This window comes from Heteronotia binoei, chromosome 1 (genome assembly GCF_032191835.1).
Source record: "Heteronotia binoei isolate CCM8104 ecotype False Entrance Well chromosome 1, APGP_CSIRO_Hbin_v1, whole genome shotgun sequence".
Lineage (NCBI taxonomy): Eukaryota > Metazoa > Chordata > Lepidosauria > Squamata > Gekkonidae > Heteronotia > Heteronotia binoei.
The window spans coordinates 39,528,318-39,600,406 of record NC_083223.1 but is presented as its reverse complement, the minus strand read 5'-3'; the positions used below and the strand labels follow the sequence as shown (position 1 = coordinate 39,600,406).

The 72,089-nt window shown below is 43.9% G+C and overlaps 1 protein-coding gene across 1 annotated transcript; it reads left to right on the top strand.

Moving 5' to 3' along the window:
- Window positions 1-11,777: 11,777 nt before the first annotated feature.
- LOC132573224 (uncharacterized) lies at window positions 11,778-69,530 on the top strand (the record flags this gene model as incomplete). The annotated part of the gene is made up of 4 exons (XM_060241074.1): window positions 11,778-12,209; window positions 12,558-13,133; window positions 68,888-69,036; window positions 69,290-69,530. Coding segments are annotated over 4 exons (1,398 nt in total), but the record flags the coding sequence as incomplete, so codon positions are not given.
- Between the last annotated feature and the right edge of the window lie 2,559 nt (window positions 69,531-72,089).

Below are 72,089 nucleotides of genomic sequence, written 5' to 3'. Positions count from 1 at the left end.
AGGATCTACTTTAAATCTGCCCGTGTGCTGATTTTATCACCAAAAAGAGCCACAAATCTCTTGGAAAGTGAAGCTAGGAGACATGGTCAGAAATCGTCAGTACAGCAAACATGATTCATGCAATTTGACAGTTTTGTAAATCCCAGCAGTAAATTTTACAGTGATTTTATTTGATCCTCTCCTTGTCCAATAATAAATCTGTGCCCATTCACACACTTAAAACTGAGGATTACTTACTTCTGCCAGATCGAGAGACATCAAATTCCACATCTATTACACACTTACCACAGATGTTTCTTAAAAAAAAAAAGAACGAACCAGGTGCTAAACATATTTTATCCTGATGGGTAATTTCTGAAATTATTGCAATCAATGAGCTAATAATAATGGTGGCCGATGATTAAGCCAAGTTATTATTACCTATTACATTTAATCATTGACAGAAAGTCAATTGGACCTAATTAGAGAAATCATCCTTGAGACTAGAGCAGATGGCAGACATTTGTGTCTCAGCTTGCAAGGTCGGAGAACAGCAGATAAAGCTGGGATGAGACTGAGCAAAAATGTGGTTAACAAAAACATGCTTTAATGGCATGAGATGGCTCCTGTCTCATTGTGCTGTCTACAGCATGGCAATGATGGCAAGCCAAGGCTCCTCTGATTTGCTTTTAACTTTCTGAAGCACCGTGATTAATGGTGACAAAGAAACCCAGGGTACATCATCCTGAAATACTTCAGTGGCATAAAAGATAGCTATCTCCAGACTGGCTAATCAAGATCAACAAATGGGGAGCCTATGAAAACTCACAGGGAAAAGGAAATCCTACTCATTCCTTCCCCGCCACTTCGTGGTCTCACACTGTGTGAACCCATAGCAAGGTAATCCCTCCAGTTCAAGGCTACTCTTTTTTGGCTCAAATCCACTAGCAAAGCCACCCCACCAGCCACCTGATGGGGAAGGCTGGAAGCAGAAGGTTTGAAATATGCACTTTCAGTCCCAAATGACTGCCACCCAGCTGATCACATATGTTTGAACGTAAGAAGAGTCTGAAGAGTCCTGCTGGATCAGATCAGTGGTCCATCTAAACCAGCATTCTGTCTCACACAGAGGCCAATCAGTTCCTCTGGATATCCAACAACAGGGCATAGAGGCCAAGGCCTTCCTCTGGTTATGAACAGTTGTATGACAAGCCCCAGCAATGGAAGATAATTTGGAAATGCCGACTTGTCAAAAAAAGGTCAGAGATAAAGTCTCTCAGGCATGCACATACAGACACCCACCCCATACTCCCCGATATAGAAGAACCTTTAGACATTTTTCAGTCTCTCTCACCTTTATTATTGAATTTTATTCTTTCGCCACTTCACTTCAACACTCCCCCCACCCAAAAAAAAATCCGATTTGTGTCGGGGGGCTGCTTTGGGGCTTTCACAGAGTATATGAGCGTTAATTGCATTCCAGTTAAATAGACAGCAGGGTAGTTACTGAAGAGAGGTCAGCTTAAGTTTGTGTGTGATTGGGATGCTGTATGATGGGACTTATTTTACTTAATTATTTTAAAAATGTATATGCTGTTTCTTCACAGATCTCCTCAAGGTGGCTCACAAAACAATCTAAAATCACTAAAAACTATAAAATCGTAAAATTACTAATCACCATTTTAAACAACAACCCATAAACCCCAGAAGTATAAAAATACACAAAAGTCACAAAGCATAAAAGCATATAAAAACTGAGGATAAACCATTCAGCAATCTTGTAATCATGTAATGATGATTGTAACAATCCTCAGCCACCCTGAGCCTGCTTTGGCAGGGAGGGCGGGGTATAAATTAAATATTATTATTCAGACTAAAAGCAGATTGTAACAATTGACAAACTCAACCCGCTAACTAAAAATGTGTCAAATGGATAGCTGGATTAATAGTCTGGGAGATGAAGAATTTGCATGTCTTTGTATAGTAGGATTTTGTGACCATTCAGGCAGAATGGCACATTGTGAGAGGAGTAACAGGGAATTAAGCACATTTTGAGCCAAAGATTTTGGGAACAGTGACTTGAGGTTGCTTTCTCTCAATAACAGATTTTAGAAAGCTAAAGGCAATCTGTGATGTGTTTCTGTAATGACTCTGTTATTAATGGAGACTCTGTTATGAATGGAGTTCACATAACACTCAGGCCCATAGCGTCCAATGGGGCCCACAGGACCCAGCCTCTTTGTGGATTTTACAGGCCCCCTCCCCAAGCCTTGTCTCCCCCTCCGAACCCCTCCCCTGATCGCCTCAGCACATGAAGCAGGTAGTGGCATCGGTGGCAAGCTCTCCCCTGAAGCATGCTGAGCAGAGTTGGGTGGGTGGGCAGGCAGGCAGATTCCAAAAGTTGGATGTGTAGGTGGGCAGACAGCCCCATCCCCTGCTCCCAGCAGCCCTTAGTCCAGCCATGAAGAGCTGGGGGCTCCATGTGCTGCCTTGTTTTCCACTGCCATGAGCCTGAACGGTAAATTCTTGGATGGGTGGGAGGAGAGGCCCCTAGATTGCACAGGCTGCAAGGGTAGTTAGTGTCCTTTTGGGGTGGGGAGGGAGGAAGGTGGCCAGGACACGTCTTCCCCAGTCAGCATGTACAAGCCATCTGCATTCCCGGCTGTTCCCGGTTGGGCTCCTGTGTGAGTCAAGAATTCTGAAGCCTAGTGCTCTTGTGAAATGTATAAAGAAACTGTAAAGCTCGTGAAAGCTTGTATTGTGAAACAGGGAATTTAGTACAACCCTGTAGCATTGTATTTGTGCTTCGCTGCTCAGGAATATTTCCATCAAATTGTTGTAAAGAAGATTTGGAGCTTGAGACTCCTGTGAATACTACTCCTCTGCCAGAACTCGGACCTCTGCACTGTAATTTTGGACTATTTCGCCTTTTTGAAACTGGGGTGCGGGTGTGGCTTCTATACTGTGATTGATTTCATGTCATATTGTTATAAATATTTATTCTTTTCCAATAGTTTTTCTGTTCTGAGGTTGGTTACTCGCGGAGGTATTTACCTTTTTTCCTGCTCCACTTTTTTGTGTTTCTCTTCTTTGTTACTTGACCTGGTTGGGGAAGGGCACAGAGATACAAATCACCCTTCTTTTTGAACTTTGGAATTGGAAGTTGATCAGTGCAGGCTGAGCTCCAGGAAAGGTAGAAGGAGAATGGGAGCTTACATGCCATTTAAATCACACTGCAGGGGTGAGGGAGAGGGGTGGCCCCCCCAGCCTCTCCAGCTTCTTGTGGCCCCTCTTCCTAAAGTCCTCCTGTGGCCCCCTCTCCCTGTGACTCTTAGTTACAGGTCTGATAAGACTTGACTTTTACATTCAGAATGCATGTGGTATCCCAATCTTTTCCACTTGTGCTCATGTATTTTGAAGGGGGAAAACTGCAATGTAGATGATGATGATGATGATATTGGATTTATCCCGCCCTCCACTCCAAAGAGTCTCAGAGCGGCTCACTGTCTCCTATATCTTCTCCCCCCACAACAGACACCCTGTGAGGTGGGTGGGGCTGGAGAGGGCTCTCACAGCAGCTGCCCTTTCAAGGACAACCTCTGCCAGAGCTATGGCTGACCCAAGGCCATTCCAGCAGGTGCAAATGGAGGAGTGGGGAATCAAACCCGGTTCTCCCAGATAAGAGTCCGCACACTTAACCACTACACCAAACTAGCTCTCCTTCATAAGTAGACATAAGTCCTTCGTAAGTGACACAATATGCATGAATATCACCCTTGGTCATTCATTCTAAAGTATAAGATGCTTGTATGTTGCAGCTCCAGTCTTTCCACTAGATCTGGTTGTGGTGAGTATTCTCTTTGAAACCATATATATGATGAAGTATGGATGCTGTTTTTCCGTTGGACTGTAACCTATAAAGCTACAGGAACTGAAAATGAGTAAGCATGACTTGTGAAGAAGAAAGATCTACTGTTGCTCCAGAAAGGCTAGAGGAGGGAATAGACCCACTGAATTGTAAGAGCGGTTTGGCAGAATACAGTGCAAATGAATTAGATAGCTTTTTTTTTTTTTTTTTGAGAGGGGGCAAAGTTTCCAGCATCCCTCAAAAATGTTAGTGGGCAAGGATTTGGACTAGATGAAAACAAATACTCCAAAAATTTTCACTGTTTGCAAAACAGAAAGAGTTACATTAATATGGGATGCAAAGTATCTTCACAAGTGAGCAGTAAGGCTGTGATCCAACAAGTTCCTTTTTGACACATACATGAGATTAGTTAGAGCACAGGCTAAAAAGTCTCCTTGGCAACAAAGCTCTTCATACTGTGTTAGAGGAGGCAGGCCATTCCCCCTTGTTTGGGGCCGGGGGTGAGTCTGAATTTTGCCCTATTCTGAAGTCCTATTATGGAGGCCCTTTGGATTTCATATGCAGTGTTTAAATCATTTGTGGTGCTCCCTGTGGCTGTGCAGTGGCACCACACCAACCTGTATAGGTCAAGCAGCCATTCTGTCACTTGCTTCAAAGTACTACAAGCACTTCTCTATTGCATTAGAGGCTGTGATTCCAGAAGGAGAAGAAATCAGGCACTGCATGTGTGGAAATTGAGAAGAAACTTGAACTCACACATGACTGATACACAGATTGCTGCAGAAGTGGGCAAGTTTTCAATGGGGAGGGGATCCAAATGAGGTGCCACTTTCTCAGCAGCAGAGAAATCTATATCTCTCACACCCTTTATCATCCCTGCTGCTCCACTTGTCTCTGTTAACCAGTCAGATACTTGCTGTTTTTATCATTTTATTACAATCTCAATTACTCCTCCCTTCCTTCTGATTCCCTGGACACCATCTCCTCACACAAGTGGATATGATGTCTAAGTATGTAACCGAGCCAGAGATGTGAAAACCCCAGCAGAGGTTTTTAAAAGAATTATTTTAAAATTGCATTTAACCAAATAGCAAAAAAACAAAACAAAACAGTTTTTGAATAACAGTTTTCAAAACAGTTAATGGTTGCCCCAATTTTTAGCCATAGGAAATATTCCTTTAGGTTAATGGGGTAAAGGGAAACCTAGCAAGAAAATAAGAATAATGTCCTTAACACAATTACCTAATCCCTAGTTAGAGTTGCCAGCAGGGTGCTAGCAACTAGTGAGAGCCATTTGGCACTGGAGAGCAATGTTGTGTGATGACGTGTGACATGATGATGTCACTTCTGGCATGCACACAGAAGTGACATCATGATGATATAAGAATACATCCATCTCTATAGATTTTTTATCCATTGAGATGGAGGAATCCCTAGAGCATCTTGAATCACTACTGGGTACTGCAAGTGCTGTCACAGCATGGGGAGGGACGGTGGCTCAGTGGTAGAGCATCTGCTTGGGAAGCAGAAGGTCCCAGGTTCAATCCCTGGCATCTCCAAAAAAGGGTCCGGGCAAATAGGTGTGAAAAGCCTCAGCTTGAGACCCTGGAGAGCTGCTGCCAGTCTGAGTAGACAGTACTGACTTTGATGGACCAAAGGTCTGATTCAGTATAAGGCAGCTTCGTATGTTCATATGTTCATGACTCCCATTCCTTGATCCCACTATAGCAGGGGTGGCCAAACTGTGGCTTGGGAGACACATGTGGCTCTTTCACACATATTGTGTGGCTCTCCAAGCCCCCTCCCCACACCACCAAATTGGCTGGCTTGGATAAGGCATTTGTCTCTTTAAATCACTTCTCCAAGTCAAGCTAGCTGGTGGCTTAGAGAATGCATTTAAAGTTGCTATCTTTCCACCTCTCCTTCCCCCTCCATCTATTTGCCTTCCTTCCTCCCTCCCTCCCTTCCTGCTGGGGCTGGGACACACCAAGGTGGGAGCTCCACTGGGACACTCTTGGAAGGTGACTGGTGCCCTGGGGAGGAGGAGAAGGATGCAGCAGCAGGGCAATGGTTCCCTGGCTGGATGCCCAAGGGAGAGTGGCAGCCTGGGATGAGGGGGTCAGGACTTGGTCAGGGCAAGGGGGTGCCTGGGCAGTGGGCCCCATCATCCCTTGCTTGCCTTTCCCAGCGCCTGAATGGCCAGCTGTGGGTGGCCGAGGAAGAGAGAGGGACCCAGCATATAAGCTGCCAGAGGAGCCACACCAGGCTGCCCAGGGGAGCTGTGCCAGTGTCCACTGGCCATTGGGAGGTGTGACTTGTGCAGGTTGCAGCCAGGACCACCAAGAGAAAGCCAAGGGAACTGCTGCCTGGTGGTGTGTGTGTGTAAAAAAGAGGCTGAGTGCATTGTGGCTTTTTCCAAGGAGACTCTGGAAGGGTGGGGCCAGTCCCAAGTGGGGACAGTGGAGTGAGAAAGGACAAGTTTTACCTCCATAACAACCCAGTGTCCCTGCTCCACCTCTGATATCACCTGCCATATATGCAGTAATATCATCCTCAAATGGGTATAATCCAAGATCTGTAAACTCACTTCCCTCAGATAACTTCTGATGATTCATGTGAACTCATCTACAAATACTGGATTTGGCTCCATTTGTTTATTATGGTATGTTACACTTCATTACACATTTATTATGGTATGTAGACACCACAAAAGACTGCCTCTTCTACAGGACTGCCTCCTCTGTTGTGTCCCCAGGAGAGCAGGGCTTTTTTGGTAGAAAAATCCCAGCAGGAACTCATTTGCACCTTAGACCACAGACTCCAACACCAAGCCAGCCAGAACTGCACTCCTGTGCATTCCTGCTCAAAAACAAGCCCTGCAGGAGAGTGTTACACTTTTCGGACAGCAATCTGCTGGTGGTCCCTAGCCACAAAGACCAGGGCCAGGGCCTTTTCAGTCCTGGCACCAACCTGGTGGAACTCTCTGCCAAATTCCAGCAGGGCCCTGCAGGATCTTCTTCAGTTTCACAGGGTCTGTAAGGAGGAGATGTTCCACCAGGGATTTGGTTGAGGACAGTGACAGTTCCCATCTTAGCTGGCACCCTCTTAGGCTCTCTGTGTCTGTTCCTCCCTGCCCATGAAGTGGCTGGCCGTCTGCAACTCTATTAATGGGATTTCACCATCTGAATTTAGACTGTTCTTTAAAAATATATATTGTTTACTTATGTTTGATGTTTATATTTCTTGTTGTACATCACTTAGAGCTTTGCTGTGGCAAGGACTGGTGATTCATAAATCTAATAATAAATAAAAATAAATAAAGGCACTGGAGAATGGGCAGTTACACAGGATGGGTGGAGTGGTGAGATACAGTTGTTCCCTCTTCCTCACTACACTCCCCACCATGTTTAATGTTGCATTTTTATTTTTTTTAACAGAATTTATACCCTGCCTTTCTGCCCAGACAGGGCCACCAAGGCAGCAAGCAACTAAAAATAAAGCATTATAAAAACGTATTATAAAACCAGTCAAAACCAAAACTAAAATGCATATAAAAACACAAAGACAGTAATTAAAACAAGGCAAGGAGGAGGAGTCATTGATGGAATGCCAGCCCAAAAAAAAAAATGTTTCAACAAGAGATGGGCAGTAACTGGCTGACAAACTAAAGTCCACTGTGGCCGGATCTGCCTGTCCTGCATTGGTCTTGTCAGCCACCAGCGAGCCTGCAGCAGACGTGGACTACTGCACCCTTCTAAAATCTTCGTTCGTGAAGTCAAGCCGAGAGAGAGAGATTTGTGAACCGAAGAAGTGTCATGAACTTTCACAATTTTTTATGCAGTTCATGGTGATTCCTGAGGAGCTGAAAGCAGGGGACTGTTTGATGAAGTGTGCACGCACATGAAAGCTCATACCCTGAATAAAACTTCGTTGGTCTTTAAGGTGCCACTGGACTCAAAATTTGATCCAAAGGTATGTTTGGGCGTGAAAAATAGTTCAGATTGCAGAGGAATCCCCTAATCAATGCTCTGTTCAGTGTGGAGCTATTTCCTGCAGTATCTTTTTCATGTATTAGTTACCAGAATCCTGTTTCCCTGAAGTCCAATAGAATTTTTTGCCAGCCTGCAGCTCCACTGATGTTTGCCTTCTCTGGCCGTTATGGGTATGTTACCATTTCCCAAAATATTCCCTCAACTCCATTATGCTGGTAACTATTTTTACAAGCGTTTCATTACTCTTAATCATTTGAGCTGCCTCTCCTGACTGTTTCCTTGTTAAAGCAGAGATTTAAAAAGAAACAACCAGGTTATTTTTTTTGCGGGGGGGGGGGAGGGCATCAAGAGCTAGACCCAAACATGTTTACATTTTAGAACAGCTTGGCATGCAAAGCCCTATATTGGATGAGAATCTGCCATGATGGCTTAACAAAAGCAACATGTTGGCTATCCCATACCAAATGCTTAAAAACAACAAAAGTAGAGCCCTGAGAAACTGCTCCCTATTTTAAAGAGAGATTCCACTGGGTAGCCATGTTGGTCTGAAGCAACACAGTGACGTTTGAGTCCAGTAGCACCTTTAAGACCAACAAAGTTTATTTCTGAGTATAAGTTTCATTCTGTTTTAAAGAGAATTTACCGTGTTTTTTTAACATTTCAAAGCCGTATTTTAATAAACCAGAGGAAGAAGTTTAGGAGATTCTACAAACACAATTTTTGCCTGAGAGAGCAAATTGCCTGCATGAATGGGACACACTTCTACAATGAATCAGAAATCCAGGGAAATAGGCTAATCCAAATGGCCCCACTGGTTAATGTCAGAACCCAACCAGATTCATAGGAGTAGAGAAGTTCCTTTAAGTATTTTGGATCCAATCCATTTAAGGCTTTAAAGATAAAAAATAGCACTTTAAATTAGGTGTGGAAACAACCTAGGAGCCAGCGCAGCTAGAGAAAGCATAAGCTTTGTGTGTTCTTTGTGGCAGACCAGAACTCAGGCTGTTGTCTTTTGAAACATCTGAAGTTTCTGAACAGTCTTCAAAGGAAGTCCCAAGCAGAGCACTTTACAGAAGTCTAGTTTGGATGTTACGATAGATGTATGACAGTAGAGAAGCCTACTTTCTCAGGGAATGCAATTGATGAAGCAGCCTAAGTAGATTAAAAGATATTCTTGCCTATTTCCACCAGCTGCTTGTCAAAAGAAAGTAATCTGAGAAAAATGCCAAACTGTGCACTTGAATTTAAGGATGACTTCAATTCCATCCATAACAGGTATATCTTTGTTCCATATCAGCTTTACTCCTGATCCACAACATTCCAATTGTCTCTTGTTTTACAGTTGTTTCCACATTTAGCTTCTTGCTGTCTCTACACAATAGTTCAGAGTTTCCATGGTCTTCCTGGAATGAGATGTAAAGGAGAGACAGGTGTTGTGTCCTAGGTTCAAATGGAGGGAACTGTTACTTTTGGAGGGAAGCTGAACAAGCCAAGCTTGTACTCCACACCAGGGTTCCAGAGAAGGCCTAAGCGTGCCCAATCAGGGGAAGGATTGAAACATAAGTAGCCAATCAACATCTAGGCTCATACTGTACCCTGATAGGCCCTTAGGCCTCTGTAAATAGCCAATCCATGTACATAGTTAAGGTCCAATCAGAAGGGGGCAAGAATTGTATAAAGGAGCGGGAGGTTTGAATAGAGCTCAGTCTGTGTTGGTGTTCCTGAAGTAAAGCTTGCTGAAATCACTCTCCTACTCTGGTCTCTTACTGCTACGACCCCAGTACTTTACACTGGCGACGAGGATGGGATGCCAGTAAGAACCAGCAACAGAACCAGGAACACAGAAAGGTGGCTAAATCCAAGCCATCTGGGTCCACACCTCCGCTCTGCGCATACCCCATCTCTCAAGCCGCCCAGACACGCTGCCAAGAATGGAGGCTTCAGCTAACCTCCTGCAGCCCTTTAGCATCGATCGCCCCGAGCTGTGGGACTCGTGGGTCGAAGGCTTCCAGTCATACCTGACCTTCCGGAAGATTACAGAGACTACCATGCAGAGAGCTCTGCTTATCAGTACGTGTGGCACGGAGACCGTGGACTTAGCCAGGGCTCTTCTCCAACCCAGGAAGCTCTCAGAGACGCCGGTGGACGACATCATCAGCGCTCTGGAGAAGTATTTCCAGCCCCAGCCAACCAAGCTCACCCGGCACTGGGACTTCCGACAAAGGACACAGAAGGCAGGCGAAACCACGATGGTGCGCCGGGTGGCAAGCCGATGCAGTTTCGCAGACCTCAACGAAGCCCTTCTCGACCAGTTTGTATGGGGCTTGAGGGACGAAAAGCTAGTACAGAAACTCCTGTCCCTCTCCGAGTGCGACCTAACAAAGGCAATCGATGTGGCCACCAGCTGGGAGAAGGGCAGATCAGCAGAGCCACGGCTGACAAGACAGGCTGCGGCACACCAGATCAACCCTGAACCATCTACAGAGGACTCAGACAAGGACAAAGCTCTACAAACCGGCTATCGTTCAGCAGGAAGGAAGACCACCCATGCCCCACAGGGCATGAGACACAAGACACCACCTGCATGTGCAAGCTGCGGGGGCCAGCACGAGCGAAAGACCTGCCGAGTCCGGAATGCCACCTGTCGACTCTGCAGCAAGGAAGGCCACATCGCCTGTGCCTGCAGATCCACATCCTGAGCACGCGTCCCGCAAACATCTGCGCACTCCGAAGGCCAGCCAGACTTCGAGACCGACGCTCTCCATGCCCACCCATACCCGGTACAGTACCTACCCTCGCCAGTCAGGCCCTCCAAAATCCGGGTCAATGTAGGGATCGGGGGGGTGCCCTGCCAAATGGAGGTGGACTCTAGGTCAGCATCATCTATTATAGCGGCAGAGACATTTTTTAAAATCCCCACCAGGCTGAGGCCTCGTCTCAGGGACTCGGGGTTTACCTTAGTGGACTTCCAGAAGAATAAGGTGCCTATCTTGGGAGTGGGCCCGGTCCCAGTCCAATACAAGGGGTTCAAGGGCCAGCTACAAGTGCTAGTGGTCAAGAACCACCTTACAAACCTTTTGGGTCTCGACTGGTTCAAGCCCCTGGGAATGGAGATCAGGGGGATCAATAAGACTGTCGGAGTGGACTTTAACAAGGTTTGTGAAGAGTTCCCGGCCGTTTTTGATGGCACCTTGGGCTGCTACACGGGTCCCCCGGTTACACTACACCTTGACCCCACAGTGCGGCCTATTAGGATTAAAGCGCGGTGAGTTCCATTCACGCTCAAGCCTAAAATTGAGGAGGAACTGGATAAACTGATTGCACAGGGAATACTAGAGCCTGTCACCCACGCAACCTGGGAAACTCCCATCGTGACTCCAGTCAAGCCCAGTGGGGAAGTGCGGATTTGTGCAGACTATAAGTGCACCCTCAACAAGGCTCTTCAGGCCCACGCATACCCTGTGCCCATCGTCAGCCACGTTTTAGCCACCCTAGCCGGCGCAAAAATTTTTGGCAAGTTGGACTTGGCCCAAGCTTACCAACAGCTGCCGGTGGATGAGGCCACGGCCAACGCCCAAACAATTGTGACCCACCGGGGGGCCTTTAGAGTAAAGCGGTTGCAATTTGGCGTGAGTGTGGCTCCAGGGTTGTTCCAGGAACTCATGGACTCTCTTTTAAAAGGACTTCCCGGAGTCACTCCATTCTTCGATGATGTGCTGATCGCGGCAGCCTCGCCTGAAGAATTCGCCGCCCGCCTTAGAGGAGTCCTACAACGTTTTGAAACAGCCGGCCTCAAGGTCAAACGGGAGAAGTGCCTCCTGGGCGTGGATCGGGTGGAATTCCTGGGGTTCTCCATCGATGCCCAGGGGGTCCATCCCTCCGACGCCAAGCTGCGTGCCATCAGAGATGCTCCAGCGCCCACCAACAAGCAAGAACTCCAGGCCTTCCTCGGCCTCCTAAACTTTTATCATGCTTTTCTCCCCCACAAGGCAGAGGTGGCCGAACCCCTGCACCGGCTTCTAGACAAGAACCGACCCTGGGCGTGGGGCCGCCAGCACGCTAAAGCCTTCCAGGATATCAAGGGCCTCCTGATGTCCAACTCCGTCCTTGCCCATTTTGACGAGACCCTGCCCTTGGTCCTTGCATGCGACGCATCCCCTTATGGCGTGGGGGCAGTTCTGGGCCACCAACTCCCTGATGGGACCGAAGTCCCTATTGCGTACTACTCGCGGACTCTCTCGTCGGCGGAGCGGAACTACACCCAAATCGACAAAGAAGGGTTGGCAGTCGTGGCCGGCGTCAAAAAATTTCATGATTACATCTACGGCCGGCCCTTTACCCTCTATACGGACCACAAACCCCTCTTGGGCCTCTTTGCATCGGACTGGCAGACCCCTCAGGTGTTGTCCCCACGGGTCCTCCGTTGGTCCATTTTTCTAGCCGGCTACACCTACACCCTAGTGCATCGCCCGGGCAAGGCAATGGGCCATGCTGACGCCCTGAGCCGCTTGCCCTTGCCTGACGTGGATCCTGATCCAGCTCCGGTTCATCAGATCCTACTGATGGACATGCTTCCGGACAGGCCATTGCTCGCCCGCGACGTTGCTGCCCGCTCTGCTCGTGATCCAGTCCTCTCCCGTGTCTTGGACTGGGTGGGGAGGGGGTGGCCCAAGGGCTCGACTGGGCCGGAATTTACTCCGTTTGCAGCCCGGAAAGATGAACTATCCACCCACAAAGGCTGCCTACTATGGGGCAACAGAGTCGTCATCCCCAAACCCTTGCAAGACCAAGTGCTTAGAGTCCTGCACGAGGCACACCCGGGCATAGTCCGCATGAAGGCTCTCGCACGGAGCTATGTCTGGTGGCCCGGCCTCGATGCAGAAATTGAGGCTTGGGTTAAAAGGTGCCCGACATGCCAGGTGTCAAGGCCTGACCCCCCACGTGGCCCAGTGCAACCATGGGAATCCACCAAACCCCCCTGGTCAAGACTGCATATGGACTTTGCTGGCCCCTTCCATGGGCGGACTCTACTCATACTAGTGGATTCATACTCCAAGTGGTTGGAGGTGGTCCAGGTGCCCTCGCCATCATCACAGGCGACCATCACAGCTCTGAGGGCCATCTTTGCAACCCACGGGTTGCCGGAGACCATCGTCACCGACAACGGCACAGCATTCATGTCCGCAGTGTTCCAGGACTTCTTGGCCAGGAACCTCATCAGGCACATTCGCTCTGCCCCGTTTCATCCAGCCACCAACGGCCAGGCAGAGCGGATGGTGCGCACGGCAAAGGAGGCCTTGAACTGTCTGGGCCCCTCAGACTGGCCCAAAGACTTGGCGTGTTTCCTAATGGCCTACCGGACCACACCCACCGCCTCCACAGGTCACAGTCCAGTCGAACTCCTCATGGGCCGCCGCATCACCACCCTGCTGGACAAGCTGCACCCTGACCGAGCCCCAGACAGGCGACCGGCGCCGGAACACCTTAAAGCCCCCAGAGGGTTCTACCCAGGTGAGACAGTGTGGGCACGGAACTATGCCACCACTGGCCCCACCTGGCTCCCTGGAAAGGTGGACCACGTCACCGGACCGGTCTCCTATGCAGTGACCTTGGAGGGTGGACATCTCCTGAGGCGACACATCGACCAACTCCGTGGTCGCCTGCCTGCCGGGGAGCCAAGGTCAGAGGCTCCAGATCCGGACAACTTAAGTCCCCGTGAGCCTGACACAGAACAGGGTTCCGTGGAGCCCGCTTCGGCCCAGCAGGAGGAGACCCCCGACCGCGCAGCTGAACCCAGGTCTCCCGGGGCCGCCGTCCCAGATGTCTCCAGCTCTGCAGCCGCGGAACCACCAACCGAGTCGGAACGCCCAGTCCCCTCGGAGCTCCGACGCTCGACACGAGACCGCCGCCCTCCGGCATATCTCCAGGACTATGTCACCTGATAGCTAGAACTATGGGGGGAGGGGTGTTGTGTCCTAGGTTCAAATGGAGGGAACTGTTACTTTTGGAGGGAAGCTGAACAAGCCAAGCTTGTACTCCACACCAGGGTTCCAGAGAAGGCCTAAGCGTGCCCAATCAGGGGAAGGATTGAAACATAAGTAGCCAATCAACATCTAGGCTCATACTGTACCCTGATAGGCCCTTAGGCCTCTGTAAATAGCCAATCCATGTACATAGTTAAGGTCCAATCAGAAGGGGGCAAGAATTGTATAAAGGAGCGGGAGGTTTGAATAGAGCTCAGTCTGTGTTGGTGTTCCTGAAGTAAAGCTTGCTGAAATCACTCTCCGACTCTGGTCTCTTACTGCGCCGACCCCAGTACTTTACACAGATCATAGTGATGCCACTTTAATCCAAATCTCCAGAAGGCCCTCTCCCAGCAGGTATGAAGAAGCTAAATAGCAAGAATGAACTGTGTGTCACACTATGAAGAGCACTTTAGTGTCCATGGAGCACAACAGAATCACCATAAAAATAAAGCTTATGGAAACGAGTGGCACAGAAGGCAAAATATGGTGAAACTTGCTTGATGATACTGAAGTTTCACACACCTTACAGAATTTAATTATATTTTTATCATGCCCATCCTTCAAGCAGGTCACAGAACCAAGCATACAGCTCCCAAAATGCTTTTCTCATAATAACCTGTAAAATATGTTTGATGCCACAGGACTCTAATTTTGTTCTACTGCTTCAGGCCAACATGGCTGCCCACTTGGACCAGTCTGTAATATACTTCAGGCTTTCAGCCCGTACATAGCCAAAGGTCATCCTGTAGGGTGTTTGTTTTAGCAGGGACCTGCAACAAAACCCAACTCTGCAGTCACAGAAGTTCTCAAGAAGACTGTGCCCTAATGACCCTTTCAGCAGCCTATCCAGTTCCAGCATTACTGTATTACAGCAGTTTCTACCACACTTTTGCAGCACTTTGATTCTGTAATATATGCATACTGCTTTGAGGCAGCTGTTAGTTGTTTTATTGCCATCTCAAGAATCCGTGAGACTTAGTTAGGTCAAAGACAAAGAGATAAGTGGTTGTTGTTTGGTAGCCCATATTTAAGAAGCTTCACCCCAGACAGGGCAGCTAAGAGCCACTCAGGTAAAAATTGCTACTGTCCTCCCTCACACCCCTTAAAGGCAACCCCAAAAGCATATAAAAACAACTCACAGTGCATGCCTGCCTGCCTGCCTGCCTTTATGAGCCTGAAAATCTCGGTCCTTCTACAACCCTACCTTAATTTGGGGTGCCCTTCTGTCCCCACAACACAATAATAAAATTTGACTGGGAGTAAGAATAAGGTGAGGACCCAGGCCTTGTGCTTGGGCTAAAGGTATGTGTCACATATGTTCAAAAGGAGCAGTGGTAATTTTTTCCTCTGGGAAAGTGAGTACAATATCATTGCCAAAGGGGAAGCTGTGGAACAAATGCCACCCTTAATGATAGGATGAATATAACTGACTAAGCAGTACAGACTGGTAAACAGGAGCTGGCCTAAAACCACCTGTGGTGTCTAGGGAGTAGAGTTCTTGGCCCCCAAGCAGTCTGGAAGTATCCCTCTGGTGCGGGCAGGCCGTTGTTTTCTCTTTGAAGGACCGAAGCTGGTTGCTGACTTCAAATGCAAATGGAAACTCTTCCATTTCTCTTTGGAACACAGAGTGTACATCATCACTTAGTGAGTCCTCTGATCTCTTATGAAACCATAACATGGCTACATGGCCCATTTCATTTTCTTTCCTGTCATTTTTTTTTCCCCCAGTTCAAAAAGGATATAAATGACACCTACTATGTAGGCGTACTTAGGGATTTTTTTCCCCCAAACTCCTTCCAAACTTTCATTTAGATGTTCTTTTACTAGAATTCCAAAGCTACACAGGGCACATCCAACCACAGGGAAGTACTTTTTGAGTTCCATTGCTTTAAATTGGAGAATTAAGTATGAGTTTGACAGTGCAATCCTAACCAGAACTACTCCATTCTAAATTCATTGGAGTGAAAGGGATTTAAAATGCAGGGACCTTGGTGGGGTATAATGCCGTACAGTCCACCTTCTAAAGCAGCCATTTCCTCCAGGGGAACTAGGGTTGCCAACCTCCAGGTGGGGGCTGGAAATCACTCAGGATTACAATTGTTCTCCTGATGACAGAAATCAGTCTCCCTGGAGATAATGGCTGCTCTGGAAGGTGGAGTCTATGGCATTATGCTGAGGTTGCTTCCCTCTCAAAACCTTGCCCTCCCAGGGCTCCATCCCTAAATTTCCAGGGATTTCTCAGCCTCAATCTGACAACTCTAAGGGGAACTGATCTCTGTAGTTGGGAGATCTGTTGTGATTCCAGGAGATTTCCAGGCCTCACCTGGAGGCTGGCAACTATAGAAGGAGATAAGGAAGCAAGAAAAGAGAAGAGGTTATAGAGGCATGGGAAAGGTTATATATATGACTGTGCAAAAAAGGGTTATATATATGGCTGTGCAAAAAAATTAATCCCCCTTTTGCATTAGTTATATTTGTGTGTAAATTTTATTTTTGGTACCATTGGGAAGTATGTTTCCTGGTATAATATTTTTTGCTTCTCTTCATAGGAGGATTAAACTTGCAGACATTGTATCTTTTTTGATTGGCTCATTACATTTTGTTTGTGATTTATCTATGCTGTCTTTCCTCAGTGATGTCTGCAAGGGAGCTTACAATAGTAAAAATACTAAAAAAAACCCCAGTAAAACAATCACAAGATAAAGGGATTTAATATAACTGTATTATATTAGACTCTAGTGAATGTTGTATTCAAGTGATGTTTATATTATTTTCAATGGGAAGTGTTTTGGCCTTGCATTTAAAGTAGCCCTAGGAGATCCTCAAGGGTGCCACCACAGAACAGGCCCTGGCCTGGATCCTGATGAGCATTTCCATGGGCGTAACTATTTCCGCACATAGACTGATTTTCCTGCCTCCCTCTGGAAGAATCCTGAAATGCATAAAACTGTGTCCCTAAAATCCTGCTGAGTGTATTCTTACTCCAGCACCTCAGGAAAATAAAATAGCAGGATCAGATTCTGAATCTGCAATTTATTTCATTCATTTATATTTGCCTTTCTTCTCAGTGGGGACCCAAAGCAGCTTACACTGTTGTCCCTTCCTCCATTCTGCCCTCAAAAAATAGTCAGATAGGTTAGCCAAAAAGTGTATGTGACTGGGCCAAGGTCACCTAGCAAGCTTCCATGGCAGAATGGGGATCTGAACCTGGGTCTCCCTGATCATCACTGTACAAGTATGGCTCCTGGCTGCTGATATATTTTTGCTTCTCTTCATAGGATTAATATAATTTTAGTCTGAGAGCTCAAATTTATAACTAGGCAATTTCTCCCTGTTTCATTTGGCTCTGAGGAAGGTCTTGATGGAGTCAAAATTTTGTTTCTAAAACTATCATTGTATTGTTGTAACTGCAGTCACTGTAGCTCACAGCATTCTTGTAACTTTTGGGGAGTGCAACTAAAAATCTTCCCCTGAACTGCAAACACAAACAACAGCAGTGCATATATATGCTGCTCACAATGGCAGCAACAAGGTTTCGATGCACAGCCTTGACATTTATTTATTTATTTATTTATTTATTGACTTATATCCCGCCCTTCCCACCGAAGTGGCTCAGGGCGGCTTACAACACAATAAACTCATATAAATTCAGCTTAAAACATTTACATAATAAGGTTAAAACCATAATTAATAAGACATAAAAAGATAAAAACCAGCGGTCTATTAAATGCATTTTAGCTCCATCCAAATTTTTCTCAGTGTCAGTTAGTTGTTGTAGGCCTGCCGGAAGAGGACTGTCTTACAGGCCCTGCGGAACTGCCCTAGGTCCCGCAGGGCCCTCACCTCTTCCGGCAGCTGGTTCCACCAGTAAGGCGCCGTTACCGAGAAGGCCTGATCCCTGGTGGATTTCAGACGGGCCTCCTTTGGCCTGGGGATTACTAACAGGTTTTGTGAACCCGATCGTAGTACTCTCTGGGGAATGTGTGGGGAGAGACGGTCCCTAGGCTAGGCAGGTCCTAGGCCATATAGGACTTTAAAGGTGATGACCAACACCTTGTACTGGACTCGGAATGTTATTGGCAGCCAGTGCAGATCCCGAAGCCCCGACCGAATGTGCTCCCATCTTGGGAGCCCTAATAGCAGCCGGGCAGCTGCATTCTGCACTAACTGCAGCTTCCGGGTCCAGCACAAGGGTAGCCCCATGTAGAGGGCATTACAGTAGTCCAACCTCGAGGTGACCGTGGCATGAATCACTGTTGCTAGGTCGTCGCATTCCAGGAAAGGGGCCAGCTGCCTCGCCCGCCTAAGATGAAAGAATGTGGACTTGGCAGTGGCTGCCATTTGAGCCTCCATTGTCAGTGAAAGCTCCAATAGTACCCCCAGACTTTTGACCCTGCGCGCCGCTATCAACGGTGCGCCGTCAAAAACTGGCAGGGAGATTTCCCCTCCCCGGCCGCAGCGACCCAAGCAAAGGACCTCTGTCTTCGCCGGATTCAGCTTCAGCCCACTCAGCCTAAGCCACCTAGCCACTGCTTGTAATGCCCGGTCCAGATTTTCTGGGGCACAGGCAGGCCGTCCGTCCATAAGTAGATAGAGCTGGGTGTCATCAGCATATTGATGACAACCCAGCCCATACCTTTGGGCAATCTGGGCAAGGGGGCGCATATAGATGTTAAATAACATCGGGGAAAGTACCGCCCCTTGAGGCACTCCGCAATCAAGCGTGTGTCTCCGGGACAGTTCGTCCCCAATCGCCACCCTTTGTCCCCGACCGTCAAGGAAAGAGGAAAGCCATTGCAAGGCTGTCAGAATAACTTTGGGATGAATTTGCAGCAAACTGGTAACCGTTCAACACACGGGATCTTAGCTAGAGAACAGCCACAGGGTCTAAAGAAAGGTAAATGACCTGTTAAAATGGATGAAATAATATTTTTATTCCCAAATGTGATTTGTAACACATTATAGTTGCAGCGGTCCTTGCGAGACAGACAGCAGCTCAATTCACAAGTCTGCCACAAAGCAGATGTTGCACAAATAGCCTCTAGTGAAAACCATCCAGAGGAATGTAATGAAACAAAACAGAGTGTGAATGTTTGGTGACATTTGGGTATTCATCCCTTGTACTAAAATAAATTTATTATCCCATAACTGTGTCTTGATACTCAGACAAGATGGCTGACGTGGTGACAGTTGAGATTCTGAAGTAGCACTCTGCCTTCTGCAGCAAACGAGCCAAGCCAGCAGAAAAGTGGTCTGCATTTGTTAATTGATAATAACTTGTTATTTAATTGCTCTCCAACAATGAAGTTGTGCTCGTGTTGATCAAGTAGCAGGGCAGAACAGATGAAGGGAATCCGTTGACCCAAATCTTGGAGCGTAAGATTCTTTTGTTGTCTTCAGTAGGGTTCTCCTGAGCATTTTGTGTCCATGCATCAACGGCAACTTTGCTATTAACAGCATCTATTTTCCTCGAAGAGGCCCTGTGCTTTGATAGCATTAAACTATGCAGCCAACACAATGAAGCATGCAAGGAAGAATTTTGGAAGAATATGGGCCTTCACATACTTGCACAGGTGGAATTCACCTCCACTTTGGTTCTACTGGGGATGATGTGGAATTTCTCATCCAAAATCCTCACTGCAGTTTTGTTTCTCTCTTGAGTGAATGGAATCTTTAATTCTTTATTCTTATACTTCTGGTTGCCTTGAAGCAATTTTTCCCTATTCAATGTTGTTGTTGTTATTGTTGTTGTTGTTGTTGTTGTTGTCATCGTCATCATCATCGTCATCATCATCATCACCACCACCACCATCATCATCAAGATCTTTACCTTGCCTTTCTGCTGCTATAAGATCACCAAGGCATATTTCAGCATTCTTTTGTGGCTCAGTAGATCAGCATTATATAGATACAGGATGTATGTTATGGCTTGGATCCAGAGATGCACAAGCAGAAATATCAGCAGACTTAGTACTATCCTGCATGTGCAAGATATTTTGCAACACCTAGCACTTCCCTCCCTATATGCTATAGTGCTGAGAACTGGTTGCAAACAAGTCTTGTACAAATGGAAACTAGGGATGGGCCTGAACCAGCTGATGAACTAAAGTTTATCATGATTTTGGCTGGTTCATGGCTTGCAAAGCAATATTCATGAACTGAAGAAAAGCCATGAACTCCACTAATTTTGATGCAGTTTGTGGCAGTTCGAGAAGAGCAGAAAGCAGGGATTTAACCCCTACTTTCTACTCTTCATAAAAAACAGCTGAATTCAGCTGTTGGGTTGAATGGCTCCCAACCATTTCATCCCCTGCTTTCTGCTCACTGTGGCTTTTTGCAGGAAGCGCAAGCAGTGGTTTAAATGGCCGCCTGATTTTTGCTCCCCATGAAAAGCCACAGGGAACAAGGGTTTAATCTCTAAATGGCTCACTAACTGATATGAACTGGTTCAGTAGGTGAACCAGTGTATGGGTTTGTGGTTCAGCCACAAACTGAACTGCAAAAATGTGGTTCATGTCTATGCATAGTGGAAACCCAAGTCGGACAACATCTGATTTAGGGCAAGTGACTACCAAAGTATCTTTCTTGCATTTCTGCTTGTGCAAAAGCTATAGCTCTGAATGTAACCCTGTAGCTATAAAGATCACATTAACTCTAGCAAGGTGAGTACACAACACAAACAACTCTACAAAAAAACACCGCAAAAAGTAGAGAACTGAAATTACCCCTGTTGAAAGAAATTATCTTCTTTTGATGCAATTTCTCCCTGAAATGTTACAATCCATTTCTTCTCTTTTTAGCAATTTGGAATCTGTTTTAAACCAATTCAATTTTGATAAAAGAGAAATTCAAAGAAAGGAAGGGTAGGAAGTTCTGCAAAATTTTAGAATTTCACGGTATAGATGCTCAAAGCCAGACAATATACTTGAACCTATCATCCTGCTACCACATTTTCTTCTTCAAGGAGAAATCAAAAAGAAATGACAGATCCCTCTTATAAATGAGAAACAAGAAGAGTAAGAGGAATCAACGGCTACATATAAAAAAGGGAATTTCAGAAAAAGAAATTCTGCTCTCCATAACACTACCAAAACGGTTGACAATAATTTAAAACTGCAAAAAAGAAAAGAATATACATTTATCCCAAGCACAAAGACATTCCCCATGCATTGATTAAACTCCTATGAAGAAAGGACTGTATAGGTGAGATATGTTAACATCCATCCGGCACCTGAGGTTAGCAGGTCATTTCTGCACTGCTTAACAGAAGACTGATACTGTCAGTTCTTGTTGATCAAGTAGCAGGACCAAACAAATCTTAAGTAAGAGAAAGGAAGAAATGTGCAACAAAATGATTCCATGGCCATGTGTCCTACCCCTTCCCATGTTTCTTCCCCTTGATGGCATTGATCACAGTTTAGGTGCGCAAGTCCAGGAAGTGCCCACAGATATCTTGTCTCCTATAAGGCATCTGCTTTTCCACATGGGAACTCCAAGTCCTGGGTTCCATCCAGTGCTAGTTAATTTGGTGGGAGTTTTATCATTCCCCCCTCCCCATAAACTGGCTTGACTGTATTTATGAAATCAGCTTCTATTGAGTAAGTGCATAGAGAACTGAAGACATGGGATACAATCCTGTGTGTATCAAAGAGCCCCTGAAATAAGTGTGGATACACACACACACACACACACACACACACACACACACACATATATATATATGCCAAAAATGTGTGCTGGATCACAATCGTGGTCCAGGCTTTATCCACCTTGCAAACAATTACACAAAGAGGTGAGATGCAATGATTGGGATTGGAGCAGTGAAAAAGAGGCTATTTGTTCATCCACTTAGTTCTGTTCTTCCAGAAGGCTGTGGTATAATGCCTGGCTGGTGGTAAGAAGCCTAGTTCAAGTTTCCATTTCCCGTCATGCCAGGTGATGAGTCTCTTTTGCCAGCAGAAGCCTTCAAAGGATTTGGAATTGGAGGAAAGATGCAGAGAAGTTTTGTATCCAGCCTGCGTGCCATATGTTGGCAATGGGGATATTGCTTTGGTGGGAACAGGATTATGCAGTAGCGTCTCCAAGTTTAAACAGAAGCTTCCTCATGAGAACATTTGGGGATTTAAAGAGAATAAGGCCAACATCTGCATCACTGCAAATCATTATGGCCAGTTAACTTTTACAAGCCCACTCCAATGTCCACTGAAGTCTGCAGAAAAACCCACCTAGCAATTGACTCCAGTAGGTTCTGGATGAGATCCAATCACATGACATCTGAAGAGAAAGAACAATGGATATGTTTGTAGCAGAAATGCTTTTAGTTGGACGGGAAGAGAATGAAAGAATAAGAGGCAGAACATGTTTATGAGTTGTGTAACATTTTTGCTGAGGATTGTTTTTCCCCTTCCTGTCTCAGGTACCTAACAAAGTTTGGGCATGGCCAGAGGTTCAGGTTTTGGGGCATGAACTGAAAGCCAACAGCCAAAGGGTTCTTGGTCCTCTAGATCTTGGTCCTTTGGCTTTCATCAAGCCAGCCAATGAATTCAGGACTGCCTTGAGATGTGCGCTGGTTAAGATGGATTTTTCTTGGAAGCTGCTTTGGGTCATTTTTAGAAAAGATTTTTAGACAGACAGGCAGACAAACAGCATAAAACAAAAATGGATTGAATGGATTAGGACATCCTCTTTGGTGGGGGCACTAACGATCCAATGAGCATGTCAGCATGCAATGAGAGAAGCAGAAAAGCACAATTTTGTGAATGAGCAGCAGTCATTTGTTACTTGAAAAGAGGGCTTTTTTTCTGGAAAAAGAGGTGCTGGAACTCTCAAGAGGGAAATGAAGGAGAAGCACATGGATGCCCCTCATGAACTTTTAAACATAAGAACATAAGAGAAGCCATGTTGGATCAGGCCAATGGCCCATCCAGTCCAACACTCTGTGTCACACAGTGGCCAATATATATGTGTGTGTGTGTGTGTGTGTGTGTGTGTGTGTGTGTATATATATATATATATATATATATATATATATATATATATATATATATATATATATATATGAAATAAGCAAAGGATGTAGGAACCAAGTGAAACTGCACCTTGCATGAATGATATGGAAAACTTTGCTCCACAGTGTTTCCTGTGGCTCTGGAAGAGGAAGGTGGAGTGATTTTTATCCAATTTTCCCTCTTTACTGTATCTGCTTGTTGCATTTTCTCAACCAACAGAACCAGTTTCTGGGTGATTCCTACACAAACATCTTATGCTCTTGATTCATTGGCACTAAACCCTGGTTTAGATTATCTATAAACACACGCATCCACCACCAACTTTATTCAAACTTGCCATGTTTATGCAATTAGACAGGTGAACTAAGACATTATATAATATTACTATATTCTTGATGCCTTGTTTGATGATTTTATAGTTGTTTCACCACAATATTAAGGGCATTCTTAGCAGGTTAGAACTGAAAATGTGCTGTATGACTATTATAAATAAGTAAACAGGCAAAAATATAGTAAGTGTGAAGAATGAGTATGGCAGCTTATTATTTATTATTTTTATCATATTTTTATCCCACTTCTCTCCTCAATGAGGACCCAAAGGGGCTTAAAAACTTATGTTTTAATACATTTACATAAAATACCATTTAAAAAATGAAAAAAGACAAAAAACAGAGAAGACATCTGGGTTGGTGTCCCACCTCGGTTTCATATAGGTTTAAAAGTCAGAATCCTTCTGGTATTAGCTAGATATAACATGGTGGTGATAAATGTATACTAGTGAGTAGAGCAATATTGTTATAATTTCTCTTTTAAAATAAAACTAGATCATTTGCAATGAGAAAAGTAAATTACTGGGTATTCCAATCCCAGTTCCAATTCCAATAACCTTTCATGCCATAACAATAGCTTACAAATTAATGTATATTAAAAGTGGCAATTATTGCCAATGCTAACGAAATAATGCACTTTCAATCTACTTTTAACAGACTTTGCAATGGGAGTTCTGTGTGAAATGACAAAATCCACTTGTAAATGGTCACTGAAGTGGACTGAAACTGCATTATTTAGTATGTATGAAAGCCCACTTTGATACATTTGAAAGTTCATAAATTAGAGCCCTGTTTATAGGAGTCTCCATCTACATCCCAGCCAATAAAAAGTCAACCTTTTATTAATGTGGGTTTGTGCCAGTACTTTTATTCTTGTTCTCCTTTAGAACAGACACTAGACATGGCTGCATCCCATTTACATTCCTAACTGGCATTAATGAAGTAATCACTAAAATAATACAGAGCATTGTAAGGAGAGGGGGAAGAGACACACCAATCAAAACAGATCAAATGGCATGTCAAAATCATGATGGCAGAATCCAGCAGTGGATATTCCTTTCCAATGCAGACTAGGAAATAAGTTGTTTCCATGCTTATCAATTGTGGTCAGTACTTGGAAGGGAAACTACCAAGGAACACTGCAGAAGAAGGCAATGGCAAAAGACCCCTGCTTCTCACTTGCCTTGAGAACCCCTTCCTGGGGTTGCTATAAGCCAACTTGACAGCACTTTTTACAAACACACAGATCTATGGTGCAGTCTCATTTGGAATACCGTGTGAAGATCTAGTCACCGTATCTCAAAAAGGATATTTCAAGAGGCTGGAAAAGCATAAAGGAGGGCAACCAAGATGATTGAGGGGTTGGAGCACATTCCCTATGAAGAAAAGATGGAGATACTGAGATTTTTCCGTTTAGAAAAGAGAACATTGGGGGAGGGATTGATAGAGGTTTTAAAATTATGTTTGGGTTGGAGAGAGTTGACAATGAAAACTTTTTCTCCCTCTCCCAGAATACTAGAACTCAGACAAATTTAATGAAGTTGATGGACAGTAGCTTCAGGATGGACAAAAGGAAATACTTTACTCCTTTAACTTTTCTTTTCCTGCTTCCTTGATTTGATACTGTTGTTGTTATGCCAATAAGGGTTCTGTGACTGTGACTACTCCTTGAGACATTAAAATGTGGAATTCACTGCCAGAGGATGTAGTGAGGGCTCCAGGTATAGACAGCTTTAAGGGACAGATTAAGGGAGGATAGACCTATCAGTGACTACTACCCACGGTAACTAAAGGAAACCTTCATATTCAGAGGCACTAAATCTCTGAATCCCAGAGCCAAAAAGGCAACATCAGGGGAAGGCTGTGGCCTCTGTGCTCTGCTGATGGCCATGCAGAGTGACTGGTTGCTCACTGTGTGGGACAGGACGCTGGGCTAGATGAAGCACTGATCTGATCTAGCAGTGCTTTTCTTATGCTCTGTAAAGCTAGAGATGGGGAAATGTTTTAAAAGAAAGTTGTTGCAGATTAGTACAATTTACACATTTCCTTTGAATCCATAGCTATGCTTGATCAAATAGATTTGGTTAGGGTTGCCAAGTCCAATTCAAGAAATATCAGGGGACTTTGGGGGTGAAACCAGGAGACATTGGGGTGGAGCAAGGAGCAAGGGTGTGACAAGCATAACTGAACTCCCAAGGGACCTTTTAATTGCCTTTCCTTCATTAGAAATAATTAAAGATAAGGGCACTTTCTTTGGGGGCTCATAGAATTGGACCTCTTGGTCCAATCTTTTTGAAACTTGGAGGGTGTTTTGAGGAGGGTCATCAGATGCTATGCTGCAAATATGGTGCCTCTACCTCAGAGACAGACAGCCCCCCCCCAGAGCCCCAGATACCCTCAGATCAATTCTCCATTATACCCTACGGGAATCATTCTCCATAGGGAATAATGGAGTGCCCAGTGGACATTTCCCTCCCCTCTTTCTGATGATTCTGAAGTGGGGGGAGGGCCTCTGAACCAAAGGGTCCCCTGCCCTCACCTGGGGATTGGCAACCCTAGGTTTGGTAGACTTTTGAAACAATATTAAGCTTGCAAACCTTGTTTACCAGAATCACTGCTGTAACTCCTTTTTCTAACCATCCCCAGTTCTCTGCTACAGATAGTACAGCTATTGTCAGTCTCCATCCCAAATTCTCTCTACCTCATACTACTTCTTACTTTAAAGCAGATTACTAAAATGTAAAGAACTAGACCACATTGGAATGGCTGTGAAAATCTATCCCAAAAGCATAAAGTTTCGCAACTGAGTGATAGATCTACTGTTATCTTCTAATAAGGAGGTAATGTCTCCATATAATCTATATTTTGGAGCACAGGAAGAATTAAAGGATTTCTAGCCTCAGAAAAATAATTACATTCAAAAATCACGTGCTGCAAAGCACTATCTGTCCCATGGTCACATACTCTATCAGAATATAAGATGCTTCCCCTGCAAAATTTTAGAACAATAGTGTCAAACTTACAGCCTTCTGGCCAGAATTGGCCCACCCAGAGCTTTAATCCATCCCATGGCTCTTTCCCCCCCCCCCTTCCTCTCTCCCTCTGTCCTCACCCTTCGAAGCTCCAGGCTGCCAAAATTTCCAGCTCTTTCTGCCATTTCTTTGCCTGTTTCAGCAAGAAGCTCTTCTGGGCTTGCAAAGTTGCAAAGAAAATGCAGAATGATTTTCCACTAAGGTCTCTGCACCCAGACAGACTACACTGGGACTGTTTCTAGCAATAGAACTAGTGCTCTGGGACTGGAATGACAGGGCAGAGTGGAATGTCAGCTCCTGAAAGTAGAAGCAGTGTTCTGGGAATGGAGGCCCTCATTCCATTCCCAGAATGCTTCTGCTACTTTCAATGACTATCTTTCCACTCTGAGGGCTGTCATTCCAGTTTCTAAGTAGTCTATATGGGCCCAGAGACCTTAATGGGAAATCCATTTCACATTTTCTTTGCAACTTTGTGCTTCAATCTATTTCAATGAAGTGGAGCTCAAGTAGTTTCAGTTTCCATTTGTGTGTCAGCTGAAGTTGTTGCTTGTTTGGGTTGTCTCCTTGTAAATAAATGGTTGCTGCTTTGAGCCAGCTTGTCTCTGCTAAATGGACTGAGAATAGGTACCTAAGTGAGTACTCTAACCTGGAAACCCACAGCCAAAGGAGGACATTATATTGGGCAGCCATTGCCACTCAAAGTAGACCAGGGGTGGGGGAGGAGCTTGCAGTGCCCAGCCATTTCATGTTTTCCTAGGCTCAGAGTATTTTATATTTTAATTTATATCTTTTAGTTTCTGCCTGATTAATGTTCTTTTTTTTTTGCTGTTCCTCAGTATAGACATGCCTTTATGTTTGTGCTCCTTAATGCCTTACCATCTAGAACAGGGGTATCAAACTCATTTGTTATGAGGGCCAGATCTGACATAAATAGGACTTTGTTGGGCCAAGTCATGTGTGCCATGTGCTTTTTCTTGATATTTTATTTTTAAAATGACATTGTAAAATCCCTCTGTTTCCCCATCTTTCCATTTTAGGCAGGCATCTTTAAAGGATGGAGGGGAAGGTTTGGGGTTGAGTGTGTCAGTTATCAAAGACTGTTAAATAAACAAAATATCACAAGGATTTTAAGCATGTTTATATTTTAATTTTAAAAATATATCTGTTTTTGTCTGTATCCTTTATAAAGTTTATATCTCTGCTACCTGGCATTACATTTTATGGCCCAACGAAGTCCCATTTATGTCAGATCTGGCCCTCATAACAAATGAGTTTGATACCCCTGTTCTAGATGGTAAGGCATTAAGGAGCACAAACATAAAGGCATGTCTATACTGAGGAATAGCAAAAAAAGAACATTAATCAGGCAGAAACTAAAAGATATAAATTAAAATATAAAATACTCTGAGCCTAGGAAAACATGAAATGGCTGGGCACTGCAAGCTCCTCCCCCACCCCTGGTCTACTTTGAGTGGCAATGGCTGCCCAATATAATTTCCTCCTTTGGCTGTGGGTTTCCAGGTTAGAGTACTCACTTAGGCACCTATTCTCAGTCCATTCAGCAGAGACAAGCTGGCTCAAAGCAGCAACCATTTATTTACAAGGAACAGAAGAACAGTAAAAGGAACAGAAGAACAGTAAAAAAAGAACATTAATCAGGAAGCTGGCCAGATGGAAGAATACCAGCAACCTGAGTAGAACAAGCACACTGTTCTCTACAGTCTCCAGCCTAAACTGAAGACAAGGCTGCTGAGGGGATCTGTAGGCCTCAGGGTTGAGTCCTTGTCCCCAAATGTGACCAACTTCATTTTTCCCATCTGTCCTGACACCACGTCCTTTTGCCAAGCCCTGAAATCAAATATCCTACTTGGAAGCTCTCACTGAAACTGTGCAATTTGACCGTCTTGCCCAGTTGTGGAAGCCTTGCAAAGTGGCATATGAAAGTGGCAAGGCAGCAGTAGAAACAAATTCACAGGAGAAGCCAGCAAAGGGGAAATGCTCACTTGAAAAGCTCCTCCTGTGGATCCAGAGGAGCAAAAAAGGTCATCCAGCCTCCTGGTTTTAAAAGCCCCGGCATGTTCAGCACCAGCACAAAGAAACTAAAAACATATGTAGGTTTTTCTCTCTCTTTCTCTGTCTTTTTGTGCTTGCTGTTCCATTTTGAAAGATTGAAAATGCTGATAGGTTACTCATGAAGGAACAGAATGTTTTCACACCTGTGCCAACTGCGTACCAGTCCAAGATGTTTCATAATTGTGCTTATTTATGGAATCAGAAACAGGTGCCAAGTCAGGTGGGAAAATAAGAGAAGGAGCTGAGGTCATCGTCAGCACTACCAGAGGAGGGGAGTAAAAGATGCTCTTGTCAAATTTCGCGGCAAGGGGAGGTTAGGCGGAAATTATAAAAGGAGATTAGAGACCGTAAAGAGTAACGGGAGTCAGCCCAGGGAGAGCTTCACTTTTTCCCTTCGAAAAGCCAGGGGTAAAGGAAACAAACCATACACCAGAAAAACACAGCCTTACTTTCTCAAAGAGGCTTGCGGAATAACTGAAACAAAGAAAGCCATCTGAAACCCTCCCCAAATGTGGATGAATGCCATGTGACTGCCAGTGAAAAAGCAAACACCCACCTGGATGTCAGCGAAAGGATGGGGGCACCGTCTCGTCTCCACATTTGGGATAGTCTGTCAAATGTTGTCAGAGGAGAAGAAACCCAATGGCCACTGACAGACGTATAATCTCAGTATCCTTTCTGAGTGGCAAGACATTTCTGGGGAGGAAAGAAAGGCCAGAAAGGTGAAACCTTGAAAATACAAAATGATAGAGAGAGAGTGGTCGAGGTTAGAATGTTGGTCTGGGATTGGGGAAACCCATATTCCTGACCTCACTCATGCCATGGAAGCTTGCTGGGTGGCCTTGGGCCAGTCAGTCTCTCGCTGCCTAACCTACCTCACAGGGTTGTTCATAATGAGGATGAAATGGAGAAGGGGAGGAGATTGCAAGCCACTTCCCCAATGGGAGAGAAAAATGAAGTATAAATATTTAAATGAACAAATTGGGAGAAGGAATAGGTTAGAGAGAGATGACAACTGTGCCTGTGACACTGGTCTTACATTTCACATAAATTAGATGCCTCCATTTTGTCCTCCCCAGCCTGAGACATTTTCCTTTCATTTGTAGGAAGGTCTGTGGCTTGGTAGCAGAGCATCTAATTTATTTGCAGAAAATCCCAGACTTCTGCCTTATTCTCCCCCCCAGTTTGCAAGGCAGATAACTGCCTGGTCAGGAAGTGAGCTATGGGAACTCATAGCTTCTGCTTCCATGCACTCCAATTGTCCTGATTGATAGTGTGCATAGAAGAAGTCCCAAGGGATGTGACAGTTCACATAAAATGGGATCAAAGCCTATATAGAAAAACCCAATTATATAAATTCAGAAAAATCCAATGAAAACCACTGAAATAGTAAATCTAAAGAGCAAATCTAAATCTAAAGATCTGGAATGATTCAATATTTTGTGGGTGGATCTGTTAACTGTTTTGGCTGGACAACATCTCTGTCCAGCACATTGCTCCTGAGTTACTCTCATTGCAGTTTTTTCAAACTCATGCTAAAAAAGGTAAGGTAAAGGTAGTCCCCTGTGCAAGCACTGAGTTGTTACCAACCCATGGGGTGACGTCACATCACAACATTCTCTTGGCAGACTTTTTATGGGGTGGTTTGCCATTGCCTTCCCCATTAATCCACACTTTACTCCCAGCAAGCTGGGTAGTCATTTTACCGACCTTGGAAGGATGACTCAACCTTGAACCGGCTACCTGAACCCAGTTTCCGCCGGGATCGAACTCAGGTTGTGAGCAGAGCTTGGACTCGGTGCTACCTGAAGAAATTAAATCAGACACACCAAAATGGTTGTGGAGATGGAAGAACCAGTCCCAAATGTTAAAACAATCATTTCTAAAAAAGATATATTCAGAGATTCATTAACTTTATGAATGAGCATTGTTTGGATCAGATTTACATTAATCCTCTTTGGATCAAATTTTAACTGCCAATAATTTACGGATTTTTTTCCCATAATGCAATATATCAAGTAGGAAAACAATATTTTAAATACAATCTTCTAAGTTTTGGAGGGACAGGACTCAGGATTTATTTCTCTTATAAAATATGATGAAGTATATCAAGAGGATGATATTATCATCAATGCTTTGTATCCAAAGCTCATGATTTGCTGGCAAAAAAGCAATTCTCCCTGCAGAGATGGCCAAAGCAATTTGTGCCAGTTTTCCCCTCCTACTGCAGACCTCTCACATTGCACCAATGGCTGTTTCTGAACCTCACTTGACCATGAAGGGGCATCATTATGGATGGATTGTAGAGGGATAGGGAAGGCAAGAAAATGCCATTCCATGAGTAGAGCTCTGCAGAGAGGGTCTGGAATTCAGCCTTTTAACAACACATGATGATGATGATACTTTTTGTAGCATACATTGAAATCAGTGTCCCTACTCTACACCCTTCCTGTATGTGCTCCTAAAGCACATCCAGTCTTCCTACGCAAGCAGGCATTCACACTCTCTTTCCTGAAAGAAGAACTCTATGCACACAACTCCTTGTGCAAGCAGAGCGACTTTATCTAGGGAAGTCAATATGCAGACCATGCTTTTTGGAACATGTACCACAAATCAATAGCAAAACTGTTTTTGCTGAGTGAGGATTATGAAAACAGTGAAAGAAAAGGAGAGAGCAGTAGAATTGTGGGGGGTTGTTAAAATGGTAATTTAATACTTTGGGCATGATTCCTGGCACACTTTCCAAAATAGCTGACTATCAATGGAATGGGCAATACAATGATCACAATTGTTGTGATCACTGTATTGCCCATTCCATTTAATTCTTGTGTTCAGTTGTTGTGCAAGAGTTGCTTGACTCATGTTGCAAGTTCACAAGAACATGATTCAACCCTCTGATACAAGCATATAATTGAAGAGTTGCAGGCCAAAGGATGAAAATACACGCAGGGAGTGAGGGAGGTGGGGGGGGGGGGGGGGAGAGAGAGATCATCATAGCTGATCTTCCTTCAGGATGTCCATTTTTTGATGATTGTTCTTCTCACAACAGAGTATCAGATGCTGGGGACAGCAACAGGGAAAAGCTGTCACTTTCATGATCTGGATTGTGAAGTTCCAGACACACCACTACAGAAAGAATGTTGGAGTAGATGAACCATAGAACAAAGTTAGAGTCCAGTGGCACATTTAAAACCAACATAGTATTATTAATGGAATAAGCTTCTCCAGATACAATGAAATGGTATGTCTGTATCTGAGGAAGTGTGTGTGCACTTGAACGCTCATACCTTGAATAAAACATTGTTAGTCTTAAAGGTGCCACTAGACTCTAACTTCGTTCTATTCCTTCTGACCAACATGGCTACTCACCTGGAACTAGATGAAACATAGTGTTCTAGCAAAGAAATTACTCTGTGTTCTGTATGTAAAACTAACATGATGAGTCCTAGCGGAGGAGACCACGTCTGTCTAGTCCACACATCCCTCTCAATGCCACCATGCAGTCCTGAGATGAATGTGCTTAACATAAGAGCCATGTAGAATAAACAGCAGATGTTTGAGAGCCACAAGATGTGAACATCAGATGTTTGAGAGAGGGAGGGAGGGACGGAAGGAAGGAAAATAGACACTGCTGGATTAAACCCTGTGGAGGCCCCTAGGCAGTCAAAATCTTGGGTGGGCCCCTTGCAAATTGTCTCAGAGATGGGGCTCCTGCTGCAGCCTGCAGGCACCTTCTCAAAAGCCCCTTTGACAAAACTGCGGGGGAGAGGCAGTGAGAGGCAAACTTGGTGACAACGCCAGCAGCCGCAGCAGGCAAGTTGGGCAAAGAGCGGCTCAGTTGCTGGCTGCACATGCAAGCTTGGAGGGCTGCAAGCAAGGGGAAAACCGGGGGGGTGGGGGAGCCAGCCCAGGGCCCCTAAGGCATGGGACCCATAGGCCATTGCCTACTTGGCCTAATTGTTAATCCAGCCCTGCAAATAGATGGGGAGAGGTGGAAATAAAGCAACTTTAAATGCATTCTCCGAGCTGCTGGCTGGCTTGGCGAAATGATTTAAAGAAACAAATGCCTTCTCCCAGCCAGCTGATGTGGTGGGTGGGGGTTTCAAGAGCCACACAATATGAGTGAAAGAGCCACATGTGGATCCTGAGCTGCAGTTTGGCCACCCCTGGTCTAGTTCAACATCCTGTTCTAAACAGTGGCCAAAGAGTTGCCCTGGAGGGCCATTGAATGGCATAGGACCTCATAGTTTTTAATTGCTAAAGCAAGGTTGATGGATTCAATACCTTTTTGTCCCTTTCCATAAAAAGAAACACACTATCTCACCTCTCAGGCTTTTCCACATGCTTCACTCTCATGACCTCGCTCGGGAATGTACACATTTTATACCTGGACCTGAATCCAGGCAAGGAAAGGGAGCGCAAAAAAGGAGAGGGGGGGAAAAAAACCCTGAAATGTTACCATGTTTGTTTAACATTCTTTAACAAATACATGTTGTGTGGACAAAGACTATGTTTTACAAGTTTTCACATTGCATTCTGAAAGAAGTGTTTTCTTTATAATCTATGTGTCTTTACCTAGGCTGTAGGCCAGATTAAGCAATGTGGTGTAAAGCTCAGGCAGAGGGCCTTTGCTCACAAAGGCACACTTATTTCATGGCTATCTGTAAATGTTGAGCTTACTTTTATAGGCAACGAATCATGTAATGTGCCACTGCTGCAGCTGTACTATGGCTTTACTGCATTTGCTAGCAACGATGAGGGGGGAAAGCACATTCATCTCAGGACTGCACGGTGGCATTGAGAGGGATGTGTGAGATGGGGCCCATTTGATATCGTCCCCCTGCCACAGGGACCAGCAATAATGCCATGAGAAGTAACCATGGTATATGGTGTCCTTTTCTGTTGCTATCAAGCCTTCATTTTTGCTGGCTTCATTTTGAAGGGAAAGGGATCTGTTTCTTTATGCTAGTCTTGAGACATCAAGAAACAGGGTTCTGCTCACTAAATTCTGGAAAGAAAGTAGGGTTCCCAGGTCTGTGTTGGAAAATACCTAGAGACTTTGGGGATGGATCCATGAGAGGACAGGGTTTGGGGAGGGTGGGGTGGGGCCTCAGGATGGTATAATGCCATAGAGTTCGCCCTTAAAAGCAGACATTTTCTCCACAAGAACTGATTGCTGCCAGCAGGAGATCAGCTGTAAAAGTGGGAGATCTCCAGGCCTCGTCTGGAGGCTGGCAACCTAAAAGACAGAGATTGGGAAACAATCTTTGCCTGGGGTAGCTAGAAGATTCACAAGATACTCTGCAAGGGTCAGTGAACTGCCTGGGAGAACTTGGCTTTAGAAGAACTAAACCCCACATTTGCATTTCCTACTAAGCCCAGTCTGATCCAATTTGGACTAATTTGAATTTCCTGTCAAAAGTTTAACTCAGTGAGGTAACTAAAGGCCTAATTACAAACATGTTGTTGTAGCAGAAAATAAACAGGTTCAAAATTATTCAGCGTATTATATATATATATATACTCTGAATAACCTCAATGTGTGTGTGTATACACACACACACACACACACTTTATATATATTTAAGAGATAGCTCAAGCTGGGTAGCCGAGTTGGTCTGTGTTTAGCAGTAGAAAAGAGCAAGAGTTCAGTAGCTCTTTAAAGGCTAACAACATTTAGTGGCAGGCAGTGTTTCCTCCAAGTGGAGTTAGTGTAAGCTAGTTGGTGTGCCTCTCGCTCACACATTTTTGTCTTAGCGCAGGAAGGATGGCCTCAGAGCAAACTGATTTTAGCTCACAGATGTTTAGCCTCTAGCTCACATGCTCAGGAAAAATGCCCCCAAAGCACAATAATTTATGCAGTAGTTCACAGCTTTAATGTGCCAATAGCTCATGAAGTAGAATTTTTGCTCACAAGACTTCACAGCTTAGAGGGAGTATTAGTGACAGGGTATGAGCTTTCATTAGTCATTGCTCACTTCTTCAGATACTGCTTGAAGGTGAGTCCATAGTCACGTCTGCTCCAACTCCATACTCTCTTGAAGGATCTATAGCAGGTGTTCTTGCAACAACAATATCCTTTTGATATGGTAAGGAAAATTTCTTTCCAATAGAATGATGTCCCAGGACAGCTTGCAACGATACAAGCCCGAAGAAAATGACAACAGAACTGGTGGTCACTTATAGCTCACAACTCAAGCCAGTTCATATGCATCTTTAATGACCCACAACTATTGTTCCCTCTAAGCTGAGTTTGCGTGAGTTAGCTCACAGATATTTAGCCTCCAACTCACACATTTTTGTCTTGGCTCAGGAAAAATGCCCCCAAAGCGCTATAATTTATGCAGTAGCTCACAACTTTAAAACCAGTAGCTCACAAAGTAGAATTTTTGCTCACAAGACTGCAGCTTAGCGAGAACATTGCCCACAACCCATGCTGGATAGCGACACTTCCCTCACACTGGGGGTGTGTGTGATCTTTTCTTACTTACAGACATCCTGCTAGCCTAAAACAATTCCTCACCCACAATGATAAACTACTTAACAGTAACATGGACTCTGGTACCAAGGCCTGCAACAAATCAAGATGCCAATTTTGTTCTCATATAGAGCCTAGCAACACCATCACTGGACCCAACAACATCAGCCATACCATCTCAGGTTCCTACTCCTGCTCATCCTCTAATATGATTTATCCCATCAAATGTCAGCAATGCCCTTCCACCATGTACACTGAACAAACAGGCCAGTCTCTGTGACAGAATACATGGACATAAATCTAACATTAGAAACCATAACATTTAAAAAAAAAAACAGTTGGACATTTTAACCTTCCAGGATATTCAATGGCTGACCTAAGAGTACTATTTATTTTACAAAACAATTTCAAAAGGAGATTAAAAAGAGAGAGTGCTGCATTGCAACTGATAATGAAGCTCAAGACATCCTCCTGGACTGAATCAAGACCTAGGTTTCTTGTCTCATTACCAATCTCTCCACAGCCACAACCCTTCTACATATCATACCTCATTCAATCACTCCTACTATTGTCATTCAGCATCTGAAATCACTCCACTCTCCAAGGTATAAGGACAGATAGACTCCCATTCTAGCTCTATGTGAAGAAATGAGCAGTGACTCATGAAAGTTCATGCCCTGCCACAAATTTTGTTAGTCTGTAAGGTGCTACTGGACTGTCACATATTTCTAGGAGATTTTGAATTGCCAGAAAAAGTACATTAAGGAATCAAGAGGCTCAGGAACTTGGGTTGTTTTTTTTTTAGTGATGACTAAATGGAGGTTTACTAAACTCCAAATATCTGATTAGTGGAACAGGAGACCTCCTGCCGTGCCCTCCCCGCCTTTGCCTGCCATCAGTCAGCTAGGCAATGAGAGGAAACTGCAAAATGAAATGGTGGGGGGATGATATGTTGTCCAGTGTAAAGACTCCATTCCAAAGCACCCCAGAAGGGATATCACTTCCTCTGAAACTGCCCTTTTCTCTAGGGGAACTGATCTCTGAAGGCCCCCAGGAGCACCATGAGAGGAGAGCTGGAGGGCTGTTGCAGGAGAGGTAAATTGAGTGTGTGTGTGTGTGGGGGGGGGATGTAAATCTTTTAAATGGAACCCAATAAGGCCAAGGCTTGTGTGGTGAATCACATGCTGGATGGTTGTACCAGTTCTGGTGGCACTGTTCCTTTCTTGGTCAATCACAAAGGGCACTGAAGAAACAATCATCTAGTGCTTTCAGGGCAGACTCAAATGAGCAAGAGTTTGGGGGGTGTTCCTGAGGTCCCAATCCAACAAGGACCTCTGCAACCCCAAATAATGCATTTTTTTAAAAAAATGTCTGGATGAGAATGAAAATGAAGAAGAAGAAAAAGAATTGCGTTTTATACCCTGCTTTTCTCTACCTAAAGGAGTCTCATAACTGTTCACAATCACATTCCCTTCCTCTCCCCATAAAAGGTACCTTGTGAGATAGGAAAGGCTGAAAGAGTTCTGAGAGAACTGTGAATGGCCCAAAGTCACCCAGCAGGCTTCATCAGGAGGAAGAGCGGGGAATCAAACCCAGTTCTCCAGATTAGGGTCCGCTGCTCTTACACCACGCTACACCTCATTGGCTCTCATCAGGAGAATGCACTCAGCAGAGAATCTGTACATGAATACCTGCTTCTGCGTGAGGATTGTCCTGCTGGATTATGTGTACATAAGGCACATATATTAGCTACATATTGGTTTTTCCATTCTAAAGTGGTTGCTAGCCTCTCAGGTATTTTCCCCATTCTTTTAAAGGTCCTTGGAGCACCATATAATTACAGAAAAGTAAGCTTACTTTTATACGTTTTCTTCATGCCAAATGAAATTTTATTTCTATTTATACAAAGGGAATACTATAATTTTTTTTTAAAACAGGATCAATGTATGACCTTTAGTAAATTACCGCTTCACACATTGAATATGGCTGATGCTAATTGCTTGCTGCATGAATTATTCTGAAGTTACAGGAAAATGAGATTTTGTTTCACTTCAGAAGTTGCTGGTGTCACCTTTACTTTCTAGTGACTAACCATGGTTCAACAGGAAGCACTTTCCTGGAAAGACTCAGTAAACATTAGCAGAATGATTAGTGTCAAATGGTAAAAGCTGCAGCTCTCCCTCAACAGTGCTTTCTTTACCCACAACCTGCAGACACTTCCCTGAGTTTAAGCCCCATTGAATGATCCTTTCTTCTTTCCTTCTGGCAACCCACATGAGCCTCAGAGAGCACTTTGATCAAGCTCACAAAATCTTTTCATGATCCCCAAACCATAAGAAGCTTGGCTGTTCACCACTAGAGTGAGAGCCTTTTCGGTGGCAGCCCCTGCCCTGTGGAATGCCCTCCCGAAAACATCAGGGCCCTGTGGGCAGGGCTGGCTCATCCACTAGGCAAACTAGGTGGGCTCCCCCCCTCCCGGTATACCAGGCAAGCACCTAGTTTGCTTGCCTCCTCTGCCCGCCCGCTGCCACTGCCTGCCCGCCACCACCCCCACCCACCCTTCCTTTCCCTTCCCTTCCTGTCCCTTCATCTCCCCCCCCCAACATGATCACAGGTGCAGCATGCTGTGATTGCAAAGGGGGAGGCAATGGGAAGGCGCGGCACCCTCAGGGGATGCAATGGAGTGTAGCACTGCAGGAGGCAGTAGCAGGGGGGCACCAGCCTGCAGCACCATGCACCCCTGGGCCAGTGCTGCCTGCAGGACTTGCCACAATTCTGCAGGGCCTGCAAGACAGAACTGTTTAAGCTAGCATTTAATATCTAATGGGGAGGCGACCACTATTCCACCACCCCACAGAATTGACATCTGAGCCTATCCCAGTTCAAATGCATGGGGCTGCCCTTGTCTCGAATCTGGAGACCGCAGCTGGTGCAGAATGTAGCGGCCAGGCTGTTATTAGGGCTCTCCATATGGGAGCACATACAGCTGGGGCTGCGAGAGCTGCACTGGCTGCTGATAGTGTACTGAATTTGCTACAAGGTGCTGGTTAGTACCTTTAAAGCCCTATATGGCCGAGGACCTGTCTACCTTAGGGACTGTCTCTCCCTATATGTTCCCCAGAGGGTACTTAGATCTGGGACACAGAATCTGTTATTGATCCTCGGGCTGAGAGAGGCAAGATTGAAGACCACCAAAGAGAGAGCCTTCTTTATAGCGGCCCCCTTTTGGTGGAACCAACTTCTGGAAGAAGAGCCTTGCAGGACCTTGCCCAGTTCCACAAGGCCTGTAAGACAACTCTGTTTCGACTCACCTTCAACTGATAGTAGTATATGAGGATACCCAAGAGGGCTGAAGACATTGGAAATTAATGACACTAGCACCGAATTGTTTTAATCTGTTTCAATTGTTTACTGCTTAATCTGTTCAATGTTTTAACTGTTAAAGTTTAGAATTGTAAATGTTTTTATTGTTGTGAGCTGCCCTGAGCCTGCTTCGGTGGGGAGGGCGGGATATAAATCCAATAAATAAATAAATCACTGCATTGGGCACATCATATGGGGATGCTCTAGCATTTGGGTAAAAACTTTATGGCACCATAGAATTTTTACTCAAATGCTAGAGAATCCCCACGCGATGTGCCTGGTGCAATGACACCACTCCTGGGTGACATCTTCACATCACGCGCGCTTTGCACACGCAAAAGGATTCCTCCCGCCAACAGCCAGGTAAGATGTGGCAACCCTATTGCTGGGTGACCTTAAGCCAGACACTCTCATTCTACTTTCCCTTAGAAGGTGGTTGTTGTGAGGATGCAACAGAGCAGGAGTGAGTAGGAGAGGCCACTGCCACTCATCTAAGGACCCTGGCTCAGTGGGAAGGGAGCCCAGTAAAGAAAAGCAGAGTACAAGTGTCCAAAGAAATAAATAAAGCCACTTTCAGTTACATGAAAAAGTGGTGTATAAGTACCTTAAAATAAATGATTAACCCTTTCATCAGCTCACATGTTTTGCTTTCTTCCCCTCTGCAACTTAACGGCAGAGAAAAGAGGGATGCTCCAGAGGAGGCCAGAGCAAGGATTTTTGTAGCCACATTTCACTTCTGAAGGAAGGACTGCAGCTATTGCACTGGCCAAAGCCAAGAGGCGAAGGGTGCTTCAGGCTGTAGAAGAGAGTTGTGGCACCACTTAGAAGATGTCTGGAGGGGTGCTGTATAAAATTATCAGAATAAAAAAAATCTCTAAGCACAGATATGGTACAGTCCTATGTCACAAATCTGCAATAGATTAGGGTTGCCAAGTCCAACTCAAGAAACATCTGGGGACTTTGGGGGTGGAGCCAGGAGACATTAGGATGGAACCAGGAGCAAGGCTGTGACAAGCATAATTGAACTCCAAAGGAAGTTCTGGCCATCACATTTAAAGTGACTGCCCCTCTATTGGAAATAATGAAGGAGAGGGGCACCTTCTTTAGGGGCTTTGGTCCAATCCTTTTGAAACTTGGAGGATATTTTGGGGAGAGGCACTGGATGCTACTCTGAAAATATGGTGCCTCAACCTCAAAACACATCCCCCCCAAAGCCTCAGATACCTGTGGATCAATTCTCCATTATACCCTATGGGAATCGGTCTCCATAGGAAATAATGGACATTGCCTTCCCCCTCTCCCACTTCCTGATGACCCTGAAGTGGGGGGAGGGCCTCCATACTGGGGGATCCCCTGCCCTCACCTGGGGATTGGCAATCCTAAAATAGATGGATTCATCAGCTTCTGATTAGCCATTGTGACTGGGTATGGAAGTCCCCATCACTGTTCAGTGACCCTGGTTTAGTGGGAAGCAAAGAGGTTGAAAAGGCTTCTTTCCCTCTCTCATCCCAATTCCTGTAAACTTAGGAGCAAGAACCCAGAGCTGCTTCATCATCTGGCTCCCAGCCTCTTATGAAGGCAACTCTACATGCCCCATTCAGGTCTCTAGACTTCTGAATAGGAAGTCCCTCCTCCAACAGGGTGCGGGCAGATTGCTTTTGCAACTGTCCTCTCAGCTCTGTCTTCCCTGGTCCCCTTGTTGCTGCTGCTCAGCATTGTGGAGGGGAACAAATTCTTCCAGGCCCGTTGTTTCCCACTCTTAGAAGGCAGCAATAATTCCCCAGGTGAGGGCAGGGGATCCTCTGTTCTGGAGGACGTCCACCCACTTCATGGTTATCAGAATGCAGCTGGCATAATACAATATGTTACAGTACAATTTTTACAATATGGGGAAGCAAATGAAAGCTTAAGCATTCTGAGTTTTTGGAAATGTCTTTTTGAAGCTTGTAGAAGTGAAAGTGAAACAAGGGATCAAGTACAACCTCATAGCACATTATTATTATGCCAGCTGCGTTTTAAAGAATTGCAGTTTGAAGCACTGGACTTTGGAGAAGATTGTTCACTTCTTCAATTGCCACCTGGACCTTCTCTTTTGGAAGAAGTTGTGCATCAACTGGCACTTTAAAAGATTTTGGTTTGGATGAATGGATGTTCCATTGCTTAATGTATTATAATTATTCACAAACAAAATGTGTATTTCTTTTCTAAAGACTGTTTTTTGTTTTGTTTGAGGTTGGTTATCACAAAGGCTTGTTAGTTTTCCTCTCTGTCTCTATTTTCCATGATTCTCTGTTTGGTTGCACAATCCCCAGATGAAGGCAGGGGATCCCCTAATCTGGAGGCCTTCCCCCACTTCATGGTTATCAGAAAGCAAGGGGGGGGAGAGAATGTCCACTGAGCACTTCATTATACCCTATGGAGACTAGTCCCCATAGGGCACAATGGAGAATCAATCCATGGGTATCTGGGGCTCTGGGGGGAGGGGCTGTACTTTGAGGTAGAGGCACCAAACTTTCAGCATAGCCTCTATTACCTCTCCTAAAAACCCCCCCAAGTTTAAAAAAGATTGAACCAGGGGATTCCATGATCCCCAAAAGAAGGTGCCCCTATCCTTTGCTATTTCCAGTGGAGGGAAGGCATTTAAAAGAAATGCAGCTCCTTCAAATGTGATGGCTAGAACGCCCTTCGGAGTTCAGTTATGTTTGCCACAACCTTGTTACTGGCTCCAGCCCCAAATTCTCCTTGCTCCACCCTCAACGTCCCCAGATATTTCCTGAGTCAGACCTGGCATGCCTAAGTGGCTCCCAGTTGGGATTATGGGAATCTCCGCCCTATGGACCACTAGAGTCATTGAATCTGATGGCCTGCCAGTTCTGAATGCTTGGTGTGGATCTTATACCTTGATTCCATTCAATTTTTTTTATCTAATGTGGAGATGATCATCCACTGTGGAGTACCAGTTCCTCAGGCACAAGGTACTTCTGTTGACATGGAAACAAGACCCTTGCAAGACCAGAAAAGTGCCTAGTGAAAGAAGAATGCACTGTGCCACGGACCACCACTTCTGCACCAGAATGGCTCTGAATTGGCTTTAAAAAGCCATTGTAAAAATGCACAAACTGTTTTAAAAGAAACAAATTAATTGGAGACACAAGCAACACAAATGGGAAGAATGAAAAGGCTCACAACAGCAACTTAGAAAAATGAAAATGAAACTTGGCAGATCTGCACTTCCTTATGAGTGATTTGCAGTCCACGCACATGTCCAACAAACTCTCCTTTGCAATGCCTGTTTTTCTTGAGGCAGTCACTTGAACGCTAAAATTGCCAATGTGTTTACAATTTAAAATAACTGGTAATTTTTTTTAAAAAAATATATATGTGCTGATTTTGCAACTACTCAATTGGCTGTGTTCATAATCACGCTAGGCAGACAGCCAGTAGCTGCTGTGGATATGCTCAGAAGCAGGGACAAAGTAATCTGATGTATAACATACTCCAAGCATCGAAGGGTTACCTGGGCAACACAGGGCCTCTCCACCGTACAATCTGAGGATGTACAAACCTATGCATTTTCCATTATTTTAGAATTTAACTATGTTCAAGAAGTCCAGGTTCTTCCCATCTAAATTCTTTTTTAAAATGCTTGTTTTATTGGATGTTAAGAGAATAAAATGTGGCTGTTTCACACCTTTTAAATACTTCTTTTATCCCCATCATTTCCCAAGGGATTGTACCAAAACAGTTTGCAGGCGACAAATTATTTAGACATTCAAAAATCCCAAACTGACTGGAAAGTGTTTTTCTTGTCACCAAATATTTCTGAAACTGCTGGATCTTATATCCTAACTTATGACTGTCCAGTACACATAGCCAATCACTCTGATAGATTCAGGAGAGTAGCTGTGTTGGTCTGAAACAACAGAACAAAATTTGAGTCCAGTGGCACCTTTAAGATCAACAAAGTTTTATTCAAGCTATACACTTTCGTGTGCATGCACACTTCTCCAGATACAATTAAATGGAAATTCCCAATCCATATATATAGGCTAACTTCTGGTGCTCCCCCTCCTGATAACATCACTGAATCACATGGGGGTGCCCAATTTGGTGCTCCCAGAAGGCTGGAATCCTAGGCAATTGCCTAGTTTGTCTAGTGGCATGGACAGCCCTGTTAATAAAGATGTTTAGCAGATTCAAGGACCAAACAGGAATAACAAATTTAGTTTATATGGTCACCATTTGTTTGGATTTAATTCCAGGGGAAAACATAGTGAAGCAAATAAATATATCAAATTGGAGATTGATGTGTAAATGTACCATTCTTGATTGTGCAGTGCTGAGCGTAATTAACTGAGATCCTGTTGTTATGCTCCATTCATCTCCTCTCTAGCATGGAGGTAACTAAGGTGGGGTGATTGGTTGTGCAACATTATGTCATCTCTGTTCCCAGACCAAAGAAATACATTCCAATCTACCATTCCAAATTACATTACATTCCACTATTCACTGCAGTACATTACAATCACTATTCCAATCTACTATTCCAAATAAGAAATACAATAAAATCAAAAAGGCCCTTCATACTGAGCTTACAAATATAAAAACTGAATGAGATTGGCATATGTAGTGAGATAAGAAACCAAGTTTCCAGTTAAGTCCTGGGGAGTTGTTCTGAGTGTTGTAATAACTTGTAATTCAGCCATTTCCAGTCTATTCCTGAAGTTCCTTTGCAATAAAACAGCTACTTTGAGGTCACCCACAGAATGCCCTGAAAGGCTCAAGTGTTCACCTACAGGTTTTTCCGTCTTTTGAGTCTTAATTTCAGATTTGTTTCCATTTATGCTTTGGTGCAGGGTTGGACCTGTTTGCCCTTGTCACACAGCAGGGGACCAGGAAAGGCCTTCTACTAGCTGCCACCACTTTGGTAAGGGTCTGTATGGGAGGGCCCAGAGCACCCATCCAACCCATGTCTCTTCCCTATTAGCAAGTACCTTAGTTTTAACCATAACTAGACAGACGTGAGGACCCAGGCAGTTTAACAATAACAACAGGTTTATTATATCCTGTGCCTTTCCCCTCCAATTTATAACCATTTCATCAGTATACATAGTCAAATATTCTTGAGTCATCTGCATAACAAAAGAATGATCAGGCAGCAGGAATCAGGTTAAGAAGAAAAAAAAAGAAAACCTACATAACCCCCAGCTCTGAATATTGGTGTCAATTGGTGTCAAGTGGAATATGTTCAACATCCCGGTGTCATCTCTCAGTTTCATTAGTAGCCACAGCTTCTCCTCTGAGTTTAAAAGAACCCGCTCAATTCATCAAAATTCACACTACCAGCCAATGTGAAAAATTGTTTCATATCTCTAACGCGACCCATGCTGAATGGAGAATATACATGCGCACAGTATTTCTAATGCAATTAATATTCCAAATAAATACTGGGTTCTCCACCCCCAAGCCCACCTCTCTCCTCACCAACAGCCAGGGGGGACTTGGCAACCCTATCCCCATCCCAGATCAAGACTCTGGCAGGAGAAAGAGCAAGTAGGCAATAAGGTAAGAAAGCCAAGCCCCGATACTATCCACCCCTGCTGAATAAATGAGTCGAGCAAATTCTGTTGTAAGACACCCCCCCCCCTTCAAAATTCTTGGTGGGTTAGACAGCAGGCACTGGGAAGCCACACACCATTGTCCTGGCTTAGTGCTTTCTCACCTACAGAAACCATAATTCTCTTGCTGAAGTGCAAGCACAACCTACTTGTACTCCATTTAGAATATTCAATAAAAAGCAAGATTTTTTTTTTAATTTAAGGACAGTGCTAGATTGGTGATTTCATCAAGAAAACATTAAAAAAAAGAAAGAAAATGTTGTTCTCAAGCCACAATGCAGGAACATACATGTGCAAAGTATTTACACTCAATTTAGAATACTCAGTAGAGAAACGAGCATTTGTTTCCTGAATGCTTAAGGGCTCAGAATTTGCAATCCATTCGGGATTTCAGCATGTGATTGTTTGCCATTACTAATCACTATGATAAAAGCCCTAAGAAAATAGATAGCATATAACTGTAATGTATCTCAGTGCCTGTTTCCTTACGTCCCTGCAAGAGTTAACTATACATACACAGGAGTTCTGCTAAATGTCACGGTAGTTAGTATTTTCTAATCCTGATCCCCAACCTACTGTAGCTGCTGTAAAATATATAGTAATAATTTCCTGAGTCAGGGTAATGTATAAGGAATGTCAAGCCAGACTCTGGGAATATTTGCCTTAACTTTGTTTTATTAAAGTGAAACTTTTATTAAGGCATGTGGTGAATTGAGCAATCTGCATGATTCATGCAGTTATAAACCCATTGCTACACTAACTATAAATCAATGAGCCATTGTCCTAAATTCACTCCCTCCTCGATTTAAAAATTGGGCAAAGAAAAAACCTCAAACTGGAAACATTATTTTGGCCATCCGAAAGCATTAACACCAAATGCTAGATGCTACTAAATGGTCCCATAATTTAGTTCAGACATGCTTTTTTCAACTAGCTACTTTCGCAGTCTCTAGAGAACTTATTCCTGCAACATGTATAAGTTAGTAGACCTGAGTAAATGAATGAATGCTATGTAAATTCAATATAATGAATCATTTAGGCCCTTTCAAACAGCAAGTTGCAGGTAGAATGAATGTTTGTTAAGGTTGCCAACCTCCAGGGGGAAGTTTGGGCTCCCTCCGAACTGATTTCCAGACTACGTAAATAATTTATTTAAAACACTTATTCCACTACTCTTGGGGCGTTTTCGCACTGATAGTTTCGCACTATCCTGTTCTCCATGACAAACAGTTGGGGTGATCAGCTCTGAGTTCACAAATACCTGAAGATTTGAGGTTGGAACGTGACAGAACAGTTTAGGGAGGGGAGAGATCTTGATTGGGTATAATGCCCTGCAGTTCACCTTCCAAAGCAGCCATTTTCTCCATGGGCGTTTTCGCACTGACCTTAATCAGCAGCGACGCCTCTCTTCACCGCGCAGGATCGGCGCGGATTTCGCACTAATTGCCGCGGAGCACCTGGAAAAGCCGGAAAGTCCCGCGGCTTTTGCGGCGCAAACGGAAACCACCAAAAACCAGTTTCCATTTGCGCCGCAAAAGCCGCGGGACTTCCAGGTGCTCTGCGGCAATTAGTGCGAAATCCACGCCGATCCTGCGCGGTGAAGAGGGGCGTCGCTGCTGATTAAGGTCAGTGCGAAAACGCCCATGGAGAAAATGGCTGCTTTGGAAGGTGAACTGCAGGGCATTATACCCAATCAAGATCTCTCCCCTCCCTAAACTGTTCTGTCAGGTTCCAACCTCAAATCTTCAGGTATTTGTGAACTCAGAGCTGATCACCCCAACTGTTTGTCATGGAGAACAGGATAGTACAATAGGCTCCATCTTCAGCCTTAACATGCTTATTTGAAAGTATTTGAAAGCTGAACTATTCAAAGTCCTAAAAGATGATGGTGTTAAAGTGATGCACACATTATGTCAGCAGATTTGGAAAACACAACAGTGGCCACAGGATTGGAAAATATCAGTTTATATTCCAATTTTTAAGAAGGGTAATGCCAAGGAATGTTCAAACTATTGCACCATTGCACTCATTTCACATGCCAGCAAGGTCATGTTAAAGATTCTACAAGCTAGGCTTCAGCAGTATGTAGATAAGGAATTACCAGAAGTTCAAGCTGGGTTTCGGAGAGGTAGAGGAACTAGAGATCAAATTGCCAACATTCGCTGGATTATGGAGAAAGCACAGGAGTACCGGAAAAATGTCTATTTCTGCTTCATTGACTACCCTAAAGCCTTTGATTGTGTGGATCACAACAAACTGTGGCAAGTCCTTAAAGGAGATGGGAGTACCAGACCACCTCACATGTCTCCTGAGAAACCTATATAAGGGTCAAGAAGCAATGGTCAGAATGGGATATGGAGCAACTGATTGGTTTAGAATAGGAAAAGGAATTCGATAAGGATGTATATTGTCACCCTGCTTATTTCATTTATATGCAGAGTACATCATGCGGAATGCTGGCCTGGATGAAGCACAAGCCGGAATTAAGATTGCTGGGGAAAACCTCAACAACCTCAGATATGCAGATGACACTACTCTAATAGCAGAAAGTGAGGAGGATCTAAAGAACCTCTTGTTGAAGAAGAAGAAGAAGAAGAAGAAGAAGAAGAAGAAGAAGATATTGGATTTATATCCCGCCCTCCACTCCGAAGAGTCTCAGAGTGGCTCACAATCTCCTTTACCTTCCTCCCCCACAACAAACACCCTGTGAGGTGGGTGGGGCTGGAGAGGGCTCTCACAGCAGCTGCCCTTTCAAGGACAACTTCTGCCAGAGCTATGGCTGACCCAAGGCCATTCCAGCAGGTGCAAGTGGAGGAGTGGGGAATCAAACCTGGTTCTCTCAGATAAGAGTCCGCACACTTAACCACTACACCAAACTGGCTCTCCTTGAGGGTGAAAGCACAAAAGTAGGCTTGAAACTCAACATCAAAAAAGCTAAGATCATGGCATCCGACCCCATCACACCTTGGCAAATAGAAGGGGAAGACATGAAAGTAGTGACAGACTTCACATTTCTATGATCCAAGATCAGTTCAGATGGTGACTGTAGCCATGAAATTAAAAGACATTTGCTCCTTGGAAGGACAGCTATGGGGAACCTAGGCAGTATAATAAAAAGTAGAGACATCACCCTGCCAACAAAAGTCCGTATAGTCATAGTAATGTATGGCTGTGAGAGTTGGACCATAAGGAAGGCCGAGCGCAGAAGAAAAGATTCTTTTGAGCTGTAGTGCTGGAGAAGAATCTTGAAAGTCCCTTGGACTGCAAGAAGATTGAATCAGTCAGTCCTAAGGGAAATCAACCCTGACTGTTCCCTGGAAGGTCAGATGCTGAAGCTGAAGCTCAAATACTTTGGCCACCAAATGAGAAGGGAGCACTCACTGGAGAAGTCCCTGATGCTGGGAAAGACAGAAGGCAAAAGAAGAAGGGGACAGCAAAAGATGAGATGGCTGGACAGTGTTACTGATGTAACAAACACGAATTTGAGCAGACTTCGGAGGATGGTAGAAGACAGGAGGGCCTGGCGTGACTTTGTCCATGGGGTTGCAAAGAGTTGGACTCAACTGTGCAACTGAACAACAACAACATTATTTATTTATTTAATTTATACCCTGACTTTCTCTATGTTCTCCTTCCTGGCCCAAAGACACCCAGCAACCTTCCATAGGCTTACCAGTCCCCAGATTCCAGCAGGGGATCCCCCGGTTTTACACACTCCTCCCCATCACCAGCCAGCACTTGGCTCCACTCCTAAAGTCCCCAGATGTTTCCTGAATTGGACCTGGCAATCCTAGCCTTTCATGACTGAGTGGGGATTCTGAACCTCAGTCTCTCATATCCTTATGCCACATAAACTCTCTGTGCAGTTTGAAGGCCTGAAAAGTAGGGCTCCCAATTTGCACAGCCTCCTTCAAACTTAGATTTTATTTATGAATGTATATTGTTCAATTGGAGTCCACCCCTATAATTCCACTCTCAACCCTTTGGAGCCCCATCGGGCTTGAAGACCTTGCCTCTTCACTGTGGCCTGCTTGATCCACATGGAGCCTTGCATTAGTTGGATGCTACTTGTAAATGCTGTCTAAGGACTAATAATACACATATGTTCTTTTTGCACAGTGTTTGCTTCTCCGAGGACCTTGACACACAGTTCATAGATGTGATAGGATGGGGCAGATGATATATAGTCAGTGTCTGCAATGGAATGTTACAGTTACATCCTGTGTGAGTTTGTCTAGTATGTTTCTGGCCTTAAAGTGTTGGTTTTGGCCTTTAAAACCCTGTAGCTTTGGTCTAACAACCCATAAGGCTTATCTCCATTAATATGTTCCTGCTCATGTTCTGAGGCTGACTGAGAGGACTGCACTGTGGTGATAGCCATGGTGCATTTGGTGGAGAACTTCAAGAACCCTCTTGGTGGTCACTTTTTCACCAATAATAGATTAATGGAGTTGGAAGAGATCTCCACGGTCATCTAGTCCAACCCCCTGCAGAATGCAGGAACTTCACAAATACCTCCCCCACACACATACATCCCCAGTGACCCCTGCTCCATGCCCAGAAGATGACAAAAACCTCCAGGATTCCATGATAAACTGGCCTGGAGAAAAATTGCTGACTGACCCTACAGTGGCAATCAGCATTTTCCTGGGTGTGTAAGAACTAAGCACTGAAGCAGCCCCTCCTGCCCTCCTTCTCATGGTCTGCCTAATTCACAAAATCAGCATTGCTGTTACACAGAACTCTGTTATATCCCCTCTTCACAGGCCATCCACAGCTTTTAAAGGCTCATCTATTGCACAGGCCCTTTGAATAGGATGTATCTTTTCTCTCTTTTTTTGCTGTTAACTGTTTTCATGCAATGTTTTCTTTTGTAAATTTTAATTTTTGTAAGTCACATTGGATTTGTTTTATTTACAAATAACTAGGAAATAAATTATTTAAGTGAATATAATTGAAATTTACTTTGGAGATAAAAGCAGACACACACACATGTAATAATTTTTCCCTTGGTTGTTTTTTTTCCCTCCAGTTTTCACCCACGGGCTTAACTTTTAAATAGCTTCTCACCTTCCATACCAGTTAGCCATTTTAAATTATAGCTCAGTGTATGAAATCTGTTTTTTCTGTTCCATCCCTTCAAAACAATGCAATTTCATCTGAAGAGTAGGGATGATGAAGCTAGGATCAGACTCCTTTTCCTTTGACAATGTTGAATTTTCATTTGTGCTGTAATGGATACAATGGAGAATGCTGTAATGGGTTCCCACTGGGAAGGAAGATGGGATATAAACGAAGTAAATAAATTGTCTTGGGAATTCATTGCCTATAACAACTGTCTTCCTTCCACCTCCCAAACACTGTCAAATGGTTTCTCATGGCAAGCAATAGACCTGGCTTTCCTCAGAAAGAAGGATGATCAACAGCATGTGTTTGAGGATTCAGAAGCAACAACCTCTACACAGACCATGCTTAACTTGTGACTCTCCAGATTCCCAGTATTGCTTGCAGTGGGGTTTAGACCTCTTCAACATCTGTTCTTGACAGTTAATCTCCCAAAGGCAGCCTGACTCAGAAAGAGAAGCAACAGGTCTCCATCCTCTGTTCTAATTATTCATATCCTACCATTCTAAGTGGCTGCTATGTGGTGCTTTTCGTGTAAGATTTTCCACACTTGCTGCATTTCCCCCATATATGGTCAACAGGGGACCTTCCTTGCTGCATATGACCTTATGTGTCTTTCAATAAGCTCCAAAATCCAAATGCAAAATCCAGCAGCTGCAGACACTGTGTGGGTTAGGAGGTCTCTTTGGGGAACACCAAGTCCATAAATCAGTGAACAGATTACTTTCAACAAGGTGGAGAGATCCGTGACTGTACCTGTTAGATTGCAGACAATATCCTCTAATTTGGAACAAATATTACAGACTGTTGTACATGAGAGAATGTGTCACTTATGCTCTTTTGTACAATCCAGAAAAGGCTGCTGTCCAGAAAATCCATTACTCCTAAAAGGCATATTTAAGTTGCAATCATTATCATGATTATAAAGAAGTAACTCCCCTTAAACTTAGTGCATTAGGTACCCCAGAGTAGGGATGCTGAGAATTTCACCATGAATACATACAATAGTCAAATTTACCACATTCAAACGTGGTGATCAGATGTGAGACGATCTTCAGATTTGTTCAGTTTGTGCCAAAGAGCTGTAAAGCCTGGCAAACTGGTTTGCATTTGGTTTCCCTGACCCTGTGCATGTACAAAGATGCTGCGGATTCAAACTAATTGGCTATCATTAGTGTCACTAAGAACTACTCTGATGAACCCTGAAGGGAAAGTTTTATGGAAACACAATATTTATTGTTGACTGATTAAAATGTTTTGTGAATGATCTAATTGTCTATTTAAGCAACTACTTGCTGAAAAGCAGTATGAGAACACGCATCTGTGAAAAGACAGTTTTACTGTAATATATGGTTAGTAAAACAAAGCAGGAGTCAAGTATCACCTTTAAGACCAACATAGTTTTATTCAGAATGTAAGCTTTTGTGTGCTAGAAGCACACTTCAAAAGTCTGATAGTGTGCTTCTAGCACACGAAAGCTTACATTCTGAATAAAATTTCGTTGGTCTTAAAGGTGATACTTGACTCCTGCTTTGTTTTACTGCTTTGGACCAACATGGCTGCCCACCTGGATCTATCTGTATGGTTAGTAAGGAACACAGTGAAACAACTTCTGAACAGCTACAAAGAGATCAATGAACTATCAAGCCAATCATTGACAATCAGGTCTCTGTTTGTAGCGAGCAAACAGGACACAAACCAAACCAGAGGGATGTTTGAGCGCTCCTATCCCTGAGATGCTGCAGTTACAATAGGAAATCCTTTTTTCTGAGTTCATGGAGCTGGGTTCATGTAACATTTAATAGCTTGCCTCTACTTGGAAAGTGTTAACAGCACATGTCCTCATCAACTGTCAATGATCCCCAATCCAGGTTAGGAAATGATTGTGTGGACTTGGAAGGATTTCCATCTGTGGTGGGACTCTACTGCCTTTTCACTCCCTCTGCATCCCAAATGAACAAAGTACTACTGCTTCAGACCAACATGGCTGCCCACCAGCATCTACCTGCATCTCAAATGGTCCCTCCAATGCTGCTTCTTGGGTTAGGAGACTCCCAGAAATAGCTTGGGGGTAACTGAAGGCCTGCCACAGGAAAGGGAGTCAGCAAAAATCCCCTCCTTCATGCATATGGAAATTTTAGAGAAGATCAAACCCTGGTGAGGACTTATGCTACTGGCCTTTTCAGCGCTATGGTCTGCTGTTGATATTGCAGAGTACCATAGACAAACTGCTGCAAAAATGACAGCAGCCCTAATTGTATGTAATTTCTTAAATAATATTCAATTAATTTCAATGGACCTGAAACATAGCTAGAAGCAGAAATGTTCAAGCAAGTTCATTCTCAGAGCAAGTGGCTACTGTGATCCTGTTTCCACATTTCTGCCTGTGCAAGAGTTCTCATGGAAGTGGAAATTTTGTGGGGGATCCAACTGAGAATCCCCCTTGAAGCTTCAACTGCATTTCAGTTCAGCAGATTCCCCAAACTCCATGGTCTGGATCCAGTGATGCACAAGCAGAAACATAAACAGACACAGCATAGTTCCACTTGTGCAAGATCTGGTGCAACGCCTAGCTCTTGCATTCTTATATCCTACAGTGCCCAGGAATTAGTGGCACATGATCAAGCACAAACTGAAACACAAGTGGAGGTACAATAGATACGATTTAGTGCCAAGTGACTCTGTGGTGTTTGTCTTGCATTTCTAATGACACAAGAGCTCTAGCGCAAGTGGAAATTTTGTAGTCTTCTGTTTGTGGGACGCATGCTAAAACTTGCTGAAGACCTTTTCCCTTCTCACACGAGCAACTTGTAATATAACCTCATGTGAGGAAAAACAAGCCCTTGTTTGGCTTGTGGAAGCCCTACAGATAGGAGGAGTAGTTCTTGGTTGAATGAATGTTTTGTCTAGAAGTTGTCTTCTACTCATGGCTTCTGTTTTATTTAGTTTCATTCTCTTACTTTGCTTTACCTAATGCAAAGAAAGACAGAGCATTACCCAAATCTGATATTGCCTTGAGCAAAACCATGGATTAGATCTCATGACTAGGGATGGGCATGAACTGAATTATAAACTAAAATTCACCATGAACAAGGCCAGGCTTGCAAACCTCAGTTCATGCCATCCCACCCTCTTGAAATTCCCAGGAGGCTTTGGGAGGTTCATGTGGTTCATTTTGGCAGACATACTGGCCCTGGCAATAGAGCTTGGAGAGGGCATTTAAAGAGACTACACTCTCTTCAAATGCCTTCTCCAAGCTGCACCTCCATAGAGGTGCAACTTGGCAAGTGAACTCAGAAGGCATCACATCACAAACCATGAACCTCGAACCGGTTTGTTAAACGCAAAGGTTTGTGGAGGTTCATGGGGTACCACAATATCAGAAGAAGTGGGCAGTGACTCACAAAAGCTCATACCCTGCCAAAAGTTTTGTTAGTCTTTAAGGTGCTACTGGATTCTTATTCCTGTCTACTACTATGGCAATGGTAGAAAAAGTCTATCTAAGCACCATTTACCTGAAAACTTTTAATTCAAGATACCTGGTACTTTCTGCAGTCAAAGCACATTCTCTGCCACTGATGCATAGCCTCTCAATCTCACAGGACTTCTCCTTCTCCACATATACTTTTGCAGTGGGCACTGTGATGTAGTTGCCTAATGTTATACTGGGCAATAATATAAAATTATATGGGAGTATTGGCAGTTCAACAGCTGTGAAAGTTTTTCTCCCCTCTTGACTCCATGGATAATTATTAATCCGGATGTGTTTTCTTAACTTTTACCTTTATTTATAAAAAACACATTTTTATCCCAAGAAAGCCAGTGAATTGAGATTCAAAGGGACACTTGAACAAATCCATTGCCAAAATACCTGCATCCCTTAAGGGTAAACTCTATGATTTAAAACAGACTGGGTCCATTGCTTGGTGTTAGCCAAATGACTTTAGAATGGTTGATTGGGCATCATATTGCGTAAGTTAAATAATTTTTCAGCTTTACTCCATTATATAGGAGTTTGGGCAGTATTTTTACAGCAGCTGATGTGAAAAAGTAAGCAAAATTCTAAAGAAAACACTCCACATATTTTAAGAAAAACCATTAAAGGTGTCAAACACAGAGAGGTGGGTAGATTTTCCTAAAGATGCATCCTCTTGAACATTTTGTATTGATTATTATCAGACACACAATCAAGGGTCAACTGTCTCCATTCTCCTCACACTTTGCATGTGCATTTATACAGACTACCCTTGTTCCACACAACATAAACACTTGGCTTTAGCCTCATTATAGTTCTGTTGCTTCATGAGCACTCCATTATGCACCAAACTTCTGAATGTAGACTCTCCACTGCAGTAGCATCACAGGTAAAATAAAAACACACAACTGAAGCTCTCTTTCATAGTGACATCAATTTGTAGGCAAGCAGGAACTCCATATTGATCCTGCAGCTCCCACATGTGTAAGCCATGATTTATGTATCTTGGGGCAATCCTGCCACTTGCACTCTATCTGATTGGGAAGACAAATGAAGAGTAGAATATAATACATATATAGTTCATCTTTCAAATGTAATTCATATAGATACTTTGAGTAGCCATTTGTACTTGGATTTCCAGTGCCTTCCTATGCATACTTCTGTAGGCAAGTGACAGTAGGCTCTTAAACATGTGAAATGAGACCTAGGGTTCCCTCTTCTTTCTTTTGATGTTTCCCCAACCTGCTTGATATGATCTTTCCTGAAAGATCACAGTCCAAGCAGGTTTGCACACTGTGTGGGTGGGATGACATGCATTTTTTTAACCTCCCACGAGCAGTGTCAAAAGAAATTCTCTTAATTCTTCTTTATCTAATATTGCTTTAAAACCCAACAACAACCCATTTGTTTTCCTCTTTTTTAGAAATTTTGAGTCTGTTTCAAATTAATTCCTTTTTGATAAATAAAAAAAAATGTGAAAAGAGGAGGGGAGAAAAGAAGGTTCTGCAAAATTTCTCCTAGAGTTGAGACCCCTAGTCCAATCCTTTTGGAAGTTGGGGGTTCTGTGGGAGAGAGATGCCAGAAGAAGCCCTGCAAATTTGGTGCCTCTCACTCAAACTCCCTCCTCCCCAGAATCATTAATTACAGTGGGAAAAGTGACTGATTGCTTCCTCCCCACCTTGAGTGCCCCTAGAATTGGACCCCCCCGGCCCAATATTTTTGAAACTCGGGGATTCTGTGGGTAAGAGGCTTCTACAGCTGTCTGGCAAATTTGGAGCCTCTTTCTCAAACCCCCTCCCTCCCCATCCACAATTCATTATACCCTGTTTTGCCATTGACTTCAATAGCCCATAGGGTATAATAGAGCTAAATGGCCACCGAATTTCGGCAGTTATTCGCAGCTGCTCTATTTGGCAGCCAAATCAGCTATTTTCCGGGGTTGTATTCAGTTCGGCCAGACTGAATGCACACCCGTACTTGTGTGCACTCTGGGCCCCTTCCACAAGATGGAGATACAGCAGGCCCAGATGTCTGAACCAGGCCTCTGTCTGCAATCCACATGTCGAACATCGCACCTTGGGTGAAGTCCAAATTGACAAAGTACAAAAGCAGCGGAACATTCCTTTGAGACAACTGTCTTCTGAATGCTTTTCTCCCTAGTGGCAGATTCTTTTGCACTGCAGTGGCAGCTGCCCACATCACTGTTCTCATACAAGGACCTGCTGCTGCAGCTTGGAGAGCTGTGTGCTCCATGTTCTTGGCAAGCACGGCAGCTAGAAACCTCAGGAATGTGTAATTTCTAATTTCAACACAGTGGTACTTGATGCTAAGTATTAGCAGAGCTTAACTTTATCCACTATCCAAACTTAATATTATCCTTTGTTTAATATGCTGATAGGGGGAAAGGGGGGGGAGCATACAGTTGCCTGCATGACTGTTGTTTTTGTTCGTCAAAACCCAGTTCTGCGCTGATATAAGCAGGTACAGCTCTGCTGAAATGAAGGGAATAACAACCACCCACTGTGACTGCAACCTGTTGAGATAATAGTTCGACTTTGGTATCAGTTTCTGAGTAGAAGGTTAATATGCAGTCTAGAGAGAGACTTTGAAAAAACATATAGAATACATGTATTGTATATTAAAGAGTAACCAATAAGCCACCTTTAGATACCAAGGGAGGGGTCTTTGAAGGATGTAGTCTTATTTCCTTCCATCAGTTCTCCCCACCCTTGAAATTTAGATTGTAAGATCCTCAGGAAAGATACCTGTCTGATTCTTTATTAAGTACTCTACATTTTAATGTGACATGGACAGTGACATACTCATAATGTAAATAGCAACAGAGTACACAGACTGGGTCTGGGGCACCCCTTCCTCCTGGTGTTCTATGTAACAGTCACACATACCTTTGGGTTCTCCTCAGTTCCTATGCATGCAGTGCCCAATTTTGTTGTTGCAACTGTGGCACTTGTGGAGAAGGTGCTTCAGATTCCCCACCACCACCACAATTTTCCTGACCTGAAATGAGCCAGGGAATACCATTTGGCTCTTGAGGAAACCCACAAGTAAGTACATGTCCCAAATGGGTTGAATACTGTAGAAAATGCTCAAGAGGAGAAGGCTAAGCCCCTTATCCATGTGTGCTATCATCACAATGTGAAGTGGGCTCCACACATGTGGGAACTGAGGAAAACCTGCAAGTAAAATGTGATAGGACACAGGAGGGGCGGGAGGACTTCAGAACCAAACTTTGTATTCTTCAATGCGTTAAGAGAATTCGGCCCCCACCCAGCCGAGTGGCCGATCAGCCACTATAGGCTGGGGGCTGTCCATTGCCTCCCCTGAAGAATGGAGGCAATGGACTCTTCCTGTAGCCAATTGGGGGCGTGGGTGGCTTTATAAGGCCACCCCCACCCCCGGTGGCGCAGTTCGGAAGCCGCTTTCGGCCCGCTCGTCATGCAGTGCAGGCAATAGGCTGGTCTTTTTAGGGGCCAGGTAGGAATTTTTTGCTTCCTAACATATTGGCCGGTTTGGGAGTGTTTTTGCCTACCTTGCACTGTTGGTGATGGGCGCTGGCAATTGGCTTGGGCGGTGCTGTTAAATAGGTTGGTCACTGGCTGTTTACTATTGGGAACATGTTGTGTGGGGTATTGGTGAGCTCCCATGGCACCGCACCATTGGGGTAAAGGGCCTCCCTGGGGTGTCCGTTAAGCTATATGGCCCAAGGTTGGCTCCAGGGAGCCTTGGGATCCTGTCACTTGGAGAGTTGTCCACATCCCAGGCTGTACGGCTTGGGGGAGGGTGGAACTCTAGTGAATGGGATCTTGTGCATGGCCGGCCGGGTCTGAGCCATTGGGTTGGCTCACACCCGGGGCTTGGGGCTCGCCCAGTTCGGAGTTAAGGAGGTAGTCTGGTACTGACCCCTGGCTTTACCTGCCCCCACTGTTTTGCCCTTGCCATTGAGTTAAGTTAAATAAAGTGGCCCTTTAATCCATACCTGTGTCTGTCTCGTTATTCCGACTGGGGAGGCAATGAATCAAGTCCTAATCTTAGCAGCTTTCTGAAAACCATAATTTAAAATATGATTTTATTATAATCAAAAGTCCACTTTGAGATCCTTCCACTGGAGTAGTTGAAAGACTATGACTGATTCCTCACTAGCAGTTGCTTCACCCCTGGGTTTCTGCTTTCCCCACCAGTTGCTGCATGGCACATTTTGATCCACGGCTCCCTCCAGTTTCCCTCACAGCTTCCTGATCTTTAAAAAAACAAGAGCAGGAAGCTGTGAGGAAAATTGGAGGGAGCCATGGTTCAAAAGTGCCCGTGCAGCAACTGGTGGGGAACAGATTGCTTGAGCTGGGGAATCGGTCCGTTTCCTGTAACAACCTACCTGTATGCTGAAGCACTGCACTGTCATCTTTGGAGACTGGGTAGATGCTCTGGAGACAGTGATGCTTGCGCTTCACTGAATGAAAATTTGCACTGTTATTTGTTACTAGTTAATAATTAACAATCTCCTCAATCTCTTGTGGTACAAGTTGACAATAAAACTAAGCATTCTGTATACAGAAATACTTATTTTGATTCTATTAATCTGAATGTTGATGACATTTCTGCTGGCTACCAAGGGTCTTACATGCTTTGGAATACAGCCCCCAACCATATTAATCTAACCCTTATTTTTCCAGGTGCCATGTGAAAACAGAACATATAAGGAGAGTATGAAGTTCCAACCTAGGATCAGCATAGGGGTAGTACATAACCACCTAGTTTCTTTAAATGAAACTAAGTCCTCAGGGCCAGATGAATTGCATCCAAAGGTTCTGAAAGAGCTTGCAGATGTAATTTCTGAGCCTCTGGCTATTATTTTTGAGAATTCCTGGAGAACAGGAGAGGTGCCGGAAGATTGGAGGTGGACGAATGTTGTCCCCATCTTCAAGGAGGGGAAAAAAGAGGATTCGGGTAACTATTAACCCGTCAGCTTGATGTCTATACCTGGAAAGTTTTAGAACAAATCATCAAACAGTCGGTCCTGGATCATTTAGAAAGAATTGATGTGATTACTAAGATTACTAAGATTACATGGGTTTCTCAAGAACAAGTCATGTCAGACTAGCCTGATCTCTTTTTTTGAGAAAGTGACTTTCTTGCTGGATCAGGGGAATGCTGTAGACATTGTTTATCTTGATTTCAGTAAGACTTTTGATAAGGTTTCACATACTATCCTTGTTGACAAGTTGGTAAAATGTGGTTTGGATCCTGTTACCGTTAGGTGGATCTGTAACTGGTTGACAGATCACACCCAGAGAGTGCTTGTGAATGGTTCTTCATCCTCTTAGAGAGGAGTGACAAGTGGAGTGCCTCAAGGATCTGCCCTAGGACCTGTTTTGTTCAACAGCTTTATAAATGATTTGGATGAAGGAACAGAGGGAATGCTTATTAAATTTGCCGATGATACTTAATTGGGAGGGGTTGCAAATACAGTAGAAGACAGAAACAGGATACAGGACGACCTTGACAGGTTGGAAAACTGCTAAAATCAATAAAATGAATTTTAACAGGGATAAATATAAAGTTCTGCATTTAGGTAGGAAAAATCCAATGCATGGTTATAGGATGGGGGAGACTTGTCTTAGCAGTAGTATGTGTGAAAAGGATATAGGGGTCTTAGTGGATCATACGCTGAACATGAGTAAACAGTGTGATGCGGTGGCTAAAAAAGCAAATGCAATTTTGCGCTGTATCAACAGAAGTACAGATCACGTGATGTGATGCTATCACTTTACTCTGCTCTAAGACCTCATCTAGAGTATTGTGTTCAGTTTTGGGCACCACATTTTAAGAAGGATATAGACAAGCTGGAACGGGTCCAGAAGAGGGTAATGATGATGGTGAAGGGTCTGGAGACCGAGTCCTATGAGGAAAGATTGAAGGAGCTGGGGATGTTTAGCCTGGAGAGGAGGCTGCTGAGAGGTAATATGATCACCATCTTCAAGTACTTGAAGGGCCATCATATAGAGGATGGTGTTGAATTGTTTTCTGTGGCCCCAGAAGGTAGGACCAGAACCAATGGGTTGAAATTAAATTAAAAGAGTTTCCGGCTCAACATTAGGAAGAACTTCCTGACAGAGCGATTCCTCAGTGGAACAGGCTTCCTTGGGAGGTGGTGAGCTTTCATTCCTTGGAGGTTTTTAAACAGAGGCTAAATGGCCATCTGACAGCAATGAAGATCCTGTGAATTTAGGGGGAGGTATTTGTGAGTTTCCTGCATTGTACAGGGGGTTGGACTAGATGACCCTGGAGATCCCTTCCAACTCTATGAGTCTATGAAAGCCATCTGATTTGCTAAAGCTTTTGGTGAGTTTTCACTATAGAATATTTTTGGGTGTTAGCACTGTGGCATCTTATGTTTGTATGTTTTCTACTGTAAGATTTCTATATTTGAAATAGTTTAAAAAAATTTATATGCCACCTTGCTCATCAAATCAATTGAAAGAGGTTTTTTTTTTTACAAAGATAAGCTTCTGATCAATATTCTCTGACCTTTTTCGAGAGTTTAGTTTTCCATTTATCCTTGGCAAAGACTTAATCTGATATTATCTCATAGTAACATCATTATTTATCGATTGTGAGGACCTCCACAAACTGGTGAGTATAGGTGACAATGTGGGAAATGAAGGGAGACAAAGATCTGAGAGGGGGGAAAGAAAAAAAGATGAGGAGACATTAATGAAAAGGGGCTGTAAAAAAAAGTTTCTGAAAGTATGTGCTCAACAGGTAATTCTTTCATTATTTTCTAAACACACTATCTGTTGTTCTACTACTGGAAAAAAAATCTGAGGTTTCATTTTTATTTTCAAGAACCAACCTGTAAAGATAATCTGGGATATTGCATCCAAAATAAGTATCAGAATTAACTTCTAATGAAATGTAGACTTCTAGAACTAATGTAATTTGATCAGATCTGGCCTGTGATCACAATTTATGGATAGAATGATGGAGTTAGGAAGATGAAGAAAAACAGAAAAGCAAGGAGGGGAGGGGAACAGGAAGAGCTCAAAAGAAAGCCATTAGCCAAGCATTTTTTAAAAAAACGGTGGTGAAGGAGTTTATAATTTAGGCATTTACAAGCTCCACCATGGTACTGGGTTGTCCAAAGACTGTGTGTTACATATGTATAAACCCAACATGACAGCCAACATTAGCATATGTCCATGGGAACCAGGCTAAATATTTAAAGGTGAACTCAGCACCTAAAAAGAACACTGAGTTAATCCCCCAAATATGTATGAAATGGGCACACATTAACCTGGGAAGCAGGAGGCAATTCAGCACAGATATACCTTACAGTTGACATTTTTAAGGGATTAAGCACTTGAAGAATAAAACATTTCAGAAATGCCCTAACTAGTATGTATCTCAGTCCCTGGCTTTTTTTAAAAAAAAAAACCAGTGCATTTAAACTGCATGGATATCTTCCAGACTACTTATGATTTAATTCTGTAATTATTCCTGCCCCCCCAAAAAAGATATAGAATCCAGCAAAGTTTTTTTTAAAAAAAATGTTTCATTGGGTTTCAATGGATAAATAATTCTGTAATTAAGAATGAGAGTTCAAAATGTTTTGAATAGATGGCTTTCAATTAAAATAAGTCCTTGGAAGCACTGTCTAAGACTGATATTGACACATTTGAATTTACAATATGGTTGTGGCCATAGAGTTCTATATAACTTAAATCCACCTCTGCCCCATCACATTTAAATGGCACACCAACAGGAGCATTTACATCACTGGCTTCACAGCAGCCATGCAGCCTATCTCACATTATACCTCATTCCATTCTGGTAAAGCAAAGCAAGCTGTGAGTCTGCAAATGATGGTTCTGCAGCCAAATATGGCTCAGTATGAAACCAAATATGGCTCTTTAAAAAAGAATGGAAATCCTACGGCATTTTGGAGGGTTTACAGTTACTCATGTCTGAACCAAGTACATTACAGGTGAAATACTAGAATTACCATACATAAGGAATGGCAGACAAAGCTTTTTATGGGACTAACAGGCTTCATAGAGATGCCTCACATAACAGGTAATGATAAAGGTGAACAGTTGTCAACATTCCAAGTGCAAACCATGTGCAGATTTATGCAGAATCCCACAGAGTGCTCCTGTGTGCATTCATAATTTATTGTGAGACATCATGTGTGCTACATGAGGGAAGATGCCTTGGCTCAGTGCTAGAGCCTCTGTTCAGCATTCAATTCAAGAAATATCTGGGGACTTTGGGGGTGGAGCCAGGAAACCTTGTGGGTGGAGCCAGGAAACATTGAGGGTGGAGCCAGGAGCAAAGTGTGACAAGCATTTTTGAATTCCAAAGGGAGTTCTGGCCATCACATTTAAAAGGACCACATACCTTTTAAATGCCTTCCTTCCATAAGAAATAATGAAGGATAGGGGCGCCTTCTTTTGGGGCTCATAGAATTGGACTCCCTGGTCCAATCCTTTTGAAACTTGGCAGTTATTTTGGGGAGAGGCACTAGATGCTATACCAAAAATCTGGTGCCTCTAATCCAAAAATCAGCCCCCCAAGAACCCCAACAGATCATTATTTTCATTATTTCATTATTTTTATGGGAATAAGTCTCCATAGGGAATAATAGAGTTTCCAGCAGACATTCTCCTCCCCTCCCCCTGCTTTCTGATGACCCTGAAGTGGGAGGAGGGCCTCCAAACCAGGGGATCCCCTGCCCCCTCCTGGGAATTGGCAACCCTAGATTCAGTATATGGCAGCTTCATGTAGTCCCTTCCCTAATAAATGACTGAACAATCAGTGCTTTGGCTACAGAAACTTTGTAGATTATGAATCAACATATCAATTATCACTAATGTTAATTTGTACTTGTTAAGTTATGTAGATAGGCTTTCTCTTTGTTGGTCTTTCACTCTAGATTTTGATGTAGTTTGCTATTTAATTGAAAAATGTTAATGACTGTTCTTCTAAGAGATAGCCATGGTTCAATCTGTGGATGAGAGACAGTAAAATACTCAAAGCGTCTCATCCATCTCTGGTAATTGATTTTATCTGAACCAAGATGATGAAATGATCTACACAGACAAAGTTAGCAATGCCATCCTAAGCAGAATTTCACCCTTGTAAGTCCATCAAAGTCAACAAGTTTAGAAGAATGTAACTCTGTTCAGGATTGTATGGAACACCTACACATATAAAGATTAGTTATGCACATTGAGCAATCAACTGTGCATTCTAAAAAAGAGAGAACTAATGTTGCCTCAGCAGCTAAAGTGGATTATCACTTGGCAGCACTGTTGCATGCATAATATGGTTGCATTTAAATGTAACTGTTGTTCATCGAGTGGTCATCAGTGCAGTCATGCATGGATGTGAAGGCCAGCCACAGAGAGATTTTGAAGCTCAAAACCTGTAGAGGGATGGCTATATCAGAACCATGGCCTTATGATGGGAGGAAGACAAAAACTTGGATGACTTTGACAACACTTTTTTGGCATGGTTTTTTATTACAAGACTTTTGAGGAGGAGGCTTTGAAGCATTTCTTCCAGGAAATGCCAGAGAAGTAGTGGATCATGCCTTCTTTGGAGACAAAGGTTCTGAAACTGGTCTTGGATCTGTTGGAACCAATGATGACTGGATCTCTCTTTCTGGATTTGGTTTTGACATTGTGCTCATACGATTGTTGGAAGTAACGCCAGACAAAGCTGTTTTCCACCGAGTAGCTTTCAAACATAACAGTCTGTCATGTTTCACTTTAGAAGTCAACTGACTACATATCAGAAACCCTGAGACATCATGCTCTTCACTGAGACCTAGTAGACATAACATATGGTCATCCATATGGGGGACTTTCACCCCACAAGACACACATTTTAAATGATAGTTAATCGAGGCCAGTTGCTTTGAATTTTCTTTGCAGTGCACAGGGTCTGTCAAAGGCAGAAGAAAGCCTGAAGTCCTCAATTTTCTTTGCATGAAGCTTCAAAAAAGAAGAACCCCTCTCCATGGCATAGGGGTGAGAACTGAGAGAAGGGCACCCCACCCCCTTCCTATTATACCAAAAAAGGTTGGAAAGCAGCATGCAAGAGGACGGAAGGAAAACCCTTTTGAGTTTTTGAGCTTCAAAATCTCTTTGCAGCAGGCCTATGAGTATGTAGTAACCCATGTGGGACTACACAGGTACCCCAGTGATGAAGACAAGTGTTATTTCTGGTGTTTTAGCAGAATATTTGCATCCCAGCTTCAACTATGGCTACTCATTAGGGTTGCCAGTGTCAAGTTGGGGTGTGAAGATCTCCCACTTTTGCAACTGATCTCCAGCTGCCAGAAATCAGCTCCCCTGGAGAAAATGGCTGCTTTGAAGGGTGGACTCTATGGCCTTGTACCATACTGAGGCCCCTCCCCTCCCCAAACACCGCCCTCTCCCAGATCTACCCCCAAGGTCTCCAGGTGTTTTCCAACACAGACCTAGCAACCCTACTACTTATAGCTTTTGAAGTTTAAAAAAATGGCTTCAGCTGGAATGATTCAAGATGCTGGTAAAGTGCTTTATATATGAATGCTACTGCAACCCACAGAGGCACATGCACACTGGTATAACCAAGTGAGGTGACCTGGCAGTCGAGGGGGTGCCAAGTGTTGTATTTGAGTACTATGGGCAAGCATCCATTTGCCAATTAAGTTGAAATCCGGCAGCTTTCTGGCACAAGTTTCATTCGGAAGCAATTGGGGATGTGTGCCTACTGTTCTGGGCAGCTACAAAGGCAAGTAAGTGAAAGTTTGGCTGGAACCTTAAGGAGCTGTGACTGTAAAGAATAGGATGAAGAAAATATCATCTGGAGAAATGTTCAAGAGGGAGAGAAATGGCCAAGTGCTCTTGAGATGAATTCTTCAGAAATAAGTGTCTCAAGTGGATATAGTTCTTGAGCTGGGATAACATATTACTTGCATAATAATCTTCAATATTTGCTACTTCTGCAAAATGCCATTTATAAAAGGATCTCATCTTCACCACTCTCCAATTAATTTTCTATATACGCCAGTATAAATTTTATATTTTTAATCTGCTGCCTATGCAGAGACAATTACACTGGGAACAAAGTATTAATTGTATACTACAGGAATCTGGGCTGTAACAAGAACTTCGGAAATTTCAAAGCAGATCATTCCAACAAATTCTCATTGAATTTGAACCCAGTGATTCCCAACATGATCTCTAGGAATGTCCCAATGATCCATGGCACCCATCAGTGTGTTTCCTGGTGCCCAAAGCATCTCTTCCTCAAAACAAAGGGGAATCCCTTTGGCTTTTCTTCAACTCATTGGGTTAGGAGGTACTTCAGGAGGTATCAGCTTTATGAGCATAAAAACAGCTGTTTTCATCATAGCAAAATGCTTGGCTTAGAACATCTTAACATTTTCTGGAACTTCTCAATATTTTATGATTGAATAGAACTCCCATTTCAGCCATTGTTGTGATTGGTCCCACTACTCCATGGCAGCCATTTTGAAGTCCTTTTCAGACTTCTCAAAATTCCCAAAATGTCCATAGGTTCAACAGGTTTGGGGACCCATGTCCTACACCATCTGATGCAGCAAATATGTCAGGTAACTTGCAGCACAGTCCAGTCAGAGTTACACCCTTCTAAGTACCTAGAAGGATTCTGTTTATTTTCCTAGCATAGTTCTTCTGCCTCTACTGCACATATCCAGGTTCTAGTAGATCTGAAAAGTACATGATGCAGCAATTTGCCAAAACAGAACAGGACTGGAGCTGATCAGTAACAAGACTTTGTTTCCTGTCTGTAGATTAATAAGAACAGGGTGGCATGGCAATCAACATATCACAAAGAACACAATGGATCAAATAGAGCAGTAATAGCATGAACACATAATGGATTGTACTTTTCACTCACTATTCATGCTTTAACAAGTGGGGGGGGGGCTGTGAGGACACAAGGTGGGAGGAGAGAATCTCATTTCCTCCTTCCCTCTCCCTGGCAGAGACTTTTCCCTTCCCTTCTCTCCCATTAATGCACCTACCTTTCTCTGTTTCTTCTCCAGCATCCTCTGTCCCTCATCTTTTTCTGATCCACTTCTCTGTCTTTATATTTTATCTTTTTTTTGTCTTTCATTTTATCCTTTTCTTCCTCCCTCCTTCTTGTTTTTATCACTTTTAGCCTGTTCCATCCTCCTTCCATGTTAACATTTAACTAAAGGTTGGAATCACTGGCAACAATGACTGGCAAAACAGCCACTGTTGCCTCATGTCTCACAAGACACTCCAAGCTAGCTGAGCACTGCCTATTGTGAAGATTTTTCAGTCCACAATATGAGCCCATTGTTCAGAATTAAAAAGACTGATAAACCAGTCCAGACTCCTCCCTTTTGGTGCACCACTTCCTGAAAGAGATCCTTTATAAACTCTTATTCATGACCCCTTCATTTGGAATAATGAACTATCTGGTATTGTTTCAGAACTGGCATCAATGCAATAGCAGTTGCTGCTATGCATTTTTAAAATATCCCCCCCCCCAAAAAAAAAAAAATCTGGATGCAACTGCATGTATGAAGACAATGAGACAGTTTTCCTGTGCAGTAAGCATTATTAATAGTATGTGTTACACAATGGTGCCAAATACTGGGACAAAAATAAGCAGCAAATTAAAAAACTAGTGATGATGTAGTTCCAATTCCTGAATTTTATTTTAAATTTTTTGTTAGGGATTTGCATAGTGAACCAAAATTCAGGAGGAGTTCCATGCCAGGCAGATCTCACCTGTGAAATAATAAATGAAAATCCTCTCATCCCTGCTTTCCAGTTCTTTACACTCCATTTGTCAATTAGTTATGTTAGCTGAACAGTTAGATTTGAGTCCTGTAGAACCTTGGAGACCAACCAGGTTTTCAAGCAATAAGGTTTCTACAGATCCCTGTGGTTTTATTGGATTGGTTTTATGCAGGCTTTTTTTGCAGAAAAAGCCCAGCAGGAACTCATTTGCATATTAGGCCATACCCCCTGATGTCACCATTGTTTTCCACTGGGCTTTTTCATAGGAAAAAGTCCAGCAGGAACTCATTTGCATATTAGGCCACACCTCCTGACACCAAGTCAGCTGGAACTGCGTTCCTGTGTGTTCCTGCTCAAAAAAGTCCTGGTTTGATGTACTGTGCATATGACCACACAGGACTTTACTGGATATTTACCATGCAAATTTTGTACCTGCTTTTAGTTGATGTCATTACACATTGTTGTAAACTGCGCTGAGCTCTTAACTAAAGAAAATTGGTAAAAAATTGAAACAAAGAATGTTACTGCAGACCAACATCACTACCCTCTGAAATGATATTAGCAGCTTTCTTGTAATCTTCCTGGAGTCTCAGTAGGAATGCTTGACAATAAACAAACAAAATAAAATAATCTCATAGCAATAATCTTAGTGCTATGTTAAGATATTCCTCTAGGATTTCAGAATTCTGTCTTATCCTAACTCAAAAACTTAATGTCCTCTTCTTTAAAAGTAAAAATATATTCCTACCACTCTGCTTAGAGCAGTTTGTATAATTCCTACTTGAATCTGGGGATACAGTTAACATGAAGTATGGTAACAGTAAAATATGGAGCCAACTCAGCAGAGTTGTGCTGAGAAAGGAGGAGAATTTTACCTCCTCTCCTCCCTTAATGAACTTCCCCATGCAAAAATCTGTTTGTCTTTGCGGTTCTCACAATCCCAGGAATAATCTTCCAGGAGGCCAAAAAGGATTCAGCAGAGGGTAAAACCAAACTTTGATATAACTTTTGTATAAGCTTTATTTAAGTTCTTGTTTGTAACATTTTTTTTACAATAAAATTGAAATTAAAAAAAAAATAATGTCTTATATTGGCTTAAAAAAAAATCAAGAAAAATCAGCATTCTGTTGGCCATTTGCTGGATATAAACGGATGGCCTAAATCCATTTTAGTGTATTTTTTTTCCTATTGGCCTTTTGTAGAAATAATAATGTGTAGAAAACAGAACCTATTCTCAAGGCAAATCAGAACCATCAGGTGCTTTATATTCAAAGGTCCCCAGGCCAATGTGGGAGCAATGCGAATCAGCTTTTAATGAACTGAAATGCGGCAGTGATTCACAGAGGGAGTGTTGGTGAATGTGAAAGAAGTCCTGTGATGGAACATAAAGATACAATGATTAGCTTGATTACCTCATGCAGCTATACTCACATAACTGCAGGCTACAATCTTGAAATGCTTCCCATAATGTCACATCTACACGAAAGCAGCTTCTCACACACACAGATGATGATTGTGTAATTGTTCCTTGCTTGTTCCTCCCTCTCCAGCTGCCTACTTCCTCTTGACCAATCTTTTGTGCCTGAGGCAAAAGGAAGTAGGATCGCTACACCAGCTCTTCTCAAGCTGGGTTCCTGGGGTTCTAGGCAGGGGGACCAGTTGAAGAGAAAAGTCTTGCATTTCTGGATTCTTGAAATACGAGTCTAATTGAGCACTGGAGGAGATCCATTAAAATTGTCTGTAAAAATAATTTTCTCCTGAATGATTATCCATATAGTAACATTGCTTATACAGTTGTAAAAAACGTTTAGCACTTTATAATCCAATCTTTGCTCCTATGCAAGCCTGGGAACACATTTGACTTTACAAAATTTTGAAATGCCTAGAAGGGTAACAACTTTTACAAAGTGTTCCTCATGGAAATCTCTTGGAAGCTTTCCAGGATGGCATTCCAGATGTTATAGTTTTAGCAGTCACAACCATCCACTGCATTGTATTTCCAGATCCTATATACAGAGTACGTTCATTTTTATATGGAGGTAGGCCTTTCACCTTAAGCTGAGAACAATGTTAATGAATTATACTGCAGCCCAGCTTTAAACATGTAGACTGGGAATATTAACCAGAGCAGAGAAAGATCTTAAACTTTGGTTGATATGATAGTTACACAAATACAAAAACCCTCATGAATTCGGAAAGGGTATCAAAGAAATATTCCAAAGACCATCTGGACAAATTCAAATCAGTTGAACCTGGAATGATTCAGTAAAGGACCATGCATGGGTTAGCATGACAAATCCAAGCCTTAGGCTATTATATAGAAAACTAGCCTTGAGGGCCAATTGATACATGGCATTCTTCCTCAGTGGCATGAAAATCCAGGATCATTGTAAGTTACATTAGCAAAGGGATTGTTTCCTGAATTGGGGGGGGGGGGAGTAACACTACTGCCCTTCCTTTGTTATGACCTTACTTGCTCAGCATATTCTTATTAACTCTCTTCATTCCTGAGATTTCATTGGGATAGCTCAGTTGGATTCTGAACTGTATAACTATGTGAAGGAGAACATTGACAAGGAGTGGAAGGGTTCAAAATAGAACAAAAGTAAATGCACTTTTTTTTTCAATCAATTTTTTTTAAAGAATCACATACAACTGATTAAATTATTGTATATAACCAAAAGAAGCAGCTTACATTATATGTCTATAACTTCAAATAATATTTAAAGTAAATTATTACAACTCCTCTAGAGGTACCTAAATAAGTTATATCTCTTTACTTCTGATGAGTACTAAATGTTAACTGTTCTAGTCTTCAAAATCAACATATTATATATGGTCCTGTTTTAAAACTATGTTCTTTTTCCTCCTTTGCTTCTCAAAATGATTGTTAATTATGCCTAAAACAAACAACAATAGTTATTTTCCAAGTTCTTAAATTCTTGAAGTCTTCTATCTTCTTTTTTTGGTAAATGCACTTTTGAAGGCAAGAAGACCACAAGTCTTTCCACACATCATGTAAGTGTCAGACATTGGAGAATATTACTATGACATTATGCTGAATGTGATACTATACTGAATATAACCTGTAACCTGCCTCTTGACATGACTAACCCCATTTTGAGCACTAGCTACTAACCATGAGACAAAGGCCTTGCATATCAAATGGCTCTAGAGATGTTACTAATTCCCGCTGTGAATTCCTCTGCATCATACTAACAAAAGCAACAGCCCTTTGAAGATAGCAGGCCTCAAGGAGAGCCAGCAGGGCTCATCCCTGAGAAGAAGAACCACAAGCGATAAGAAGTAGGGAAAGTGTTACTTGTAACTCAGAAGTGTGAGAATGTAGTATTGTTTAGAAACCCTTTGATGTGAGTGTTTAAAACTGTGTCTCTTTCACTAAATGCTCAGTTCCAATTCTTGCTTGTTCAGAACTTTGAGATATCAAATAAACGTCTTAACTTTTGCAACAAATGGAAGTCCGTTTACTTTGAACCCCCAACATCTGACATTTTGGAACTGATCCAATATGGGTCTATCCGAACCAGCAACTTGTTAGCTGGATGGCCGCCAAAGTTCCGGATAATGGAGAACCCACCGAACTCGCAGAGGGGCAGGGGATCCTGCTGGGTGTCACAGTCGACCAAAGGAAGGGCGGATCTCCGCTGCATTTTTCAACGCTACTCTTCGCCCCGAGGAAGTGGCAGCCCCGCACCTCGACCGGACTCATAGACGAAGCAGCTGGGCATTTCGGCAACCTATTCGCCGGAGCGGGGGCCGAAGGAGAGGATGTACTGGCTGGAGAAGACCGCGGCAGCTCCACAGCCAGACCAACTGAGGGGCCCGCCGGGTGAGCCAGCAGCACCACCAGCCCTGGTGGGGCCACCACCAATCCCTGGTCTGGGAGCGCCCCCAGTCTCGGTCTTTCCCCCTGGATGGCCGATGGGGCCCACTGGCCCACAACCTCTAGTACCCTGGGTGAGAGGCAGAGGCCGGGAGCTGCAGATCACCTTCGATGGCGATCCGGAGGAAGTAGAGTACTTCACCATCCAGTGCAACAGTTTCATGACCCACTGGGGGAACACCTTCCCGACTAAACTTAGCCAAGTGGACTACCTGGGGTCAAAGCTGAAGGGGGCGGCGAGGCGATGGTTCGTCAGCCTGTATGAAACCCGGGGGCCCAAGCTGACCACCGTAGCGGGGTTCCTGCAAGACATGTTGCAGCAGTATGGCAACCCACTGCAAGAGGTCAGGGCCCTCACCGCCCTACGAGAGCTACAGCAAGGGGTGAGGACAGTGAGAGAATACGCCGCCGACTTCCGAGCTCACTGCTCCAAAGTCTGAGGGTGGAATGAGAAAATGAAGTACGAAGCCTTCCATCGGGGCTTCAATATGAGCATCCTCGACCGATGCTTCCAACAAGCTCGACCCACCATCCTAGTGGGCTGGATACAACTGGCCGGTGAGGTTGAGACCAACCTGAAGCATGTGGCCCTGCAACGGCAGCAGCAACAAGGGCGAGAGGGGGGCAGGAATCCAAGGCAGGGACTAAGTCTGAGCCTAAGAAGACAGCACCCCTGGGAGGAACCCCCAAGGTGACCCCTGGGTGCCGGTGCTTCCAATGCGGTGACCCCGGGCACTTGGGAGCCAATTGCCTGGAGAAGCCCCGCGTACCCCCCCTGGCCCCAAAACCGACTGCAGTCGGCCAGAAGAAGACCGGGAACGAGCCCAAAGAGCCCAGCCGGGGCAGCGTCGCCACATCCATGGCACTTGAAGAGGATTCTATAATAACCAAGGACTCGGGGGAAGAATCGTGGGAGCCAGTGCCAGTGGAAAACGGAAGCAACCTGCACTGAGAGGTGCTGGACGGCAGGTCGTGGATTTGACGGCACCACTACGGGTGAGAATAACCAGGGCCCTACTCTTTGTACCAGTGACTTTATTAAACCCGAAACTGAAGCGGTTCATGCATGCCCGAGCCTTAGTAGACTCAGGCTGCACCCGCAAAATCAAGACTTGTTAAGCACAGTGTCAGAGGGGTCTGTGTTTACCAAACTATACCTGAGGGACGCTTATTTTCACGTCAGAATCAAAGAGGGGGACGAATGGAAAACGGCGTTCAACACACCCATGGGACAGTTTGAATACTTAGTAATGCCCTTTGGCTTGCAGGGGGCGCCCGGGGTGTTTATGAACTTTATAAATGAAGTGTTGCGGGAATACCTGTACAAGGGGGTGGTGGTGTACCTGGATGACCTGGATCTATTCCAAAGATCTAGAGTCTCACGTGCCCCTGGTACGAAAGGTGCTGATGACCTTGTATCAGCACAAGCTGTATGCCAAGTGATCAAAGTGCGAGTTCCACTAGACGGAACTCGACTACTTGGGGTTTCGAGTGTCCGGGAAGGGATTAGCGATGGACCCAGCCAAGATTCAAGTGGTGTTAGACTGGGAACCCCCGAGAACACGCAAACAGCTCCAATCGTTCCTTGGGTTCACAAATTTCTATAGGGAGTTCATACAGGGGTTCACCCAGGTGATGCTGCCCTTAACCGATCTCCTAAAGGCAAAGCGGAAGGGGCCGGAAGACAAAAAACCGGGGGCAAAACTCCCTTGGACCCCTAGCTGCCAAGCCGCATTTAATGAACTCAAGAGACTGTTCACTAGTGAGCCCGTGTTAGCTCATCCGAACGAACTAAAACCCTTTGTGGTTCAATGCGACGCCTCCGATGTGGCCGTCAGAGCCATATTAATGCAGAAAGATGAGGAGGGGAGGCTCCGACCGTGCACCTACATCTCACGCAAGTTCTCCCATGAGCAGCGCAACTGGTCGGTCTGGGACAAAGAGGCGTTCGCTGTAACGTATGCTCTAAAAACCTGGAGGTCCTAGTTAGAAGGGGCCAGGGTGCCGTTCGAAATCTGGACAGACCACAAGAACCTGGAAGCCCTAACAGGCCGGAGAAAATTAACAGCCAAACAAATCTGGTGGGCAGGGTTCTTTGCGAAATTTGACTTTGTGCTCAAGCACATCCCAGGCTCCAAAAACTTCTTGGCCGACGCTCTCTCACGCTTGCCCCAGCACGAGAGCCAGAGAGAGGAAGTCATAGACTCAATCATTCCTTCTTCCGCCGTGGCTGGGGGGGGGGGTGACCACCTGATCCAGAAAGAAAACCGGGCAACCTGAACTGTGGGGGGGCAGCAGACTCATCGAAGAGACGGAAAAAGAGGGAGAGGAGAGGCCAGATGGCATACTGAAGGGAGAGGGGGGGGGTTGGTACTATGAAGGGAAATTTTATGTGCCGAAGTCCCTCTGATCAGAAGTCCTGCAGCATTGTCACTGCAGCAAACTGGCTGGCCACTTCGGCTATGTAAAGACACTGCATTTAGTAAATCGCCAATTCTGATGGCCTCAGATGAAAAAAGACATCTCTGAATTTGTGGGATCGTGCCCCATCTGCATCATGGCCAAGCGGAGGGGGGGAAAGCCCCCAGGATTACTGCACCCTATTCCCACCACTAACCGACCTTGGTCAGTGGTGTCAATGGACTTTATAGTAGAACTTCCAGTGTCCCAGGGAAAAAAAGAAGTACTAGTGGTAGTAGACACCTTTTCCAAGCAGGCGCATTTTATTCCTTGTAAACAATTACCAACAGCTAAGGAACTAGTCTATTTGTTTTTCCATCACGTGGTTTTTCCATCTCGTTCCCCAACAAGGTCATTAGCGACTGTGGGCCGCAATTCATTGCCAACTTCTGGCGGGAGTTTTGCAAAATGGCGGGGATAGAGCAAGGTCTGAGTTCCGCCTACCACCCTCAGACTGACGGACAGACAGAACACGGAAACAGTCTTCTCGAACAATACCTGAGGTGTTATATAAACTACCAGCAGTCCAACTGGGTAGA